At 44.5% G+C, this 72089-nt stretch overlaps 3 protein-coding genes and 1 long non-coding RNA gene across 4 annotated transcripts; 2 read left to right on the top strand and 2 right to left on the bottom strand.

Moving 5' to 3' along the window:
- Positions 1-21470: 21470 nt before the first annotated feature.
- On the bottom strand, positions 21471-26573 carry LOC119309931 (ABC transporter A family member 7-like). Its single transcript, XM_037585828.1, has 16 exons — positions 26460-26573; positions 26299-26379; positions 25625-25769; positions 25137-25261; positions 24815-24976; positions 24530-24692; positions 24274-24399; positions 24093-24176; positions 23652-23995; positions 23367-23567; positions 23005-23114; positions 22824-22908; positions 22500-22628; positions 22304-22409; positions 22059-22147; positions 21471-21886 (listed from the first exon to the last, which is right to left on the bottom strand). Exons 1-16 carry the CDS (start codon positions 26571-26573, stop codon positions 21587-21589), a joined length of 2364 nt encoding a protein of 787 aa, XP_037441725.1. The 3' UTR covers positions 21471-21586.
- Positions 26574-29257: 2684 nt separating this feature from the next.
- Positions 29258-34711, bottom strand: LOC119349060 (ABC transporter A family member 7-like). Its single transcript, XM_037617067.1, has 18 exons — positions 34489-34711; positions 33951-34335; positions 33771-33853; positions 33533-33677; positions 32782-32907; positions 32581-32705; positions 32331-32489; positions 32091-32253; positions 31883-32008; positions 31709-31792; positions 31266-31630; positions 30977-31177; positions 30771-30880; positions 30601-30685; positions 30304-30432; positions 30116-30221; positions 29952-30040; positions 29258-29722 (listed from the first exon to the last, which is right to left on the bottom strand). The coding sequence occupies exons 1-18, from the start codon at positions 34570-34572 to the stop codon at positions 29429-29431; spliced, it is 2859 nt and encodes a 952-aa protein (XP_037472964.1). The 5' UTR covers positions 34573-34711; the 3' UTR covers positions 29258-29428.
- Positions 34712-48287: 13576 nt separating this feature from the next.
- Positions 48288-54280, top strand: LOC119349058 (ABC transporter A family member 2-like). The gene is made up of 16 exons (XM_037617066.1): positions 48288-48722; positions 50017-50248; positions 50459-50628; positions 50725-50910; positions 51088-51183; positions 51271-51471; positions 51559-51715; positions 51807-52033; positions 52115-52232; positions 52324-52400; positions 52484-52573; positions 52661-52804; positions 52888-53202; positions 53294-53374; positions 53451-53627; positions 53764-54280. Exons 1-16 carry the CDS (start codon positions 48354-48356, stop codon positions 54016-54018), a joined length of 2895 nt encoding a protein of 964 aa, XP_037472963.1. The 5' UTR covers positions 48288-48353; the 3' UTR covers positions 54019-54280.
- A 9909-nt stretch (positions 54281-64189) lies between these two features.
- On the top strand, positions 64190-64523 carry LOC119349059. The gene is made up of 3 exons (XR_005169202.1): positions 64190-64241; positions 64320-64400; positions 64476-64523. It is a non-coding gene; the product is annotated as an uncharacterized LOC119349059 (long non-coding RNA).
- Positions 64524-72089: the final 7566 nt, after the last annotated feature.

The raw sequence follows: 72089 nt of genomic DNA, 5'->3' as shown, positions 1-72089 counted from the left end.
GATTGTCATGAAGCTAATGATTGTTTGCGAAATAGGCTACCAATGCTCTAAAAGCACAGTTAGCACAAATCGCAACGCCAGAGTCGAGAACAACGTGTTATGCATTTTGGTGTAAGTAGTTCTGATTGATCAACAATCTAATCTTTAATGTATTCATCATGTGGATCATTTACTTGTATTTAAGTATGTATCTTGATTACGGAGTTTCATCTAGACATCAAGTGGCACAAGGGTGATGTAGTGCGCTATCTACTCCAGAAACTAGTTCAAAAACTCCAGCTGGGCTGTTTTGAGATCATCCCCATCTATATCGGTGACGATAAGGCGGGCGAAGATGCTTTCGAGGTAACTTCCTCTCACAGAGAGTAAAAAGCATAAAACCACCACAATCTTTGATGTTATTAGCAGTAATGTACCCAGTCTCATGTCATGCCTTTTTTGCAATGCTCATATCATGCTTATATATGTTGCACAATTACTTCTCATTCAATTCATGAGGTTCCTGCATTGACTGGTGGCTTCGACTGCAGCTAGACAGGAGAGTGCTGATGAGATTGATCAAGTATGAGCCTGAGTGTTGAGATACATTCAAGATTATTGTTGGATATGTCTATGAAGTTTGAGCATGTTGTGTTCATTAATATGATGTAGGAATTGTGATGATCTATTGGGTTGAAGCATTCAAGATTCAATGAGTTACCATGGGTATTCTCACTGTTTACTACAGTACATCATTAGTATGATGTAGAAATTTTTTCTTCTAAATATTAGTAAATTATGCTAATTATAGGGCCATGAAACCAAGACTTACGAACCAGTTGGAAGTGTGGGGGGCATCGGCCCCCTGGCTACAACGTAGCTCCGCCACCCTAATTTATCTGATTACCATGAAGCTAATGATTGTTTGCAAAATAGGCTACCAATGCTTTAAAAGCGTTGTTAGCACCATTTGCAACGCTAGAGTCGAGAACAATGTGTTATGCATTTCGGTACATTGTCAAGAAGAAGATATATGTCAAAGTTTAGCTTTGCTTTCAGTGGTTTTTGTCATAAAAAAGTAATGGGTTCTGCGATTGTGGTGCTCTTATGATTTTTACTCCCTCTCACAAGATTATCTATTTTTTTCAAGCATCATTAACCGTAATTTTTTTGCCCCTGTGCTCGTTACAATCAAGAACCCAGACTGCGAGCAGAAATATGAGAAGTACAACAAAAACAGGGAAGGATTTGATGCCTCCTGGAATACAAAAGTTTTGCTAATTTCAGACCAGCAGGTTTACATTCAATTACCTCGTCGCAGTCGAGCAGCAGGTGAGGGCCTCGTCGCGGTCGAGCAGCAGAAGATGGGGAGAAGTCCATAGAGACGATGCGCCAATCCTGAATCTCAAAATCGCTAGTACTAGATATCCGTGACCGTCAAACCGTGTGGTCCATCGCTGGAGCGAGAATTAATTGCATGGAAGTGCCACAATTGAGACATTACATGCAGATTGGTACCAATTTTCGTAATTTTTATATGTCAGTACCAATGCTCGCGCGCGCGACTGCAGAACGGTCTAAACTCCGTATAACACGTATTGACATTGAAACTGACTGGTTGGGCCCTCCTATAAGGGTGTGTTTGGTAGCATGTATGGACCTAGCCTAGTTTTACTTATATTCCGAAACATTTCTACTTATATATGGAAAAAATTACTTACTTTTTTTAATGTTCATGGAGTGGAAAATTTTATTCTTGTGGTTTAAAAAAAATGTTCGTATAATCCAAAATAAATTTGTGACATTGTAATAATGTTCACACGTTTAAAATATGTTCATGTTTTCTAAATGTTCATAAAACTTAGAAAGAAAATTTAAAATGATTGTATCATTCAGAAAAATATGAAATTTAAAAATGGTTCACATGTTAAAACAAATATCCATGAAATGTAAAAAATATGTTCATGCAATTTTTAAAAGTGATAATAAAATATAATAAATCTTTGTGCCATTTGGAAAATGTTCGCACATTATAATTGTGCAGTCTTAGTGAATTCTCAATTTCTCATGCCAAAAATTACTACGTGTGCATGTGCAAGCGCCAGACTCACCTAAATTCAAACTGCCAGAAGGAGGCGTCGCCGGTCATGGATTGTCGTCCTTCCCACTAGGCGCTGGCAGGGACGGCGGTCGTGCCCGGCGATCTGCCTCAGCAACTGCCAATGGCCTACTAGTCAAAGGGAATGGTTTAAACCGACGCACCGTCTCAGACGCAGTCCATTCAAGATGATAGAAGCAGGAGGGGAGAGGGGAAGCGTTTCGCCACTTGTTAAGAGCTAGTTAAATTTTAGTGTATAATTATTTGAAGTAGGACAAAGGGGTAGTTCAACTCTAAGAGCAACTCTAATGGGGCGACCAATTTCATCCGTCGTCGTCCGTTTGGGTCAGCGCGGACACAAAAGGCGGCGCAATGCGCCGACCCAAATGGACACGTGTCCGTTTGGCGTCCGCATGGCGACCCAGTCCACATCCATTTTTGAGCCGGATTTGCGTCCGCGCGGACACGAGACGGACGCGCGCGCGCCTACTCACTACAAGAAATATGTCAACTTGTGACCTTGACTATTGGTCACTGAAAGGTCATGGTTTTTCATTTGCAACCTTTTTGTGACCAAAAAGAGAAGGTCAAAAGCTGGCGGTCGTTAACTGACTATAGCGACCTTCTCTGTGAGAAGGTCGTAGACGTTTACGACCAAAACAAAAGGTCGTTGAACCCATGACCTTTTGTTTTGGCCATTGGCTGTCTGCCCAGGCCACGTCGGATCCAACGTGGCAATCTGACGTGGCAAAATTACGACCAATTTAAAAGGTCACTGACAAGATTCAGCCCGGTCCGATTAGGTGTTTTAGATGGGCCGAGCCCAACAATTCAGCCTTTTATATATTTTTCCCTATAATTTTGGTCAGCTACATGGGCCAGGCCCAACATTATAGCCTTTTTATTTTTGCGTTTGTAGCCATTTTCTTTCTTTTTTTATGCACCTTTGTTTTTGGGTTGTAGCCTTTGTTTTTCTTTGTTCTGTCAAGGTCATGTTCTTCATATTTAAATATACCAATACAGAAAACTAACGCAATACTTCAAATAACAGCAAGAAGCAATCTGCTACATCATATAACAGACATACAAATGTGATCAGCATCAAGTTTACAATTAGATAACAGCTCTAGAAGTGTACAGTCTATCACATGAGTATCACATGAGCCCTACAAGTGTTCTGCTACATCACACATACAAATAGGATCAGCCTAAAGGGTTTCATTACTCCCAGAACTAGCTCCAATGAGCTAGAACTATGCTTCTTCCAACTTCTTTGTCTTGATGCTCGTGAAGAAACATGAGAGGCCAGCATCTGCACGTTATAGAAAAAAAATGATTAGGAACAAAATAAAAGGAAATCTAACAGCATATTTACTCTGCAAGGAACCACAACATATTTCTGCAGAAAAAGAACATGTATGCAAACCAACCACCAAACAAATAATGAGTTGGTTCATCTTATACCAGAATAAAAAAGAACACCGACAAGGAATAGAAGCATTCCTTGGTTTTCAAGCACACCAATTCATAAACATGATTTGGATATGAAAAAGACAAACATAGCAACAAGAGATAATCATAGCAAGTCAGCCATCCTACTATTCAATAAATGGTTCGATTTCACCGTAACAAAACACTTAACAACCTCAACACTTGTATTTTTGCTTGCTGCAATCTAGACAACATAATCACAAGTTCTATGATGCATCCAAACTAGTGAACTTTGTGCATAGATCGGATCGAATCAAAGAGAGAAGGGGAAGGGAAGGTCTACCTTGAGGATCAAATCGAATCAGCCTGCTTCTTCCTGCCATCTTCTTGTGAACAGCCTTCTTCTTCCTGCCATCTGCGAAAAGCTTTTTAAGGAGTACAATAGGAGAAACGTTTCATATAGCGGAAAGGTTGACTTGATCAACATCCACTAACTTCACAAAAGAAAACACCTATCCATCAACAGTAGAATGGCTTTACAACACTAACGAACTTTGAGCACTTTCTGCTCTATCTGTCCAAAAATAACTGTGTTGTTCATAAGCTTGGAGATTTATTAAAGTAGCTAGCTAGCACCTTATCTGTCTCTAGATTGTTAGGAAGAAAAAATGACGCTACAGGAAGAGGGGGAGGGAGATGGAGGAGCTACCTTCCGCGGTCGCAATGGAAGCAGAGGAGCAGACCCCTCCTGCCCCTCCCCCACGAGCAGGACAGGGCTGCCGGCTGGGCACACCCTTACTCCTCCGCCTCCTCGAGCAGGAGACACCCTTCCCCTACTGCCGCTTGGCGCGCCACATCACTAGTCACCTCCTCATGCAAGAAGTATACAATAAATAGACAGACGGTCAGTGAGGTGCATTTTCATAGCAACAGAAGCTTAAAATTAACAGAAATACACGCATCAAATGAAGTCACTAAGATACTTAAGTCCACCACATAGGTAGAATTATGTGGTATATAATTGCAACTCATGAACCAAAAGAGGAATAACATCATCACCGAGAGTTTCTGATGATAAGCATAGCTCCCTACAAAAAAGAACTAAGGGCACAATGACTAAAGCATGCAAACCACAATATTCAAAGCAGAAGCAAGCTGAAGCATCAGCAGTTCAAGCCACTCTAGGATTTGCAGACCACAACGACTAGTGCTTGTAAAACAGCACCGCTCATGGAATCTTGTGACCTGGGAACAATTAGCACTACTAATTCAGAGGCGTCAAAATCTGAGCCATGCAAAACTGCTCACTTCTGAAACTTGAAATAATCTCAAGGCAAAAAAAAATAACACAAAGGAGCAGCCTGAACCCTGCAGGTTGCAGACCACAAATAACAACAGCACAACGGCAGAAGTAGCACTATTTGCATCATGTTGAACAGCACAAGCAGCCATATATGCATCGCAAACAAAGAACACTCGACATCCAACATCTGAAGACATTGCAACCACTTCTAAGGACATCTAGCATAGTGGTATCCGCAAAGAGCATAAGCAAACATGATACAATATCATTTGCATCACATCAACCAAATCATTAGGAAGCACAGCATGCACATGAACAAAGACAGGTTTTGGGTCATGTCTGATTCACCTAGTTGATGAGGGAAACAGAGAGGGAGACGAGCTCGATGTCGTTGCCATCAAGGACCATCTCATCCTTGACCTTCTCGGACTACAGCTCCGCCAGATGCAGCAGCAACACCTCCGACAACCACAGCAACAACACCAATAATGACCTGCGTGACATTTCATATCATCATTACAGAATAAAAAAATTAAGACACAGGCAGCAAATATAGCTTCAGCATTACAAAATTATCATGTAACTGTTGAGCAGACGGGAATATAGCTTCAGCATTATAGAATTGTCATGTAACTGTTGAGCAGATAGGAATATAGCTTCAGCATTATAGAATTATCATGTAACTGTTGACTGTGAAGTTGTCAAACATAAACCTGATTATAAACTATGGACTATGAGATGTCACAGCCGATCCAGTGGACTGTGAGATGTCAAGCAGAGCAACATCTGCTAGAGTAACAGCTCCATGGACTAAAATAAATGCCCACAAGGATCATGAGAAAGAGCTAAAAAGGTTTGATGTAAAAGAGTGAACATAAAGCTACCATTAGAGTGTACTACTGCTGAGGCCAGAACCAAACAACTTCAATGGAAACACTAAATGTAAGCGGTAGAACAGATCTAAAAAGGTAAACAAAATATGAATTATGGTTCACTTAAAATGTGATAGATGTTTAGCAAAATTATGGTTCACTCATACATTCATGAAATTTACTGAACATAAGCAACTCATATATATGACATGTTTGTAATGGCAGATTGGTACTAGTGGTTGTAGAAATATGGAAAGAACACATTCAGGGTTGGAGGTCAGACACTTGCACGCCCATCTCCAAGGTTGGCTGCTAGTGCTCCATTGATTAATATATGAAATTTGAAAGGGGCTAATCTGACCATCAACCTAAACATCCTTAACTACTCCGTAAATACAGTAGCACGAAATTTGGACCTGATAAGAGTCCTAGGTTATGTATGTACAAAGCAGAGCAGCGGCGAGGGTAATGCAAATCACTGACCAAAATAGTGGATCAAGATGAAAATCGGTAACAGAAATTGCAGGATTGAGTATATTTAAGCACTAAAATGTACGATTTCCTACCATGACCCGTGCCGTGATTGAATCATGCAATTTTGGCTAGTAATAATAATTACAAGTTCTATTTAGAGTAAGTAGGAATCAAAACCCCATCAGGAGCACGGAGACGACAGATGATGACTCCCTGACTCCATGCTTGAAAAGGAAGGAAGTAACAATGGTCATGGCGATGCATGGCGGGGGACCCCCAAACCAGTAGCCGTCGCCCACTCCGTTCCTGGACGAACCTCCATACGCAAGCGGCCAAGTGACTTAGCATCGGCCTCATGCCGTCCCGTCCGTCACTAGTAGCCCCCCACCCCGCATCGTGCCACAGTAAGTACGTACGTAGCAATTACTGCCACTAATTAATCCCATGGGTAACTGAAGAAGAGGGGCGCACCTGGGATGCGAGGATCTCAGCGCCGCGGTGGAGGAAGAGGGTGAAGTGGCTGGTGAGGTTGAAGGGCCCCGTGAGCCACAGCCCCGCCGACACCACCAGCGCCAGGCCGCGGTGGCCCGCGCGCCTGCTCAGGTCCGCCACCGCCCTGGCGAACGCTGTCGTGTTGAGCGTCTTGCCGTCCCCCATAGCCCCGTACTCCGTGACCCTCCGCATGTGCTTCCGGCACCCCGCGCCCCTCGCCGCAGGCGACGCGCCAATGCCGCCCGCGCACAGCGCCAGCGCCACCGCCGCGCACAACACCTCATAGTTTGTTATTTGAACTGTAGCTGCCTCATAGTTTGCTCTTTATTTTTTCCAAAAATCATTTCTAGGTACATAAGTATCTATTTAATCATATAAACACCAAAAAAATCCAAGATTCAACCACTAGCTAGGAACGGTCAAGCCCGCCGTTTTGACCGCATTTTGAAACGGGCATAAAAAATTCAAAAAAAATCAAAAAATTGGGAAACATTCGCATTCTGTCATTATATGTGGCCAAGTTCCCAGGAAAAATAACAAACTTGTAATACGGTAATTATTTTAAAAAAGTGTTCTCAGAAATGAGCTATCATGCGTGAAGATTCATGGCTTTCAAGCCAAATGATCAATCTTATGGCCACATTCATGGCATAGTTTGTTCAAATGATCTCATATTGTGCACGAGGGTGCATATTGGAATGGCAAACAATGTTGCCTAAGGAAGTTTTCATTTTCTTTGGACGAAAAAACCATTTTCCATTTTTCGAGTGCCCAACAGGAGGTTTTTTTGTGAAGGACCTCCCAAATAATTGTTGCAAAATTGGAAAAAATCATTTTTCTAAAATACTAGGCCATATTTAATGCACAAATGACCAAATGGTTGGGTGTAAAAAGTTTTGATCCACCTCTGGTGAAAAAGACAAATTGTCGTCGATTCAGTTGGAAACGGGTCAAATTTGAACTGTAGCTGCCTCATAGTTTGCTCTTTATTTTTTCCAAAAATCATTTCTAGGTACATAAGTATCTATTTAATCATAGAAACACCAAAAAAAATTCAAGATTCAACCACTAGCTAGGAACGGTCAAGCCCGCCGTTTTGACCGCATTTTGAAACGGGCATAAAAAATTCAAAAAAAATCAAAAAATTGGAAAACCTTCGCATTGTGTCATTATATATGACCAAGTTTCCAGTAAAAATAATAAACTTGTAATACGGTAATTATTTCAAAAAAGTGTTCTCACAAATGAGCTATCATGCGTGAAGATTCATGGCTTTCAAGCCAAATGATCAATCTTATGGCCACATTCATGGCATAGTTTGTTCAAATGATCTCATATTGTGCACGAGGGTGCATCTTGGAATTCCAAACAATGTTACCTAAGGAAGTTTTCATTTTCTTTGCACGGAAAATTTATTTTTCATTTTCCGAGTGCCCAAAAGGAGGGTTTTTTGTGAAGGAACTACCAAATAATTGTTGCAAAATTGGACCTAATCAATTTTATAAAATACTAGGCCATATATAATTCACAATTGACAAAATGGTTGGATGTTAAATTTTTTGATCCTTGACAGGTGAAAAAGACAAATTCCCGTCGATTCAGTTGGAAGCGGGTCAAATTTGAACTGCAGCTGCCTCATAGTTTGCTCTTTATTTTTTCCAAAAATCATTTCTAGGTAAATAAGTATCTATTTAATCAGAAATACATGGTTTGATGGCGAGACATCGAGGTTTGGACGATGGCCGAGGGCCCCAACTCTAGAGCGCGTAAGCTCGCATGCCCGCCGCGTGGTCACCGCGTGACCGTGGCGTTGCCATGTGTTCTGGGCGGCCTAGGCATGTCTAGTGGGTTGGGCACTCCCCAGATAGGTGCTAGGAAGAAAATCACAACATAAGATTCTCACGAGGAGACCGATCGATGCTCAAACATGAATAAGCAGCCAAGTGTTTGATTTGCGGTACGGGAACTGCACATGGCTAATGGGCGTGAGTTTTGGCTGAGGATGATCAGTTACTAAGAAGACTGTCTTCACAAATTTTCACCTCAAAAGGAGGAGCCTAGATGGTACTTGCTTTACAAACTACCACACTGGACATAAATACGAATGTTGAAGCTCGGCTCAAAATAATGAATGGATTGAGCTGGCATTTGGTGGAGGATGGTTATTTGGGCATAGGAAAGCACTGTAGAAAATGGATACCATTTGGACATGCCAAAGTGGTACTTCCTTCACAAAGTGCTGCTCTGAACAGAATAGGAAAATGAATATTTTCGAATTATTTTTGAACTAGGCAAGGAATGTTTTTACATATTTGACGAAGATATGACCCAAAGAATTTATGAGATGTTTTTGGGAATTTTAGGAATGACAAAAATATAGGTTGCTTCACAACCTAGGGCAAAAACTGCCACATGGACATGACACATAGGCAAAACTGATGAGGTGGCGCCTAGTCATAGAAACCCACCACAATTTACAAGGCTATGACCATCTATATTGGTCGTTAACAAATAGAAATAAGGCAGCGGACTAGCGCTGTTTGCTTTATGACCTTTTCGTGTAAGGAAATTACGACCTTTCTGACCAAAATGGTCGCAATGGTTTAGGGTTTGGAGCCCCTCGAACAGCTTTTGACCAATTGGTCTGAAATGGTCATAGATCTATGACCAATTTTTCCAGGGTCACTAACAGAAGGTCACTAGTTGACATATTTCTTGTAGTGACTCCTCTCCCGGGCCCGCCGGTCGGTGGCAGCCACCACCATTTCCCCATTTTCCCCAAAAACACTCCCGCCCGCGCGCGCTCGCTCCCGCCCCAACCAGCCATGGACGAAGCCATAGACCTCGACGCCGCCGCCGGCCTCGCCTCCCTCGCCTCATCCGGCGGCGCCGCCCCCGCTGGGAAAGGCAAGCCTCGTGCCCCGCGCAAGACGGCCGCGACGACCAAGCCAAAGAAGGCGATGACTGTTGGGGAACGTTGCAGAAAATAAAAATTTTCCTACGGTTTCACCAAGATCCATCTATGAGTTCATCTAAGCAACGAGTGAAAGGGGAGATGCATCTACATACCACTTTGTAGATCGCGAGCAGAAGTGTTCAAAAGAACGGGGTTGAAGTAGTCGTTCTCGTCGTGATCCTACCACCGGAGATCCTAGCGCCGAACGGACGGCACCTCCGCGTTCAACACACGTACGGTCAGCGTGACGTCTCCTCCGTCTTGATACAGCAAGGGGGAAGGAGAGGTTGCTGATGATCCAGCAGCACGACGGCGTGGTGGTGGATGCAGCAGAACTCCGACAGGGCTTCGCCAAGCTGCTGCGGGAGGAGGACGAGGTGTAGCAGGGGGAGGGAGGCGCCAAGACTTGGGGTGTGGCTGCCCTCCCCCCTGCCCTCCTTTATATAGGCCCCCAGGGGGGTGCCGGCCCTGGGAGATGCAATCTCCCAAGAGGGCAGCGGCCAGGGGGTGGAGTGCCCCCCAAGGCAAGTGGTGCCCCCCCCCACCTAGCGTTTCCAACCCTAGGCATAGGGGAGGGCCCAAGGGGGGGCCGCACCAGCCCACTAGGGGCTGGTTACCCTCCCACTTCAGCCCACGGGGCCCTCCGGGATAGGTGGCCCCACCCGGTGGACCCCCGGGACCCTTCCGGTGGTCCCGGTACAATACCGGGTGACCCCGAAACTTTCCCGATGGCCGAAACAGCACTTCCTATATAGTTTTCTTTACCTCCGGACCATTCCGGAACTCCTCGTGACGTTCGGGATCTCATCCGGGACTCCGAACAACATTCGGTTTTCTGCATACTCATATTCATACAACCCTAGCGTCACCGAACCTTAAGTGTGTAGACCCTACGGGTTCGAGAGACATGCAGACATGACCGAGACAGCTCTCCGGTCAATAACCAACAGCGGGATCTGGATACCCATGTTGGCTCCCACATACTCCTCGATGATCTCATCGGATGAACCACGATGTCGAGGGTTCAAGCAACCCCGTATACTATTCCCTTTGTCAGACGGTATGTTACTTGCCCGAGACTCGATCGTCGGTATCCCAATACCTCGTTCAGTCTCGTTACCGGCAAGTCACTTTACTCGTACCGTAATGCATGATCCCGTGACCAGACACTTGGTCACTTTGAGCTCATTATGATGATGCACTACCGAGTGGGCCCAGTGATACCTCTCCGTAACACAGAGTGACAAATCCCAGTCTCGATCCGTGTCAACCCAACAGACACTTTCGGAGATACCTGTAGTGCACCTTTATAGTCACCCAGTTACGTTGTGATGTTTGGTACACCCAAAGCACTCCTACGGTATCCGGGAGTTACACGATCTCATGGTCTAAGGAAGAGATACTTGACATTGGAAGAGCTCTAGCAAAACGAACTACACAATCTTGTGCTATGCTTAGGAATGGGTCTTGTCCATCACATCATTCTCCTAATGATGTGATCCCGTTGTCAACGACATATAATGTCCATAGTCAGGAAACCATGACTATCTGTTGACCAACGAGCTAGTCAACTAGAGGCTTACTAGGGACGTATTGTGGTCTATGTATTCACACGTGTATTACGATTTCCGGATAATACAATTATAGCATGAATAAAAGACAATTATCATGAACAAGGAAATATAATAATAATCCTTTTATTATTGCCTCTAGGGCATATTTCCAACAGTCTCCCACTTGCACTAGAGTCAATAATCTAGTTACATTGTGATGAATCGAACACCCATAGAGTTCTGGTGTTGATCATGTTTTGCTCGCAAGAGAGGTTTAGTCAACGGATATGCGACATTCAGATCTGTATGTACTTTGCAAATATCTATGTCTCCATCTTGAACATTTTCACTGATGGAGTTGAAGCGACGCTTGATGTGCCTGGTCTTCTTGTGAAACCTGGGCTCCTTGGCAAGGGCAATAGCTCCAGTGCTGTCATAGAAGAGTTTGATCGGCCCCGACGCATTGGGTATGACTCCTAGGTCGGTGATGAACTCCTTCACCCAAATTGCTTCATGCGCTGCCTCTGAGGCTGCCATGTACTCCGCTTCACATGTAGATCCCGCCACGACGCTCTGCTTGCAGCTGCACCAGCTTACTGCTCCACCATTCAACATATACACATATCCGGTTTGTGACTTAGAGTCATCCAGATCTGTGTCGAAGCTAGCGTCGACGTAACCCTTTACGACGAGCTCTTCGTCACCTCCATAAACGAGAAACATGTCCTTTGTCCTTTTCAGGTACTTCAGGATATTCTTGACCGCTGTCCAGTGTTCCTTGCTGGGATTACTTTGGTACCTTCCTACCAAACTTATGGCAAGGTTTACATCAGGTCTGGTACACAGCATGGCATACATAATAGATCCTATGGCTGAGGCATAGGGGATGACGCTCATCTCTTCTTTATCTTTTGCTATGGTTGGGCATTGAGCCAAGCTCAATCTCACACCTTGCAGTACAGGCAAGAACCCTTTCTTGGACTGATCCATTTTGAACTTCTTCAAAATCTTATCAAGGTATGTGCTTTGTGAAAGACCTATGAGGCGTCTCGATCTATCCCTATAGATCTTGATGCCTAATATGCATGCAGCTTCTCCAAGGTCCTTCATTGAAAAACACTTATTCAAGTAGGCCTTAATGTTGTCCAAGAATTCTATATCATTTCCCATCAAAAGTATGTCATCTACATATAATATGAGAAATGCTACAGAGCTCCCACTCACTTTCTTGTAAACGCAGGCTTCTCCATAAGTCTGCATAAACCCAAACGCCTTGATCATCTCATCAAAGCGAATGTTCCATCTCCGAGATGCTTGCACCAGCCCATAAATGGATCGCTGGAGCTTGCACACTTTGTTAGCATTCTTAGGATCGACAAAACCTTCCGGCTGCATCATATATAGCTGTTCCTTAAGATAACCGTTAAGGAATGCCGTTTTGACGTCCATCTGCCATATCTCATAATCATAGTACGCGGCAATTGCTAACATGATTCGGACGGACTTAAGCTTCGCTACGGGAGAGAAAGTCTCATCGTAGTCAATCCCTTGAACTTGCCGATAACCCTTAGCGACAAGTCGAGCTTTATAGATGGTGACATTACCATCCGCGTCCGTCTTCTTCTTAAAGATCCATTTGTTTTCTATCGCTCGCCGATCATCGGGCAAGTCAGTCAAAGTCCATACTTTGTTTTCATACATGGATTCTATCTCGGATTGCATGGCTTCTAGCCATTTGTTGGAATCTGGGCCCGCCATCGCTTCTTCATAGTTCGAAGGTTCACCGTTGTCTAACAACATGATTTCCAGGACAGGGTTGCCATACCACTCTGGTGTGGAAAGTGTCCTTGTGGACCTACAAAGTTTAGTAGCAACTTGATCAGAAGTACCTTGATCATCATCATTAATTTCCTCTCCAGTCGGTGTAGGCACCACAGGAATGTTTTCCTGAGCTGCACTACTTTCTGGTTCAAGAGGTAGTACTTCATCGAGTTCTACTTTCCTCCCACTTACTCCTTTCGAGAGAAACTCTTTTTCCAGAAAGGATCCGTTCTTGGCAACAAAGATCTTGCCCTCGAATCTTAAGTAGAATGTATACCCAATGGTTTCCTTGGGGTATCCTATGAAGACGCATTTTTCCGACTTGGGTTCGAGCTTTTCAGGTTGAAGTTTCTTGACATAAGCATCGCATCCCCAAACTTTTAGAAACGACAGCTTAGGTTTCTTCCCAAACCATAATTCATACGGTGTCGTCTCAACGGATTTAGACGGTGCCCTATTTAAAGTGAATGTAGCTTTCTCTAGAGCGTATCCCCAAAATGATAGCGGTAAATCGGTAAGAGACATCATAGATCGCACCATATCCAATAGAGTGCGATTACGACATTCGGACACACCGTTATGCTGAGGTGTTCCAGGCGGCGTGAGTTGTGAAACGATTCCACATTTTCTTAAGTGTGTACCAAATTCATGACTTAAATATTCTCCTCCACGATCCGATCATAAGAATTTTATCTTTCGGTCACGTTGATTCTCTACTTCATTCTGAAATTCCTTGAACTTTTCAAAGGTCTCGGACTTGTGTTTCATCAAGTAGACATACCCATATCTACTCAAGTCATCAGTGAGAGTGAGAACATAATGATATCCTCCGCGAGCCTCAACGCTCATTGGACCACACACATCAGTATGTACGATTTCCAATAAGTTGGTTGCTCGCTCCATTGTTCCGGAGAACGGAGTCTTGGTCATTTTACCCATGAGGCATGGTTCGCACGTGTCAAAAAAAAGGGGCAACCTGGTGCATGTAGCTCCCGCTTGCGCAGGGTCCAGGGAAGGGTCCGACCACTTTGGGTCTATAGTACGCAGCCTTTCCCTACATTTCTGTAAGAGGCTGTTTCCAGGACTTGAACCCATGACCTCATGGTCACAAGGCAGCAGCTTTACCACTGCGCCAAGGCTCCCCTTCCATGGTTCGCACGTGTCAAATGATTCATAATTGAGAGACTCTAAAAGTCCATCGGTATGGAGCTTCTTCATGCGCTTGACACCTATGTGACCAAGGCGGCAGTGCCACAAGTATGTGGGACTATCATTATCAACTTTACATCTTTTGGTATTCACACTATGAATATGTGTAACATTACGTTCGAGATTCATTAAGAATAAACCATTGACCATCGGGGCATGACCATAAAACATATCTCTCATATAAATAGAACAACCATTATTCTCGGATTTAAATGAGTAGCCATCTCGCATCAAACGAGATCCAGATACAATGTGCATGCTCAAACTTGGCACTAAATAACAATTATTGAGGTTTAAAACTAATCTTGTAGGTAAATGTAGCAGTAGGGTGCCGACAGCGATCACATCGACCTTGGAAACATTCCCGACGCGCATCGTCACCTCGTCCTTCGCTAGTCTCCGCTTATTTCACAGCTCCTACTGTGAGTTACAAATGTGAGCAACAGCACCGGTATCAAATACCCAGGAGTTACTACGAGTACTGGTAAGGTACACATCAATTACATGTATATCAAATATACCTTTAGTGTTGCCGGCCTTCTTGTCCGCTAAGTATTTGGGGCAGTTCCGCTTCCAGTGACCCTTCCCTTTGCAATAAAAGCACTCAGTCTCAGGCTTGGATCCATTCTTTGACTTCTTCCCGGCAACTGGCTTACCGGGCGCGGCAACATCTTTGTCGTCCTTCTTGAAGTTCTTCTTACCCTTGCCCTTCTTGAACTTAGTGGTCTTATTGACCATCAACACTTGATGTTCCTTCTTGATTTCAACCTCTGCAGACTTCAGCATTGAAAATACTTCAGGAATGGTCTTCACCATCCCCTGCATATTGTAGTTCAACACAAAGCTCTTGTAGCTCGGTGGGAGCGACTGAATGATTCTGTCAATGACCGCCTCGTCCGGGAGGTTGATCTCCAGCTGGGACAGGCGGTTGTGCAACCCAGACATTTTGAGTATGTGCTCACTGACAGAATTGTTTTCCTCCATCTTACAACTATAGAACTTGTCGGAGACTTCATATCTCTCGACCCGGGCATGAGCTTGGAAAACCATTTTCAGCTCCTCGAACATCTCATATGCTCCGTGTTTCTCAAAACGCTTTTGGAGCCCCGGTTCTAAGCTGTAAAGCATGCCGCACTGAACGAGGGAGTAATCATCAGCACGTGATTGCCAAGTGTTCATAACGTCTTGGTTCTCTGGGATGGGTGCTTCACCTAGCGGTGCATCTAGGACATAATCTTTCTTGGCTGCTATGAGGATGATCCTCAGGTTCCGGACCCAGTCCGAATAGTTGCTGCCATCATCTTTCAGCTTGGTTTTCTCTAGGAACCCATTGAAGTTCATGTTGACATAAGCGTTGGCCATTTGATCTACAAGACATATTTTGCAAAAGTTTTAGACTAAGTTCATGATAATTAAGTTCATCTAATCAAATTATTTAATGAACTCCCACTCAGATTAGACATCCCTCTAGTCATCTAAGTGTTACGCGATCCGAGTCGACTAGGCCGTGTCCGATCATCACGTGAGACGGACTAGTCATCATCGGTGAACATCTCCATGTTGATCGTATCTTCCATATGACTCATGTTCGACCTTTCGGTCTCTGTGTTCCAAGGCCATGTCTGTACATGCTAGGCTCGTCAAGTTAACTCTAAGTGTCCTACATGTGTAAATCTGTCTTACACCCGTTGTATGTGAACGTAAGGATCTATCACACCCGATCATCACGTGGTGCTTCGAAACGACGAACTTTAGCAACGGTGCACAGTTAGGGGGAACACTTTCTTGAAATTATTATAAGGGATCATCTTATTTACTACTGCCGTTCTAAGTAAACAAGATGCATAAAACATAATAAAATATCACATGCAATTATATAGTAGTGACATGATATGGCCAATATTATATAGCTCCTTCGATCTCCATCTTCGGGGCTCCATGATCATCTTCGTCACTGGCATGACACCATGATCTCCATCATCATGATCTCCATCATTGTGTCTTCATGAAGTTGTCATGCCAACGACTACTTCTACTTCTATGGCTAACGCGTTTAATAATAAAGTAAAGTAATTTACACGGCGTTCTTCAATGACACGCAGGTCATACAAAAAATAAAGACAACTCCTATGGCTCCTGCCGGATGTCATACTCATCGACATGCAAGTCGTGATTCCTATTACAAGAACATGATCTCATACATCACAATATATATCATTCATCATTCATCACAACTTCTGGCCATATCACATCACATGACAATTGCTGCAAAAACAAGTTAGACGTCCTCTAATTGTTGTTGCATCTTTTACGTGGCTGCAATTGGGTTCTAGCAAGAACGTTTTCTTACCTACGAATAACCACAACGTGATTTTGTCAACTTCTATTTACCCTTCATAAGGACCCTTTTCATCTAATCCGCTCCAACTAAAGTAGGAGAGACAGACACCCGCTAGCCACCTTATGCAACTAGTGCATGTCAGTCGATGGAACCTGTCTCATGTAAGCGTACGTGTAAGGTCGGTCCAGGCCGCTTCATCCCACAATACCGCTGAAGCAAGAAAAGACTAGTAGCGGCAAGCAAGTTGACAAGATCTACGCCCACAACAAAATTGTGTTCTACTCGTGCAATAGAGAACTACGCATAGACCTAGCTCATGATGCCACTATTGGGGAACGTTGCAGAAAATAAAAAATTTCCTACGGTTTCACCAAGATCCATCTATGAGTTCATCTAAGCAACGAGTGAAAGGGGAGATGCATCTACATACCACTTTGTAGATCACGAGCGGAAGCGTTCAAAAGAACGGGGTTGAAGTAGTCGTTCTCGTCGTGATCCTATCACCGGAGATCCTAGCGCCGAACGGACGGCACCTCCGCGTTCAACACACGTACGGTCAGCGTGACGTCTCCTCTGTCTTGATCCAGCAAGGGGGGAGGAGAGGTGATGATGATCCAGCAGCACGACGGCGTGGTGGTGGATGCAGCAGAACTCCGGCAGGGCTTCGCCAAGCTGCTGCAGGAGGAGGACGAGGTGTAGCAGGGGGAGGGAGGCGCCAAGACTTGGGGTGTGGCTGCCCTCCCCCTGCCCTCCTTTATATAGGCCCCCAGGGGGGCGGCGGCCCTGGGAGATGCAATCTCCCAAGGGGGCGGCGGCCAGGGGGGTGGAGTGCCCCCAAGGCAAGTGGTGCGCCCCCCCCCCCCACCTAGGGTTTCCAACCCTAGGCGTAGGGGGGCCCAAGGGGGGCGCACCAGCCCACTAGGGGCTGGTTCCCCTCCCACTTCAGCCCACGGGGCCCTCCGGGATAGGTGGCCCCACCCGGTGGACCCCCGGGACCCTTCTGGTGGTCTCGGTACAATACCGGGTGACCCCGAAACTTTCCCGATGGCCGAAACAGCACTTCCTATATAGTTTTCTTTACCTCCGGACCATTCCGGAACTCCTCGTGACGTCCGGGATCTCATCCGGGACTCCGAATAACATTCGGTTTGCTGCATACTCATATTCATACAACCCTAGCGTCACCGAACCTTAAGTGTGTAGACCCTACGGGTTCGAGAGACATGCAGACATGACCGAGACAGCTCTCCGTTCAATAACCAACAGCGGGATCTGGATACCCATGTTGGCTCCCGCATACTCCTCGATGATCTCATCGGATGAACCACGATGTTGAGGGTTCAAGCAACCCCGTATACTATTCCCTTTGTCAGACGGTATGTTACTTGCCCGAGACTCGATCGTCGGTATCCCAATACCTCGTTCAGTCTCATTACCGGCAAGTCACTTTACTCGTACCGTAATGCATGATCCCGTGACCAGACACTTGGTCACTTTGAGCTCATTATGATGATGCACTACCGAGTGGGCCCAGTGATACCTCTCCGTAACACGGAGTGACAAATCCCAGTCTCGATCCGTGTCAACCCAACAGACACTTTCGGAGATACCTGTAGTGCACCTTTATAGTCACCCAGTTACGTTGTGACGTTTGGTACACCCAAAGCACTCCTACGGTATCCGGGAGTTACACGATCTCATGGTCTAAGGAAGAGATACTTGACATTGGAAAAGCTCTAGCAAAACGAACTACACGATCTTGTGTTGTGCTTAGGAATGGGTCTTGTCCATCACATCATTCTCCTAATGATGTGATCCCGTTGTCAACGACATCTAATGTCCATAGTCAGGAAACCATGACTATTTGTTGACCAACGAGCTAGTCAACTAGAGGCTTACTAGGGACGTATTGTGGTCTATGTATTCACACGTGTATTACGATTTCCGGATAATACAATTATAGCATGAATAAAAGATAATTATCATGAACAAGGAAATATAATAATAATCCTTTTATTATTGCCTCTAGGGCATATTTCCAACAATGACGCCCGAACATCAGGCACGCGAGTCGGTCAAGAGGAAGGGCCGGAGGCACGCCGCGGATGCGAGGGATGAGGCCGCCGTCATCGCCGCCGCGCAGCAGGATCTCACCAACGCCCGCGTCGCGGCGGTAACGAGGGAGGCGCTCTACATGCTAGGGTTAAACCCTAGCCAGCACGGCCTCGTCCAAGCCGCCGTCGCCGCCGCCAGCACCGGATCGTCGGTGTTTCCAAGGATGGTGTTGTCTGACTCGCCCCGCGCGTCGGTTTGCAAATCGATCTCCGGCTTCCACGTCTACCCACAGGCCTCCCCGCCTCTCCGGGGAGTGCTCGCCCGGAGTGAGCATGATCGCACCTTCCACGCCCGCGCCCGCGCCCATCGACCTCAACTCCACCCCGGTTGCCGGTGGATCATCATCCAGCGGCGCGAGGAAACGCACGCGGCAGACGCCAGTCAGCATGCTCCCGGAGGCCCACAACCTTTTCGACGAAATGTCGTCCGGCGCCGACAAGGACTACATGCAGAACCTCATCTTCGAGGATGGTGTGCCGGCCGCTAGCTACGATCCCGACGAGACACAAAGCCAGGACGACCGCTGGATATGATCCCGACCAGGCGGCCTTCATGCGTGATCAGGTCGGCATCGACCTGGACGGCTTCCCCCTCGACCACGAGTTCCCGAACGACTACGGGCAAGAGGAAGAGGACGAGTGTGACATCAACGTGGAGCCCTTGTTCGAGGACGAGCTCGCCAACCAAGCCGCCGGTCCTAAGCTGAAGCACAAGAGCAAGCGTACGAAGGCGTACACGACGGCCGAGGACAAGCTTCTTTGCGAGTGTTGGCGAGACATTGGACAAGACCCCAAGACGGGCACTAAGCAAAAGCACTCAACCTTTTGGACTCGTGTCCACCGAGAGTTTCATGAGCGCAAGAAGTTTCCGTCGTACCAATTTGTGAGCACGCGCGGGTGGGTCTCCATTCCCAAGCAGTGGAGGGTGATCCAACAAGAGTGCAATAAGTTTTGCGCCACTCTTGAGAGCATCAAGGCCCGCCCCGTGAGCGGCATCGGCATGCAAGACATGGTATGCTAGCAAGCCACCCTCTTTTGTGTCATCAAGTTCATCCTTTGCGTGTTCATTTGCATATCACTTGCCCATATGCTTGCACGGAAACATTTTGTAGGCATTTCAAGCTTTGGAGGCATTCAAGGTGCAAAACAATGGCAAGTGCTTCAACCTCTCCCATTGCTATCGGGTCATCAAGGACGAGGAGAAGTTCAAGGCGCAATATGCCGCAATCAAGTCGTGTGGGAGGAAGAAAGCCGTGGAGGATGTTGGGGAGGGCGAGCCGGCACGGCCGCGGGGGAAGACCAACTCCAAGAAGGAGGACAAGCGAGATGCGGCCACCAACGCTTTGATCGCAAGCGTGGACGGCATGATCAACAAGGAGGACTCAAGGGAGGAGGAGCGCCGGCGTTTCAAGGCGGAGCAAATGGACGCTTTCATGGAGATCCAAAGGAGGAGGCTTGACCTGGACACCGAGAAGCAAACCAAGATGTTCGAGTTAGAGGCTGAGAAGCAAGCCAAGATGCTAGAGATCGAGGCCGCCAACGCCAAGACCAAGGCGAAAGAAGTGGCTCTCACGAGCATGATGACCGGGGTGGAGATCACGAAGGTGGATCTCAACACCGTGTCGCCAAGGAAGAGGTCGTGGTTCGAGAATATGCAGGCCGACATGCTCAAGTTCGACGACGAGTGATCTATGGCGACGAGCGCCATCTTTTTTTGTATGCCGGCAGGTGTGCCGGCATGACCACGGGAGCCGCGATGGCGCGGTTGAACTCAAATCCCTTTTTTTTGTGTGCTGGCATGTGTGCCGGCAGGCTGGCGAGTGCGCCAGCATGAAATGTGGTGATATTTTCTAAAGCCGGCATTGTATGCCGGCGCTGGCATGATGCAGCATGAGACATGGCCGCTGACATGATCACCCCGCGGGTCTTTTTTTTTAAAGTTGAACGCGGGCATGAAATGGGTCGGCGCGTTGGGCGTACTGCCGACCCAAATACAAAACTGGGTGGATGTCGGGCGGGCGGCCGACCCAAACGGACATAAGTCGGATAAATGCGCCGTCCGTTTGGGTCGGCCCATTGAAGTTGCTCTAACGTAAAAAAACATGAATTAGGGCAAGAGCTGGTATCGGTTTTCGCCCGGTTGTCCGTTAATTAACTGGTCAACTCTCTTCTTTTTAATTAATCGATGAGGCAAATCTGTTGCCTCCATTTTGAAGGGGAAAAAATGACGGCATGGAGGAAGGGCTCAACACTGTCTAAATCCCGAGTTTGGGACATTCCAGTGTCTCGCGCCGTCCTCATAAGTGGCAACTAATGGTTAATCTACACAAGAAAACACCACCACGCATCGCCACTAGCTCCGCGGTCCTCGCCGGTGGAAATGGATTATATGAAGGGGAAGGACACGATCAAGGTCGTGCATCACCCTTGGTGATGCATACACTAACAGTCTAATGCGGGAATGATCATGGCGCTGCAAGAGCACAAATGAATCATCAACTCCTCCAGACTACCGACTGATTGATCATCGCCCGTCACCGTTGTCGCCGGATCATAAGGTCAAAGCCCCTTCAGAGACAGTTGGCCACCAAAATGCCGCAAGCCAGAGGCAGTGCCGACATATTGGCCAGACCCACGGCACCACCCGGCCCCGGGTACTTCAGTTTTATTGGATTTCAGATGGTTTTGAGGGGCACGGAAAAATTTAGATATGTGATGTCAGATAATTTCGAACCTTCCATGAAACGGATCATTTCCTGCATTAGAACGTTGATGAAACTTTGACTGTGGCACCAGTTCAGGTGTGTGTAGTCAAGCAGTTCGGCAGTTCAGTTCCTTTCTAACCTAACAATCAATAAATCGCCCTAAAATCGCAAATTTGTACACATTTCAGATCTCCACCCTAAGCTGGCTAGCTGGCCGCCGCCGCCGCTAGGACTACGACTACGAGAGGACATCGAAGGCGCGGGCGTCCTTGGCGACCCGGATGAAGACGTCCTCCAGCGTGGTGTCTGCCACGCCCCACCCATGCACGGGGAACATGGCCCTCGCCGCCTCCACCGCGCCGAATACGCCATCCAGCCGCACCTCCCGCTTCGGCAGCTCGAACTTCTGCGTCCCCGACATGCCGTAGATCTTCACCGCGCTCGGCGACAGCTCGGCGATCAGCCGGGCCATCACCTCCTCGTGCTCCGCCACCGTCGTTATCGTCAGGATGCGGGTGCCGCCGTACCTTGTCTTCAGCTGCAACACCAAATGTATTATCTTTTTAATTTGCAGCAATGAAATGCTTAACAAGGAAGACCAAACCATAATTTTCAGGTAAACTTTCTATTAACATCTTTTTTACCAAAACGACTTTATTGATCAGCTAAACATAGTACATCGGACCGTTGTGTAATTCTGGTGTGCATACCTCCTTGGGTGTTCCAAGGCACTGAAAGTTTCCGCTCACGAAGATGCCAACCCGATCGCACAGCTCCTCGGCCTCTTCCATTGAATGGGCTGAAATGTCACCGTATAGCAAGTGAGTTTAAATGCAGATTACTATATTTAGCATCTGGCTTTTTTTGAAGGGAGGGGAGCATCTTGTTGATGATGGAATGATGGTGAATAACTGGAGGAAAGGCAGGGTTGAAAAATAGGAGGGGCACTCATTACTTGTGAGTATGATGGTGCATTCCTTCTTTGCTCGCTTGATGACGTTCCACAGATCATTCCTGGATATCGTGTCCAACCCGGTGCTCGGTTCGTCCATGTAAACTACCTGATTAATCATAACGAAAATGATGGCGGTTATTGCTGAACTGTTTTGCAGATTGGGGGAAGGGAATGAAGAAATGACTGTTGGAAGTACTTTAGGATTGCCGATGAGTGCGATAGCGACACTGAGCCTTCTTTTCATGCCACCACTGTACTTGCTTACAGATTTGTCGCCAAAACCGCAGTGGAAAAGGTTCACGCTCTTCAAGGATTCCTCGACTGCCTGGATTAAGAGACATCTGATGATCAAATAAAATGGATTTCTAGTCCTTCTCTATCAAATGGAGAAAAAAAATCAATTAAACTGCAGTTTCAACTGTACATTAAGTGGTATCAGATAGCTTGCAACAAGGCTGATATGTTAATATTGTACAGTAGTAATATACAGGTTATTTACAAGTTCATGGTCTGAAACTACCTTCGTTAGAGCAGCACCTGCGAGATTCTTCATTCGACCATAAAACAGTAGATGCTCTCTTCCTGTCAGAGTCTCCCAAAGCAAACTGCATATATTAGTTGGAGAATATTTTGTTGTCATCCCAACACTGACAGAACCATCTTCAGAAGGAAAATGCAAGACTGGTCACTTGTGATCTTACTCGTGCTGTGGACATACACCGATGTTTGCATATATTTCATTCATATCTTTTCTCAAATCCATTCCATGTATGTAAGCAGTTCCGCAAGTAGGCGCCACTAGTCCAATCATCTGCATATACAGTAGCCATGACTAGTGTCAACCGTTTTTGATGTTTCATATTTTGTGGTGTCTTAACATTGTTGCGCTATGAGGAAACAGTGAGACTGGCAGAAATTAAAGTCCTTATGATTCATGAGAAATCAAGTCAGTGAATGTTCAAGTGTTGTTAATGACCTCTAACATACGATCACCATCTAAATTAAAGTTAGTCTGACAACACAAGCATATGGAGCCGAAGCAGACTTTGAAGCTGTCACTCACCATGTTGATAAAGGATGACTTCCCTGCCCCATTGGGACCAAGCATTCCGAAACACTGCCCTTTGTGCAATGCGAGCGACAACCCTCTCACCGCGAGCTTGTCGGGGTTCCTGTTATTCCCACGGTACACTTTCTTTAGATTGTGGCAGATGATCATATTCCTAGTGTCCATTTCCTTCAGTAATCGTTTCACCACCTTGTGCTGAAAGTCAAAATTTGAACAACAATTCAGAACTGTCTGCCTGCTAAACAGTTCAGCTATAGCATATATGGATGCTTAACTAACCTCGAGGAAAACATCATCCTTGGCCATATCAGCAAAGACCCTCTTGGATCTCGGATTCGCTTTATATGACGGCGACGAGTGCTTGGTCGACAGAATTCCGAAGAGAAAAATAGGATGCCATGCAGGTCTGTGGTCCAAAAAATATGCCACAAGAAGCAGAAGTATCCATTCTATGAACGTCAGAATCAAAACATCTTTCATCCCGTTGATCGGGTCGTTCAAGTCCCCCCATTGCATTCCAGGCTTCCCCATGTAGCTTCCTGCAGCTGCATACTCGGATAACTCATAAACCCCTCGGTAGAGGGAGAACCCGGGAACAAGCTCCATTATCACTAGCCAAGGTCCTAATAGACATGTAAAACAATGTAGTGCTCATTAAGAATGGATTGAAATCAGTGAGATAATTGGAAATTTTGGATGAATTATATAGAAGTTACTTACTTGGAAAGTTAGTATCCTCAATGAACAACTTCAATAGCGCTTCTCCGAGAAGGCCAGAGCCAAAGACATAGATGTAACTTATTACTGCAACACAGAAAAGAAAAGACTGATCCTGATTAGGATATAAAAGGGGGAGGCCACATATTTGAGGAAATCAAACAGAAGGCTTGATTTTACTGACCACTAGCAGTCTTGACCGATGAGAAGAATGACGCGAGGAGAAAGGCTAAAACAATTTGCAGGTTGATGTAGATAAAAAAGAACAAAAACTGTATAACATGGCTGTTCAATCTGAATATGTCGAGACCTGCAAAAAAAAGAGTTATCTGTATGATTTATAAGCTTTTTTGCCTCCAGGCCTCTGCGTGCGTGGATTCAATTGACACATACACCATAACTGAAACTTAAATTTAGTTAACCTGGAGTTAATTTAGTACCTATAAGTGAGCCGAAAACCGCAAAGAAGGTCACATATGCTCCTGAAAGGGACAGGAAGTAGGAATACGATATCAGCCAATATGGTCCATCCTTGAGTCCATGCATTTTCATCATTAGTCTTAGGTTCTGCTGCTTCTCATAAACAAGATATGTTAATATTACCTGGAAATAAAAACAACTGAAATGAGTTCGTCGTCGAACACTAACACATATATTTCTCCTAATACTCACTGGCAGGAGTAAATGATTGTAGAAGACGATATATATATATATAATGAACTCACTGGAAGGAGGAGTTGAACCGTCCATGTGAAGAAGAGTGCGTCGAGGAGAGTTGTGAGGTCCAGTTTCATTTTGATTGCAGCTTTGGGCATCTCTTTCAGAAATTCTAGGCGCATTTCTGCATTCACTCCTGGTAGAACCTGCTTGAGATATGCAGTGGATGCCTACGGTTCAAATGCATAATAATCAGCACTAAATAGTAAAGAAACTATGCAGAGGCCGGCGGTAATCCTCCTTTTCTAAAAAAAATAGTAGTAAAGAAGGCGGCTTATTCTTGAGTATGAGCTTGAAAGTAAGCTGCAGGCAGGTTTGTAAGTATAGTACCATATTAACCAACCGTGCAACGCGCAAAACTGTCATGGAATGGTGCCCATTGTCCCTGCTGAAGCTGGAGTTGTACGAAACGTATACATGGAACAGCCCCTTGCTTGTATCAAGAAAGTCATAACCTGCAAGATTGCACTCCAAAATGAGACATTTTTTGCACAACAAAGAACTAGTACATCTGAATTATGAAAAGAAGAGAAAGTAATATCGAAAGTCAGATCAGGCTACCGGCAAGGAATTCATTTGATCTTCTCCTCTTATTTGCACGTTTATAACCGTTGAACAAACGGCGGTTTATCACCGACGAACTCGCGCACCACAATGGCAAACCTTGAACACACTCCATGCCTGTTCCGTTAATTTCACAAAGAAGAAGTGTTAAAAGCTGCTATTGTGCAAAGAATCTTCATCAAAGGAAAGGAACAACAACGTGGATGAATGTAAACACTGCACGATATATAATATCAATTGTACAGGGTATTTACCCAGTTGGAGTGGCATTCCACCATCAGAATTTCCTGAAACATTGTGCTTTTGCCACGAACACTTTGACTGGATCACGTATAAGGTCTCGTTGGGCACGAGGCCGGGCTCGACGAACAGCTCATGCGCGGGCAATGTTCTGGAGCCCTGGATGTATGGATTGACGGATTCAATGATCAATGCACGTCATTCCCAAAGAAGAATACCAAAACATTTTGGCTGATCGAACAACTCACAGGGACTACTTTGGAGAGGTGGTCAAGAGAGGATGAGGAGTTCATGGTTTTAGGCATGAGAAAATAGTCTGAAGGAGAGAGGTCTGGGAACAGCCCCCTTCCAAGGCCTGTCGATGGAGAAAGTTCAGTCAACAAAACCGCACGTGAGTCGTGGAGAGTATATGTATAGTACAGTATTAAATTTATTTTATTTTACTTTGGGAGAGGCCACGGTTGAGTCCGGTGAGGAGCACCGTGACCGGGGCGCAGGACGCGTTGGTGCAGCGCGCAGGGCGGCCGTGCACGAAGGCCGGGACGACGGGCACCTGCAGGAGCGCCGGCCACCTGGGCGGCGCGGCCACCTCGCAGCTGATGGCCTGCGTGGGCGTGGAGTGCTGGACGCCGCAGTGGCCCCCCTCGCAGCCGCACCGGAACGGGGGCCGGTCCAGCTCGCGGTCGACCACGGCCTGGATGGCGACGAGCAGCGCGCAGAGCAGCACCGGGAACACGGCGATCGCGGCGTTGGTCTTCCAGTTCCTCCTCTAGAAACAATCAAAGGTCGTCATTCCGGCCTGCCTGAACAAAGAGAGAATTAAGAGGCAGAAGAAGATCGGTGACTCACCTGGAAGGCGAGGTTCTTGAGGAGGAGGGCATGGAGCTGCCTGCAGAACCTCGCGAGGGCACGGGCACGCGTGCGCGTGCGGTTGCCGTTGCGACCGCCGGTCGCAGACACCATTTCTGCCGGATCAAGGTTGACGCGCGCGGCCGGAGTAAGAAGAAAGCAAGGCAAGCTACCAGGGCATGGGGAGTGTGTGTGTGTATACAATATACATCTAGAGTATATATGAAGCGGATGGATGGAGGAGGGAGGACCTAGGTCAGCGTGGCACCTCGTGGCGCGCGCGCGCGGCAGGGCGTGAGCATCACGCGTGCTGCCGCCGTCCGCGGCGGAGCGCCTCCATGGAACCTGGCACCGCACGCGCTTCCTCGCTCTCTCGCTCGATCTGCGCTCGGTTCAACGCTGCACCGCCCACCTTAACTCCGGCCGGGTGTTACGCTCGAGTGCACATACTACACCGGAGCAGTACGTAACCGGTCTCTGATCCCAGCCCCAGCCCCCGCGCGCGGCCGTTACGTAAGGAGGAGGTGACCGACGACCGAGCCTGGCTTGCTGCATGCACACGTCGATCTCTCCTTCTCCCCAGGCCCAGGTCGGGACACTAGCTCACATATACACTATATATATAGTGTACGCGTATAGTATTACCGGCAGAGTTGGATCAGTTTGGGAGTTATCTCAACTTGGTCTGAGATACCAAGAAGACAGTTAAGATCAACCCAGATCAACAGGGAAACATGCATGATGCATCATCGCTTTCACCGTCGTGCAAATACGGCAGTATCGATCACTGTACGGAGGCGTACGTACGTGGGAATGACGTACCGAGAGAGAAGAGAACCAATATTTCCATCTTGGGCTGCTGATTTTGTGCATGGCCGGCCGGCCGGCCAGCTTCCCATGACGAAACGAACGTACGCGGTTCCCTTGGAGTTATCGATCCCCCTCATTTACGTTACACTACGTACTCCGTATTCCCTCACCGGATTAATTACGACGTCGATCTCTTCTTCTTGCGGACGAAAGGGATACGAGTGTCGTCCTCCGTGTTTCCGGCCGGCAGGTCCAAACAAAGGATCGATCAACATTAATAATAAAATAACATTTCCGCCGTGATCTCGTACTTCGGCGTGCAGCTTCTATGCAGTCACGGCTCCAGATCCGCAGCATCGCTGAAGGGAACAGAGACGCACGCACGCGATGTGTCTTATACTCTTATATATGCTGATGCCGACCAAGCAAGTGACGTGCCGTTATGTGAATCCCCACGCAGAATTGCAGACCTCAACATTTGCGACGCTTGTTTCTCAAGCAAAGCAAATGGTTGTTTTCTGATCCCATGAATCACTCCCTGTAAGTTTTTACTAAAGCTGCAACAATTAATTTGAGTCAGAGGGAGTAACAATTTCAGATGAATATACTGTATGATCTTTGGGAGCAACCGCTTGAAGACGATTGCATAGAATACATTCAGCCGGTTTGGCTACCGGACCAGTGTAATAGATTATGTGTATGGATCATGTAATCTTGCGCGCTGATGTGCGGCGCTTATAGCGAGCACTACAACATGCGTCGCTCACACGTCCCTGTTACATGGCCTTTCCAAGCGAGCGGAGTAGCCGCTAGCTAGTGAGTGCAAGCACTAGCAAACGAGCGATCACCCGTATTTATTTTTTATTTAGTCCACCTTGTTTTTTTTTGGTTGGCTTTATTTTATTTTATTTTTTCAATCCATGAATATGAAAAACTGTTCATGGATTTTGAATTGTTCATCAATTTAAAATACAATCAAGAATTTTAGAAATGTTCCAATATAAAATTGTTCATGAACTTCAAACAATGTTCATGATTTTTATTAAAAAATATGAATTTGAAAAAATATTTCTGATTTAAAAAAACTGCATTTGAAAAAGTTATGCACTTCAAAAAATGACTATGAATTTGACTTTTCTCATGAACTGGAAAATTGTTCGAGAATTTGATAAACAATTGCAAAATTTTAAAATGTTCTGAATTCATAACAATTAAAAATATAAAAATGTTTAAGCATAGAAAAATTATTATGAATTTAAAATCAGAAAAACCAAAACAAAACCAGCAAAATTTGTGAAAACACAAAGAAAGAAAACTAGAAAACGGTGGATAAAACCCCTAAATAGAAGGTTCCCAATACCTGCGTAGAACCTGTGGAAAACCGTTCCCCGGGAATTTCCTGTTTGCCGCGCGTTGAGGAAAACTGTCGCACAAACACACAGTTCTTTTTTAGGGATGCAGAAACAGACAGGTGAGGTCGACATCGAGCTAATTGGGCCGGCCCTTTTTGGGAACCTTCTCAAAGTTCCTGAACCATTTTTTTATTTCTTTTGTCATTTTTCCTGTGATTTTTGGTTTTTGGTTTTTGGTTTCTGTTTCATTTTGTTTTATTATTCTTCCTTTTTCACTTTTCATAAATTTATAATTCTTCAAAAACTATTTGGGAATTCAAATTTTGGTTGGGTTTTTTTAAAAAAATGTATTTTTTTAAATCGCAATTTTCAAAAAAAAAAGACCGAATCTTAAAAAAATGAAAAAAATCAGAATTTTTTCACGGTTTTAAAAAAGTTTGGGGATTTCAAAATTTGTTCACTTTTATTAAAAGCAGGTTGGATTTTCCAAGTTTGTTCGACAATTTTCAAAAATGTCCAGAATTTCAATAAAAGTTGATGTTTACGAAATTTGTTCGTGTTTTGTAAAAAATGTTTTCGTTTAAAAAAATGAATCTTTTTCTAACTTATATGACAAACGAATATGAAACACTGGGATTGCCGAATTCACAAGTAAATTTGAGATATACAGCTTTACACAATACTAAATTTACACCTCAAGTGCCACACTAACCAAAACTTATATACAGTGAAGTTCAAGCAAGTCTCATACACCATATATTTCTCAACAAAGAAAAAGAATACTGACCTATAAATCAAATATACTAATTACACGTTGAAAGCTTGTGCTCCCTTGGCAACCTTGATGAAGACATCCTCCAAGGTGGTGTCAGCGAGGCCCCAAGCGTGTATGCTAAAACGGCTTTTTGCACTCTCAACTTCATTGAAAACGTCTGCTATCTTCACCTCCTGCTTTGGCAGCTCAAATTTCTGTGTTCCAGATATGTGATATATCCTGTTTGCATTTGGCGACAAATGGCGAACCAGCTGCTCAACCTCCTGCTCATGCTCCGAAGATGTTGTCATTGTGAACACGTAGGTGCCTCCGTATCTTGCTTTCAGCTGCAAAACATTGCAGAGGAAAATGTTGTGAGTGCTTAATAAAGTACTCCCTCCGTCCCAAAATTCTTGTCTTAGATTTGTCTAAATACGGATGTATCAAGTCACGTTTTAGTATTAGATACATTCGTATCTAGACAAATCTAAGACAAGAATTTTGGGATGGAGGGAGTAGGATACAGTCACACAAAATGCAGTTATATGCTTCATACAAGGTGAATAGGCAACTTACCTCTTTCGGATGTCCAATGCATTGGAAACCACCATCGACAAAAATACCCAGTCTATCACATAGTACCTCTGCCTCTTCCATTGAATGCGCTGCCAAAGAAAGCATACTTGATGATTCACAGTATCTATCGAAGGAATCAGGACATGGTCAGGAAAGATGAATACTTGTAAGAATAATGGCACGGTTTTTCTTTGCTTCTTTCACAACACTCCACAGGTTATTTCTTGATGCTGGATCTAGTCCAGTGCTTGGCTCGTCCATGAAAACAACCTGAAATTATTTACGAAACTTTTAGTCGCAGATTCCATTATATTTTGTGCATATGGAGACACGAGAGGAATCAGGTTAGTACTTTGGGGTCTCCAATTAAGGAGATTGCGACACTAAGCCGCCGTTTCATGCCTCCACTGTACTTCCCCACTTGCTTATCCCCGACACCGCCACGGAATAGGTTAACACTCTTCAGAGAGTCATCAGTTGCCTGACAGCACAAAATATTTTGCATTCCATATGTTAACGCATTCATGCATATTATGATCTGAACTATTGCTGCATGGCAGAACCAATGAACATATAGCACCACATTTCACAATGAGGTAAACAACAAACTGGTGCAGAGTGCAGACATACAGAAATTGCAGAACTATACCTTCAGCAATTCAGCGCCTTTAAGATTTTTTAGTCTTCCATAAAACAACAGATGCTCTCTTCCCGTCAATGTTTCCCAGAGCAAGCTATATTTCAAAAAGCAATAGTATTTTTGACATTATAGTGTGCACGGAGAGTTATACAGAAAATACCATTAGATCAAGGCCATACTCGTGTTGTGGGCAGACACCCATATTTGTGTATATTTCATTCATATCAGTCCGTATGTCCATTCCATGGACATAAGCAGTGCCAGATGTAGGTGGAATGAGCCCAATCATCTGTGGAGGAAAAATGGAAAATACATCCGCAAGGAGTGAATATGTTGGTTAACTTTGTCCAAAAATGAACACATTGTATATGTCTAGTCACCATACCATACTGATGAAGGATGTTTTCCCTGCTCCATTCGGGCCAAGCATTCCAAAGCATTGGCCTTTCGGGAGGGCAAGAGACAACCCACGAACCGCAAGCTTGTCAGGATTCCCATCCTTTCCATGGTACACCTTCGTTAGGTTATCAGATATAATGGCATGGTTTGCACTGGGTTCCAGCAGAAGCTGCTCAACTACCTCTCTCTGAACATAAAGAGAAATCAATTGTCAGGGTCTTCTCTTATAAAAAATGAATAGGTATCTTTGAGAAATATGCAAGGGATTAACCTACTTCTTGAGTAGTGTCGGGGTTCTCCATTTCGATTGTTACTTTAGGTCCTAGTCGCCCGAAGCTATACCTCCGAAATGATGCAGCTCGCTTCTTAAAGCATTTCAAGGAGATCAACAACCTCTTTCGGAGTCCACCACTCAATGATGAGACTTGATCAAGATAAAATGCCAAGGGGAGAAGTATTGCCCATTCGATAACCATGATAATCAATACAGTACGCATTCCATTGACTGGGTCACTCAAATTAGTCCACTCCATACCACTGGTTCCCATTGCAGTTCCAGAGAATGCATATTGACCAAACTCATATAACCCTCGGTAAAGTGAAAATCCAGGGATGATCTCCATGACTACTATCCAACCCTCTTTGTTATGGAAAAACATAACTCGTCATGCATATGATGTAAAGAGAGTTGCCAAACATAAATAAGAAAGTAACTTACTTGGGAAACTATTATCTTCAACAAAAAAACGCAGAAGAAATGCCCCTAGTAAACCAGAACCAAATACATAAATGTAACCAACCACTGCAACACCGTAACTTCCGATTAGTTACTCACAAATATATTATAACCACTCCTTTCTTACTTTAGACATAACAAATTTTAGTGACAGACCTGTGGCTATTTTGACTGAAGAAAAGAAGGACGCTGCGAAAAATGCGAGTGCAATCTGCAGATTTATGTAGATGAAGTAGAAAACAATCTGGATGCTGTAATTATTTGCTGTGAAGAAACGCAGACCTGTACGAAATCAAACCATTTTAAGGAGATTAAATTACGTAAATAAAAGATACTTCTTGATGATTTTCGAAATATGATTTACCTATCACAGAGCCAAAAATGATGAATAGTAGCATATAGACAGCTGATAGAGCAAAGAAGTAAGTGTAAGTTATCATCCAGTAAGGGCCGTCCTTCAAACCATGCATCTTCATCATAATTTTCAGCTTTTGTTGTTTCTCATACACGAGATATGTTAGTACAACCTGAAAAAAGTATTGTACCAACTCATCATTTTTATCCATTTTTTGTGAACTTAAACAAGGTTGTGTCTCATACTCACTGGAAAGAGTAGTTCAACGATCCAGGTGAAGAAGAGTGCGCCAAGAAGAGAAGACAGGTCAAATTTTAACTTTGTTCCTACTTTAGGCATATCTTTAACATATTCAAGCAGCATTTCTACTCCACTTCCCCTGAGAAATTTGATGTATGCGTTGGAAGCCTATAAGAAAGATAGAGCAGTTTTGTTGTAATAATTGAAATACAAATGAATTTCACTTAATATGAGTTGTGCACCAGTTAAAAGCACATACCATGTTAACCAAGCGTGGCACTCGTAATAGTGCAATTTCAGTAAATGCAGTATTGTTGCTATAGGTAGAGTTGAACCAAATACTAATGTCAAGGCTATCCTTATTTGTGTTCAAGAAGTTGTAACCTGTGAAGAGAAACATGTTATACTCTAAACGAGAAGAACCAATGGTAACACTTCACTGAACTAGATCAGTGAGTACCTGCAGCAAATTCATTCGCCCTCTCTCTTCCACTTTCCCTTTGTTGTCTATATCCCCTAAATAGTTCGTCATTGACAATTGATTCGCTTTCACGCCATAACATCAAACCTTGAATGCACTCTACATCTAGACATTCAAAAGAACATTGGGAATGGAGAAATTAGTAGGTACGCGAGGGATAGAAAATGTATGAAAAAAAGGCACCAACGGCATATTCTCATAAACTAAAATAAAATATTTCAGTAAAAAAAGTAAATTTCCTGCTAACTAACATACATCCTGGTGTTTTTAAAGGAATAGTTTAAATTCGAGTCCCGTCTAATTATTTGATGAGACCTGGTCAGCTGATATATTCCTTATTTTAAAATATTAATTAATACATAGAACACTCAAGCAACAAAGCTGATTATAAATATTGATGAAGAAGACGGGAAAAACTCTAACATCACCATTTTACAAGGTCCAATATTTTAAATGTAGTTGACTGGTACTCCCAAGAAACTACTTTACTGGCGTTTTTCTAGTGGAAATCAACAAAGCGGCCTGTTGTCTTTAAAAAAAAGTGCCAGTCTCTATGCAACTAAAGCTTAGAAACATGAGGTAGTAATCCTTTTCTTTGTTGAGATCACGAAGTGGTAATTCCAAATGTTCATGGTTTTCTCGTAGCTTCATCTTAACCAACTCCTTGTTCAGAATACATGTAGCATCTTTGATGAAATGAGGATTCCAGCAAAGGAAAAATGTTACTTACTGAGTTGAAGCGGTATTATTCCAGCATTGACTGAAACTGTTTGCGATAAATTGGACCGGCACTGAGGTTGGACAATATACAGAGTATTCCCTGGAGTAAATGCTGGCTCTAAGAGCTGTCTAAACTCTGGCGTCGTGTCCGAGCCCTGAGACAAACAGATCCAACCAAAAGCTTCGTACATTAGAAAACAAAACATCATAGCACGACTGTATAATCTATAGGCTCGGAAGAAACTCACAGGAACAATCTTGGAGAGCGCAACCAGATAGTTGGTGAAATTCAGAGGCGAAGACAGAGCAGGGAACAGTTGACCCGAAAGACCTGCCGTTCAAAAGCACAAAGATTGAGCCTGAATTATGAACGAAATAGGCTCATGTCATCATCTGCTGGTGTGGCATGACAGAGGGAGATAACATACTTTCGGCGAGCGAGCGGTTGCTTCCGGTGACGAGGAAGGCGGCGGGGCAAGAGCCGGCGTCGCGGCACGCCTGGCCAGGCAAACCGTCGAGCGGCTGGGAGGCGGTGCTGACGGCTCTGGACTCGGGGGTGGGTAGCTGGACCAGGGCCGGCCAGCGCGGCGGGGTGGGGATCGGGCAGCTGGCGACCTGGTCCAGCGTGGAGTGCTGGGCGCCGCACTCGGTCCTCCGGCAGCTGCCGTCGGCGGCCGCGTCGACGCACGCGCAGCCGCAGCGGTACTTGGGCTTGTCGATCTCGCGGTCGATGGCGCCCTGCAGCAGCACCAGCAGGACGCAGAGGAGGATCGGGAAGAGGGTGATGCACACGTTCGTCTTCAGGTTCCTCTTCTGCAGCAGCCATGGATCACAGCAAGCAAACGGGACAGCAAATCAGCAAATTTGGCAAATTCAAATCAATTCACGGCCATATCGCAGTATTGCGCGGTAAATCAAACCATGGATCAACTGAGAAACAGAGCAAGAAGGCGAAGGGGGCCTCACCTGGAAGCAGAGGTTCTTGCGGAGGAGGGCGTTGGCCTGCGTGGAGAAGCCGGCGGGGCCCCTCGAGCCGGTGGAGGAGTCCATTGCTGGCTGGGTGGATTCGGAGGAGAAAGATGGAGCTCAGCTGGTGTGGCAGGTTGCAGCAGCTCTTGGTCGTCTTCTCCAAATTTTATAGCCGCCTTCTTTGTCAGCTCCCGCCAATTCTGCGTCACGCCGTCATTGTGGTGTGGTGTGGTGTGGTGCCTTGTCTCTGCAGTCTGCAGCCGGTGGGGTGGGGGTGGGGTGCAATTCAGAAACATCACGAAGGTGTAAATGTGATTAATTAGCAGCTAAAGTCGCCCGCTTCTGTTTGACTTCTGAAGTTTGTCAGAACCTACGTGGGCCCCACTCATCAGCTAGAGTCGGTTGAACGAACTGTGTCCAAGTAAATAAGAGGCAAACAAGCTGCCACACATAACACATTCTTGATTTGATGGTTTGTAAGATTGCTAAAGTTCATGCCAACCATAACAAGTCATCACATTTGTTAACATAGACTAAATCCTTTTTATCTGTTATAATCACGGATGAATTCTTTTATTACTCGCTCTGTCCCATAATATAAAAGCGTTTTTTATACTAATTTAATGTCAAAACCGCTCTCTTCTATTACTTCATCCGTCCTATAATATAAAAGTATTTTTGACACGGTTTAGTGTCAAATATTATGGGCTGAAGGGAGTAGAATATTAGTTCAAGTTGCCTATTAGTCACTGGTAATTCCAAATATATTGTAGAATCTTTTTTGTTTTGTCAATGCCGCGGAAATGGCGGTAAAAAGGAGGAAAGGATGACATGAACGAGATCTACATCAAACAAGTATCATTTCCATATAAACAAGTTACCAGAACAAAAGTTGAGCACTGGCACGAGCCCAGTACGCTTCGTCATGTACAACCACACAACATTCTTCGAAGTTGGATCTTCGTGATATTAGCTTCGCACAAGTACACACCAGCCACCATAGTATTCCCCATCGCCATAACCATTCCACCATAGATTGAACTTGTACTCCGTTGCTTCCATGGCGATTATTAAGACATTTTTTAACCATGCATTTTGAAGAGCCACTTGTGTTTGCTTTCCTATATATGAAATTGGAAAAGCTATTGCCTGTCATTGCATTAAAAAAATAAAGTTGACTATTTACTTGATACCCGCAAAAAAAAAAGACTATTTCCTTGATACCCGCCCGTAGCTTCATCCCCAAGTATCCAGCTTTCAGATTCAACTAGTACAGTTTGACCATGAAGGATTATTCAAACTAATCAATGGAATGAAGCTTAGCAGAAGGCTATCCACCCACGCATCTCGATCGCAATTTGCAACAAAATAATTGATCAGACACCACAGATGCATCAAGTCAATGGTTATCGAGGCTCAGAGTAGTACAAGGACTAATCATGCACGTGTGAAGGTCATCTCCATGCCAGGTCCACATCAATGCTAGAGCCTTGAGACCCAAATTCTCTGAAATAATATGCAACATACATCCAAAAACATCGCTCTCCACCCGCATCCATACATTGTGAGAACAACGTTTGGCGCAAAAGGATGGAATATGTTTGCCGGGGCCTTAAGGCATCTTCAACAGCAACCCACAAATTTTCTTCCGCATCCGTCCACGGACAGAAGCAGAGGACCAGCGGACACGGATGCGGGAGCCCGCCATCCAATCATATCCGTATATATTTTGACAACAAGTTGAATCAACCGAACGAAATTCAATCAAACCGAACGGATTTCGTATAAACACGTCCAGATTTCATTACATTTACATCAAAGCGGTGCTAGTCCGGAGGTATAATTAATACCTAATCAAAATGGTCGCCAACGCCTGTTTCCCGTGTCTGGCCATGAGCCCGGAGAACTGAACTTTCGCCGTCTCCGGTTCCGCCTCGGCGCTCTCCAGCTCTGTCTCCGTAACCTTCGCCTCCGGAGGCCCGGGAAGTGAAGCTGTTCGTCTTCACGTCGCCGCCAAGCGACTAATCGGCCGACGGTGCTGAGCCCACCAAGCTTGGCATCGACGGGAAGGGAGGAGCGGTGGCCTTCCTGGGACATGAGCGGCGGCGACCTAACATGCACTACTCCTCCTCGCTGTCGGCAACGCCAGCGGACGTGTCGGCTTCGTGGTCGTCGCGGCGGGGCGCAGACGCGGAGATGTCCTCCTCCTCATCGGCGGTCTCGCTGAACACCGCCTCGCCTGCATCGTCGCTCTCGTTATAGGCGGCCACCACCTCTGCCACCCGCTAACGGTACCGCCAGCGGGCGGGGCGGATCTCACTGCAGAGCGATAGGACTTGAGCAACGCCTCCTGCTACGCCAGGTCTGCTTCCGGAGCGACCGCCCTGCTGGCGGCGAGCTGCTCCTCCGCCTGCACATGCTCTTGGAGGAGGTGGTTTTTGTAGGCGGCGTCGGCCTGCACCTCCCGGAACTGCTCCTCCCGCTCCTCCCGCACCATGTCCATGTAATGGGCATGGGCCTCGTCGATGGTCATGGTTCAATGCACCGGCGAGGATGGCACAAAGGAGGAGGAGGGTGGCGTCAGGTAATCGTCGACAGTGTTGCCCATTGGGACGTCATCCTCCTCCGGCTGCCTACCGGCCAGCCAGCTGGCATCAATGGTGGTCATCTCCTTCTTCTGGTCCGACGTCAGCCCGTCCTAGAGAACTTTGGCGGGGAAGGAATCCATGATGGATGGTGGGAGTGGTGCAGAGAGGGATCGGAGGCGAATGACTGCGGCTATGGACGGGGCACCCGTTTATATAGCAATGGTGGGAGACAGAGGGACGGACGGGTGGTGCCGGAGGAATCGCCTCGGCAACCACATGCTATCAATGTGTGTCGTAGACGGACGGACGGGCGGGCAGCCGTCGTATCGTTTGAATGTGCGGTAGTCGCTTGCACCAAGAAGTGGCGCGGACGGCGCTCTCTCGGCCGGCGCGCCGCCTCAATGTCGGTGTCAGTGAGCGGTCGCATCCTCTCTGGCCAAGCATGAATGCGGGTGTCGATGCTCTGGAGCGGCGTTGACCGAAAACGCGCGGGAGGGGGAAGGGTTTTTTGGTGGGCCAAGACAGTCAGAAGCGGTCGTGGGTTGGTCCGGGCTCCCGCAAAGCCCCTCCATCTGGTACTGTTATACTCACCATGCCTAGCAATTGTTCGATGGATCGTCGGAGCTCAAAACAGGTTTCCCTTCTTTTTAGCAATGGATTTCGGTTTAGAGTACATATACGAGCACAATATTGAGTCCTCCGACGGCTCGTCGGACGAGGAGGATCCGATCAGACGATGATGATGCAGGAGGTTCTTGAAGACGCGGAGGAGCATGTTCTCAATCTCAAGGACTCGATTAAAGGTCATCGAGTGTTCAACATGGGTGATACTATGCAACTTCCAGACCAGAATCCGGCCACATCTGAAGAGTTTATTCAAAGCATCAACAAATTCCGCATTGACCTACTCACGAGTAGCTGAAGGAAAATCTGACTGAGCATCATCAATGGGTGATTAAAGGAGACAACAATGTTGGATGTAATATTTAAACTTTTTAAATTTTAAACTAGTGCTGCATGCTGCTATTCGAACATCGACACTCGATGTATGCGACTATTTGATCGTGTGGACTTAAAAAAATAAGGGAGGCCGAATATATGCGGGCAGTGTTGGATGACGACCTCCCGCATCCGTATCCGAGGACTAGTCCCCCTGTCCGTGGTCGGATGCGGGAAGAAATTTGCGGGTTGCCGTTGGAGATGCCCTTACAAGAATTTAACTCTCTCATATACCCATACTATGAACTAGAAATGCCAAAAGGATTTGGACATAGGTTATGAAACACACATAGTGGCTGAAAACAGACGGCAACCTGCGCCGATCCCATGTTTTCTGCAGACACGAGAGAAGTGATGAGCATGTGAGCGTGACCCACCGCATGAAGGTTGGGGAGGTCAGAGTTGGCTAACAAAAACTGCAGTAAAACCCTTGGTGGCGAAGCTATTTACAGAGGCGTACAAAAACGATACGTTTAGTCAACCCTAATCTTGTGGTCGTCACATGATTTTTTCGTGACTGGTTAGAGAACCACAAAACGGTGTTCGCAAAAGAGAACCACACAACGTTTGTTGTTAGTGGTACGTACGTATCCTCATACGGAAGTTTCTTCGCCAGTATAGAGTTGACCTAACAACTCTCTGACCGGTGACCATTGATAATTTTAATCCCTCGATCCCTCATGCTCATGGTGATGATTGGCACACACTTGCATGATAAGTAACCGCATCAAGGAAGATCACCTTTGGCTAACAACGAGGGAACATCACGTAAACACGGTTTATATCTTTGAACAACCGGCTCAAGATTCTTTATTAGTTATTAATTAGACTGTGGCTGGAGGGCCATAGTTTGGATTTGTGATGGAAGGAGACATGACTTGAATTGTCTCAAAGCAGAACACTGACAACTACTTGTTGGATGAACATCCAGTATGTCAACTATGACAGGGAACAAAGAGTATATACAGCTCGGGTCCGGTTTTTTTTTTTTTTTTTTTTTTTTTGCATCGAGTCCGAGGGCATATGCAGCAAACAAGAGATTCCATTTGAATCAACAGTATTCTTGTCAGAGCAACTTTTTTCTCCTTTCGAGTAAAACAAACAATAGTCAGAGCAACTCTACCCAATAGTTGTATCTGCGGCCTCCGTAATGTGTATGGAACGCGCTTTATAATATTTTTGAAGTTGTGGAGGCGACACGCAAATATAGAATCGCCATAACGGAGTTTTGGAAATGTCTCTCCGTGTGGGACATGTTTGTCATCGACTTAACAAGATCTATTTCTTCCCCATCTCATCAAGAAACAATTCAAACTTGAAACTTAGATTTCAAAATTGACTTATAGTATGAATTCAATTATAGTATCTACTATGATTTAAACAACATAATAAATACTAATCTCTAGAATGATTTGAAGCTTCAAAAACATGTATCTCTTCCCCATCCGGTTCGCTCAAAATCCGCATGAATCGGTTGGTCGGAACCGAAATGCCCGAATCTCCTGTCCCCACGAGATCACCGAATTGTGAGAGGTCATTGAAGCTGGGTGAGAAATCTGGGCCTCAATTTTACAAAAATCAACACGAAGTTTTTTTTTGCGGGTTAAAACCTGTATTACTCATGTCATAGCAGGATTACAATCAATGATGTTAAGATCAATGGCTACCACCAGACCAAAACCAGGTCATAGTTCTTCCCTCTAAGCGAGCATAGTTTGCCAAAGTGCAATTGTCAAAAAATGAGACAACCCAAGAGCTAACCCTTGTTGGCATTTTTTTATAGGAGAAACTCCGCGAGCACCGCGCGTCCGAGCCGGGATTCAAACTCGGGTGGGCTGGCAGCAACCCTAGCTACCCAGTCAACGGGTCGACGCCCCGTCCTCCCAAAGTGCGATTGTCAAGACTAGGGTTCTTATTGTGGAAGATCTTATCATTTCCATGTCCCCAAATTGATCTGCGTAAATTTGAAATATATTCAGGCGGGAGTCTTCTCCCCCGTTGGCAGTCTTCTGTTGCAATTAATTCATCAAAAACTATTCAGATGAATTAATTACACCAGAAGAGAGTTACCTTAGAGCCATGGAGGCACGATGGACCCCGGGCCTTGCTAGTGGGAGGGTCATGGCTCCATTTTTAGGTGTTTTCTTGAGGTTGGTTAGGGTTTGTGTCACGAAGGCGTGGCGGCGCCGGCTCCTAAAGATGGAATAAGTTTCTCCCGTCTAACGCAATCTCACCAGTGTGTTTGGCGTTGTTGGAGGGCATGTGGAGGCGTGTCTCTGGCAAATCTCGTGGGATTCGGTTAGTGTTGGTCTTCGGTGGATCCCTTTGGATCCAGTCTTCATTCCTGTGTGTATAGACTGATCCTTCCGATCTATGCATCTTTTCATCAACGGTGGATGTTGTTCTGGTGTGCTGGTTCTGTGGGGCCTTAGCACGATGACTTCTCGATTGCCTAGTATAATAAGTTTTGCCAAGCTCCAGTGAAAGAGGGGCGAAGATGGTGGCACGTCTTCAGCTCGCTCCCGTGCTTGTAGTCGTCGCTAGGTGGTCTATTGGTCTAGATGTATTTTTGTTACTTCTAATGTTCTTTATACTATCATGATAAATGATGAATAGATCGAAAGTTTTTCTGAAAAAGAGGTTGGAATAGCGTGCTATGACAAATAGCGGTACCCTGCTCAAACAGCTATAGCGGGGCTATAGCCTGCTATTTGATAACTTTATCAAACTATTATCCATTAGTACCATTTTGCTGCATCCTGCTGAAACAACTATAGCAAGGCTGGATGTAGCTATAGTTGGCTAAGAAAACTGCAATAAAACCCTCTGAGTTGTAGGTACTTAGGGCATCTCCAAGGTGGACCGGCAAACCTCCCGCAACCATCTAGGCCACGCTGTTTGGAGCGTCCAAGCCATCCAACGACGACCTGTATCAGTCCGTGGGGCGGTCCGGACGCGATTTCTCTTGCAAATTGGAGACAACAGTGTGGGAGGTTTGCGGGAGTCCGGACACCCGAAACATAGGACTCTGACACCCCGGCCCACCCAATCCCCCCTCCCGGTCCCATTTCCTTCCACTCCGCCCCTTCTTCCCCTTTCTTTGCATCCGCGCCCTTCACCTCCGCCGCCGCCGTTGTTCATCTTCGGCGATCAAATAGGCATTGTTGGACGTCCGCAACCAGCACTGACGTGCCCGATCGCTGTTCCGATAGAGCTTTCCACCCTGGAGCCGTTTGTACCAAGGTACACTCCGCCCCCTGTCGATGACCTCCATTGCGGACACCACGCCCGACAGGTGTTCGGTCAAATGCCATTGAGCTTATTTTCAAATGCTATGTCATTTTTTAGAGTACGAAGGATGGTGAGCTACTCGACCATGGAAGATGAGTTGTTGTGATGCAAGGCTGGCCGTATCCGAGGATTTCATAGGCAGGAGCAGAGGGGAGCCGTTCTGGGAACAAGTGCATGAAAAGTTTCACACACAAAAACACATTGCGAACACATTGCCCCCTACGACATGTACATCATTCAACCACGCAACGTGAGGTCGTTGTCGTAGCGCTGGCACGCTATCCAGATCAGCGTCAACAAGTTCTGTAACTTGGTTAGTCAGCTCGAGACAAGGTGGCCATTGCATGCGGACATGGACGAGATCGTATGTTTTACTTCCTTTTGCCCCACTTGTTGATTGATTCATTCACTCAATTTAGTCTACAAATTATATGTAGCCCGCACGCGCCGCCGTGGTCTACCACAGAACAGAGGGACGGCACACTGCTGGATGAAGTTGAAGGGGGAGTTTGTGTGGAACGACATGATCCGTTCAAGAAAAACTTCCTGCACATCCGGGATCTAGTCAAATTTAAGAAATTGTTGTATTAGACTTAATTTGTATGCTATGTATGGATGATTTATGCTATTTTCCGTTCGAATTTTGATGAATATGAGCCGGTTTGCATGAATTTCGTCCGGTTAGTTAAAATATGTTTGAAATGTATGTGTCTAGCGTTGGATGTCTTTCTCCCGCATCCGTGTCCGCGGACTGGTCCACGGACAGATGCGGGGGGATTTTTGCGGGTTACCGGTAGAAATGCGGAGGTCCAAAATGATGCCTTTAGTCAACCCTATTCTTGTTGTCGCCACAGAATTTTTCGTGATTGATTAGAGAACCGCATAACTTTTCTTATTAGTCGTATGTATCCTCATATGTAAGTTTCTTTTTTGTTCATCTCATATGGAAGTTTCTTCGCAAGTGTAGAGTTGACCGAACAACTCTCTGACCGGTGACCGTTGATAATTTTAATCCCTCGATCCCTCATGCTCATGGTGATGATTGGTACACACTTGCATGACACCGCATCAAGGAAGATCGCCTTTGGCTAAAAACGATGGAACATCACGTAAACACGGGTTATAGCTTTGAACAACCGGCTCAAGATTCTTTATTCGTTATTAGACTGGCTGGAGGGCCATAGTTTCAGATTTGTGATGGAAGGAGACATGACTTGAATTGTCTCAAAGCAGAACGCTGACAATTACTTGGTTGGATGAACATCCAGTATGTCAACTATGACAGGGAACAAAGAGTATACCCGGCTCGAGTCCGAGTTTTTCTATTTTTTGTCGAGTCCGAGGGCATATGCGAACAAGAGATTCCATTTGATTCAACAGTATTCTCGTCAGAGCAACTCTTTTCTTTTTGCGCGTAAACCAAACACTAGTCTTGGCAACTCTAGCTGGTAGTCGTATCCGCGGCCTCCGAAATGCGTATGGAGCGCGCTTTATAATATCTTTGAAGTTGTGAAGGCGACACGTAAATATAGAACCGCCACAATGGAGTCTTCAAAATGTCCCTCCGTGTGGGACCCGTTTGTCATTGGCTTAACAAGATCTATTTCTTCCCCATCTCATCAAACAACAATTCAAACTTGATTTCAAAATCGATTTATAGTACGAACTCAATTACAGCATCTACTATAGTATGATTCAAACAACATAATAATACTTATCTCCAGAATGATTTGAAGCTTCAAAAACATATATCTCTTCCCCATCTAGTTCGCACAAAATCCGCATTAATCGGTTGGGTCAGAACCGAAATGGCAGGATAAAGATCACCGAATTGTGAGAGGGTCGCTGAAGCTGGGTGAGAAATCTAGGCCTCAATTTTACAAAAAGGTGTGGCGAGGTCTCGGTCAACAGAGGCTTTACCAAGCCTAAGTCAAGTGAGATAACATGTAAGAAAAAAAAAACTAACAGTAAAATTTGCACAAATCTCAAATCTCACGAATATAGCATCGACTAGCACATAACCAAGTCTCAGTCAACTACGTTTAGCAAAATCGTTTACAAAAATCAGCATGAAGATTGATGCTCCAACTGTCAAGGCTAGGTTCTCATTGTGAGAGATCTTATCATTTCCATGTCTCCAAATTGATTTGTGTAAATTTGAAATATATTCATGTGGGAGTCTTCTCCCCCACTGGCAGTTTCAAAAATAACAATATTTATTTATTTTACAAAAACCTCAATTGCCCGCTCTGTTTGTCTAGTTATCATTTGAATTTCAAAAAACACAGTACGATTGTCTCTCACGAAGCACTTAGCTCAGGCAAGATTCGAGCTTAACTAATTACTACGCATAGCTACTACGTACTTGCCACGGTCTGAAGCAAAATGTTGGCGCATAGCAGATGAACCGTGAATACGTACAGAGGCACCAAAAGACGCAGCAGGTTTTTGTGAAAAGAGTTTACTGTGTTCCACGATCTCATTTGGCCGGCGCCGCAACCCCGCCACAGCCCGCGGTGTGAGCAGCTACAGAATAAAGGAACACGTCTACCGGCATGATCGTTTGCTCACGGTGACGCGTCTGCTGGTCGTCCATGCATGCCACACCGGAAAGCAAACGAATAACCCGGTGCCATCTGCTCACGTTTTGCTTTGTCAGCCGAACTGCTCACGTTGATCGTCCATAATTTTAAACATGGGAAACCGGGGTCAGTTACTTGATGCGCAAGCACACCCTCCTGGGTAAGTTCTTGGTCACCGTGCCACATTATCGTCTGACGCGTAGTTTTAAAAACTTATCGTGTGACGTGTGATAGGAGGATACACATATTATTTTGAATTCTCTAAAACAAACATACTACTAATTGTTTTGAATGGTACTTACTGTTTTCATGGTCAAGTTTGCAATGGCCTACTTGTTTTGGACAGTGTTTCCATGGTCAAATTTGCAATGGTCAAACAGATGAAGTGGGTGCGCTAGTGAAATTTCCGATCATGGCCAGCAATGACTATTTTTTCTCCGGAATGCATTTGACTATTAATCGTTTGATCTTTCCCTTGTATCCTCAATCAGACAACCATGACGTTGGATTGAGGATTTCTCCCAGTAGATTGTAGTCCTATAATTTTGAAATAAAACTCCTTTTTGCCGAAAAAAAAGCAAACCAATCTGGGCCCGATGCGTTGCTTGGAGGTGAAGGATTTCTGGTGTTGCTGCTCAATTTCTTGGGAGTTTCTTAGGCTGCCAATTAGGAGTTGACTTGAGAATGCGCAACGTGTATGATGATTGGTGTTATAATGGTTGTATTAGTAGTATATGTAAGTGGCTTTAGAAAAGTCAGCTCCTGTCAAATAAGATTTGCGGTGAATAGGTACGTGCATGTGCATGTGCAAACGCGCTATAGCTTTGAACGGAAATTAAGATTTGGGATATTTGCATTTTGGCCCCTAGTTGGTGTCAACTACTCGCTCCGTCCATCTTTATAAGCATCCTCAAATTTGAGCCCAGATTTGTTTAATAGAAATATAACTAGCAAATTATGAGTTAAATGAAACAAAAGGTTTATCATTGGTCCGAAAGAAGTTTTTAGTGATATACTTTTTGTGGCATGTAACTCATAATTTATCAAGTCAATTTTTTGTCAAAATTAGGCTCAAAATTGAGGGGGGGGGGGGTGTTTTGACTAAACATGGTTGACTTTTTTTGCGAGTGAAAACATGGTTGAAATTGACTACATACTTTTGGGAATGTCACTTACACCTCAACACCATTCTAAAGAAAAGAAAAAGAAAACCTCGCAATCACTCCTCATCCCATTTATCCTCCTATGGCAACTCACCCCTTCACAAGCTCGACCAACCTCAATTCGTAGAGATATCTAAACAACATGAGATCATGAGGGTGGCAGAAAAAAAATCCTCACACAAATGGACAAAGATGATGAGGACCAAACAACCCTCGGCGCCAGATAGTATGTGCGATCTCAAACACCGCCAGGAGCTCCGGTGCAAACTGGGAAAGGGGGGGTATCCGAGTCTGCATGAGAGATGGCCAACCAGAACCACCATACAATCTCCAAAAGGAATAGAAATAATTTCCCACTCCACCAGAAAGAAAACATAAGCATGGGGAACGAGCTCGACCCAACCATCTTGTCCAAGTGATTTTGCAGTCGTCATAATGCATACGGAGCACGCTCTCTATATGGATAGGTTGAGGCTGCTGCGTGCAACCACATAGTAGCCATATTGCAGTCTTCATAAATTCTCTACAAGTAGGACCCACCTATCATTGGCTTCTATCTTCTTCCCCAAATTTATTGTCCTACCCCCAAACCCACCATGGATGAGTCTACGGAGCCTACAGAGCACTAGCGCAAGCACATCACACACCAGCACACAAAGAGATTTAGGTTATAAAGAGATATTTATGTTCTTTAGAGGCATTTACGTTCACTAGAGATATTTACGTTAGCACCTTCTTCCCCGAGGCAACCGAGATACCCAACGAGGGCGTGAAAATCGGCGAGATAACCGAGAAGCCCCGCCCCTTCCCGCGCCCCTGGGCGAGTGCCATTGACAGGGCAACAATTCTGATGGCATGGTATCGATTCTGGCGGTGGGGTGTTGATTCCCGGGTGTCGGGCTGCGAGGTGGCAATTTTGGTGGGCATGAAGTAGAAGGAAGGGGAAGGAGATGAGATGAGCTCCACGGGAGCCTAAGAGGGAGCCAGAACATCCTTCCCGTGCGAGCGGTTGACGGATGTTGTGCGCTCCAAACCAACGCATCCAGCCTCCAAATGTGGAATGCCTCCATAAATTATGGCGACTCTACTAGAGTAACCTTTTCGGTCAAAATCACCATATTGGCAGTTATTATGCCGATTGAGTTGATATGACGACTTTGATAGAGTTGCTCTTAGGTCAACGACCAACGGGTGCCCCGCTGGAGTCTTCCCTTTCTCTTGGAGGACATAACTGCCCCTCGAAACAGGTTTCTTAGGACTTGTGAGGGTTGTATTCTTCTTGTCTATGGCAACTCAAGAAGGTGGGGCAAGGTGATAATCTCATGATGGATAAAAGAAGAAAGGATATAAATCCTCATCCCCACACATCCTCAAAAGTTGAAATGACGAGTGATAAAGGCACAGAGCAGATCAAGGCGAGGAAACACGCAACACAAAGATTAATATCACATCACCACCCACAATTCACGTCCCTTAGGGAAGAATCCACATGGCGGTGGAATGCGAGGCAGACGAGTAGTCTAAAAAACAAAGTGTTTTCGACTAAGGCCAGGGAAACACGAAACAAGTCGCCCATCGACAACAAGACAATGAGAAGAACTTGGCAACTCTCCCATGGTCTCATTACATATACTGATGGGGGACTTGTCGAGGCAGGAGTAGGTTCAACCCTTACCTGTGTCGCAAATGTTATATTGTGGGCCGTATGTTCCCACTTGTGTACGGTATGAGGGGTCCGTGCCTAGGTGACCAATTCCTCAAACGCGACACCCCTAGTTTCCTTGAAAGAACACATGTGGTTACTAGACACGGAGAAGTCCAAGTACGCCAAGAAGATCCAGACAGAGGACGATGGCCCCGACCAATAACCCTATATAAAGGTCCAAACGAGACGAGAGAAGGGAAGGGCTTCGACTCCGGAAACCCTAGAAGCGTAGAATAGCTCTTTAGTAGATCTAATCTAGACATCACATCTAGATCGTCCACATCCAACACTGGCGACTCAACTCCCAACTAGTCGGATCAAAATTTACAAATTTTAACTTAAAAAATGAACTACATTAAGGAATGCAAAGAGTAATATGTGGAGTACTAATTTAATGCTTTTCGTGAATCCTCACAATCCAGTTGTACCCGCAACAATGGAGGAATCCTAGTAATAAATAAATGAGATTATCCGAAATAACAACGTATAGAACTAACCGTAAAAGAAAAACTATAGTACTATGTAGTATTCCGTTTGTTCCAGAATATAAGGTGCCTCAGTTTTCGTGCAAGTCAAACTTATGTATAAAATATCAACATCTACAATACAAAATAAATAAATATGAAAATACTTTTCACGATGGATCTAATGATACAAATTTGGTACTGTACATGTTGGTACTTTTTCCTCAAAACTTTCTCCTCAAAACTTGGTCAAACATGCACATACTTGACTTTTAGAAAATAAAAAAAAACTAATGCATCTTATATTTTAGGACGGAGGGAGTATTTGCTTTGCATATTATATTTGTCTCGAGTCAAACTTTGATCAAGTTTATAAAAAAAATGTTAACATCCACAATACCAAATCAATCCCGTTATAAATCATCATAGAATATATTTTCGCACCATATATATATTTGATAGTATTTGTTAGAAAAACTGTATTTCTTATTGTGAAAGGGTATAGTATGTTCTGTAAATTTAGATCAAAACTAATATGCGGAGTAAATAGAAACAAAATGACAGTATAAATGGTATCGTACATGATACTCCCTTCGTTCCTTTTTATTCTGCATAAATTTTTTGTTCGAAGTCAAAATATCTCTAATTTGACCAAACTTATGGATAAAACTATCAATATTTACAATACCAAATTAATATCACTAGATTCAATATGGAATTTAGTTTCATATTACAAAATATTTAGTATTATAAATATTGATGTTTCCTAATATAAATTTGATCAAGCTTTTTAAAGTTTGACTTAACCCAAATCTCATACACACACCGAGTAAAAAAGAAATGGAGGGAGTACATTAATTTCCTGCATATCTTGTGTATGATACTCACACCACCGTGGCCGGTGTTAAAAACTGACGAACACAGCTAGGACAGGACAGTCCCTCTCCTCTCCTCCAGTTTTCCGGCCGTTTTCAAGCGCCCCCCTAATAAATACCCAAAACATTCTCGGAGACCCAGGGAACTCGAACTCCTCCGCCCCCAGTCCACCTCCACCTCCACCTCCACCCCCGATGGAGCTCCTGAGCGGCCCGGCGCTGGCGTGGCAGCAGTACCGCTCGCTGCTCCGCAAGAACGCGGCGCTCGCCTGGCGCCACCGGCGCTCGTCGGCGCTGCAGCTGCTCTCCTCCCTCCTCTTCATCTTCCTCATCTTCTGCATCGACCGCGCCGTCCGCTCCCGCTTCTCCTACACCACCGCCTACCAGAACGTGCGCGACCCCAAGGCGCTCGTCGCGCCGCCCATCCCGCCCTGCGAGGACAAGTTCTTCGTCAAGACCCCCTGCTACGACTTCCTCTGGAGCGGCGGCACAAGCGCCCGCGTCCCCGCGCTCGTCGACGCCATCCGCAGGAACAACCCCGGCCGCCCGATCCCCGCCGAGAAGGTCAGAGATTTGGTTCCTCTGTTTTTTTTTTCTCTGGTCATCGGTTTGACTTTGCGCGCAATTATTCGTGGTGGATTGATCTTGCGGCGTGCGTTCGGCCGGTCTTCGTGCCGCGGAGTTGGTTGCTCGCGCGTTTAGCGTGACGATTTGGGGGTTTCTTAGGTGCGGGAGATCGAAATTCTCCGTGCGTTTGTGTCGAAAGAAAACTACTGCCTGAATTATTTTGAAGAAGTGAGTTGATTTTAACCGCTCCATGAGGTCGTCAGACTGAGTTGTTTGGACTCATGTAGCATTGTGATTTGGTCCCAGGTCTGAAGGTTTTCAGTTTTTTTACTGCTCGGTACAGATAGATTTTAACTTTCTTGTTTGGTGAAAACTTGTTTTACTGCTAGGTACAGATAGATTTTGATGTGCAACGTTAATTTTTACTGTATACCCTTCAAGCATTTTTAGCAGATTCGCTGATTTGACGTTGAACTTAGATCATCATTTGGGTTTGATGTTGACAATGTCGCTATGTGGTTTGCTTCCATTTGGCTTACCATCGCACTCCAACCAAACGGTGGGCACCCACTTTGGATGCCAGAATTGCGATTTTTCCTAATAAAATGTTGGGGAAAAAGAGCCTATTCTGTTTCTATTTGGATGCATGCGGGTCTACCTGGAACAGCTAATTCGGTTCTGGCTTGTCTTAGATGACTTTGATGTCATTTTCGTGCCACTGTTTGATTTATTTATCTGAGTACACAATGTCTTTTCTGGGAAACGAAGACGGTGTGAATGTAGATTTGAATCTAACTGAAAATATGCTTGCTTTGGCATACAAGAGACGATGATATCAAAGGAGTGGTGTTGGTTTATTTTTCAAAAACAATATGTTTTCTTCGCAAACATTTTTAAATGCACCCACAACCTCTTGTAATCTTGTTAATTGAATGTAATGGTCAAATCAACTAATGTACAGAAGCTCCTGCCCTGTTTTCCTCTGTACTGTGGTCTGAAATACAGTAGTATACTTCAATTCAGCTGCTGAAACTTTTCATTATTGTTCATACACAACTTGAATAAATTAAGGATGGTATTCGGGATAAAACAAATTTTAACTAATAGTTTACTGTCACTTGAATAAATTTGGATTTTGTGATAAACTGCAACATATAGCATGTGGACTAGTTAAAGTTCTTGAGTTTCTTCAGGGTTACTCAAAACAACTTTGCAGGTCACCCTTGAATTGTTTATTACTCGATATGCGACAATACATGTTACCTAAATTGTCTTATGGTGACTTTTTCAGGTCTTAGGTTTTACGACTCCGGATGAAGTTGATGCTTGGCTATTTGCAAACCCGATGCGCTGCCCTGGCGCTTTGCATTTTCAAGATATAAATGCCACCCAGATGTCGTATGGTATTCAGACAAACTCCACTCCAGTAGCTCGAAGAGGAACGTATGAGGACCCCACCTTCAAGTTCCAGATACCGCTTCAAGTTGCAGCTGAGAGAGAAATGGCAAGGTTGATTCTTGGAGGTATTGCTGCTTCCATGGTATTTTAGGGAATGCTATTGTTTCACGTGTACTAATTAGTTTGTAGTACCACAGTTTTCATACCCTTTGATAACATTCCTTCTGGTCTACTTTTATCTTTCAGATTATACAATATATGCCGCATAAATAAGTGTTGCTTGTATTGCTTTTATAGTAGTACTCGTGAATAACAGTAAATTTCATGACTGACAGATCCCAATTTTAGCTGGACTGTGGGATTCAAGGAATTTGCTCACCCAGCAACTGAAACCTTCTCTACGATTGCCCAAGCAGGGCCAACTTTCTTCCTTGCCATTGCAATGTTTGGATTTGTTTTCCAAATCAGTGCCTTGGTTACAGAGAAAGAACTTAAGCTTCGTCAGGTTCGAGCTTTTTCCGTCTCTACATCTGCGTTTAATGATTTGTGTACCTTTTTTTTTCGAGACTAGATATTTATGTGTCTTCATGACCATTCACAGGCTATGTCTATCATGGGGCTCTATGAATCGGCTTATTGGTTATCATGGCTTACCTGGGAGGCCTTGCTTACATTAATTTCAGCACTTTTCACGGTGCTCTTTGGGATGATGTTCCAGTTTGACTTCTTCCTGAACAATAGCTTTGGAATCTTATTCATCCTATTCTTCCTCTTCCAACTGAACATGGTAAGCTATATATACTGATCTGTATGCTTGTTTTGCTTGTCCCTATCTGGAGTGTTAAATTTAGATAATAGCATGCTTCTATGAATGAATTTTGTTTATACATTTTCTGAATCTCTATCAGAATCTGCAAACAATGTTTTTTTCCCTTAACAGTCTTGTTCATTATAATTTCTGCAGCTTGGTTTTGCTTTCATGATATCCACATTTGTGGCAAAAGCAGCATCAGCTACTACGGTTGGATTTGCAATATTCATCATTGGGTTCTTGACACAGGTAAAGTTTGCCTAATCATCATCTTACAGATACAGTATTTGAAGTTGTCAGAAAATAAACAAACCCCTTGGTTACTTGCTTGTGCAGCTTGTTACAACCTTCGGGTTCCCATATTCAAATACCTATGAGGCGTACTACCGGACAATATGGTCCTTCTTTCCTCCTAATGTTTTTGCCCAAGCCCTCAATATTCTAGGTAAGGCAACAGCAACTCCAGAAGACAAAGGTATTAGCTGGAATCAGCGTAAAACGTGCCAATCCTTTGAGACGGACTGCGTCATTACAGTAGTATGTACAAAACTTTGCTCATTAGTAGGTATTTACTTTTAGTGCTTATGCAACTTGAAGCCCTGATTGTTTGCAAACATCTGACAGGATGACATCTACATATGGCTCATCTCCACATTTTTCTTGTGGTTTATCCTGGCGATCTACTTCGACAACATAATTCCAAATGTCAATGGTGTTAGAAAGTCAGTGTTTTACTTTCTGACGCCTTCATACTGGACAGGGAAAGGAGGCAAGATGAGAGGTCAGAGTTTGTTGAAGTCTGCAGTAGTTCTTCACCATGTTTTTAGCTGTATTATGTAAGGTTACTCATTAATCTGATTGATCCACTCCAGAGGGAGGCCTTTGTAGCTGTTTTGGTTCGAACCGGCCGGCTGATGATGCTAGCCCTACTGATGAGGATGTTCTTACTGAGGAAAATCTAGTAAAAGAACAAGCTGCAGGCAATGAGGTAGATCCTGGTGTTGCGGTTCAAATACGTGGCTTGCGGAAAACATATCCAGGAAGTTTTAATATGGGTTGCTGCAAGTGCAGAACAACTAAGCCATTCCATTCTGTCAAAGTGAGTTCTCAGTGATCTTCTAATATAAAAGCAAGCAAGCTTTGCTTCCTATGATATTAACTACCTAATAAATCTCACCAGGGCTTATGGGTGAACCTTGAGAAGGACCAGCTATTTTGTCTTCTTGGCCCAAATGGAGCTGGTAAAACAACTACAATCAGTTGCCTGACTGGTATCACACCAATTACTGGCGGCGATGGTTAGTGCCATTCCCTGAAGCAATGGTTGGTGATATGATATGTTATCAGTAACTATGAATATGCTAACAAGCCACTTTGAACATTTGACAGCTTTGATTTATGGTCATTCCGTTCGAAGCACTGCGGGCATGTCTAATATTCGCAGAATGATTGGAGTCTGTCCGCAGGTTGGTCTTTTGAACATTCATTCACATATTATCATGCAGGTGCTGTCCAGTTTTAATGGAAGATAAATATGTTTGCTTTGCAGTTTGACATCCTCTGGGATGCATTGACGGCTAAGGAGCACATGGAGTTGTTTGCCAGCATCAAGGGGTTGCCATCATCAACAATCAAGTCGGTATGTTTCTTAAGAACCTATAGACAACTACTCCCCAACACTCAACATTGTTTTGCATATTGATCTTTCTCTGTTCATCCAATGCAGGTAGCAGAACAGTCACTAGCCCAAGTGAAGCTCAGCCAGGCAGCTAATGTTAGAGCAGGTAGCTACAGTGGTGGAATGAAACGGCGGTTAAGTGTTGCGATTGCTCTAATTGGTGACCCAAAATTGGTGTTTCTTGATGAGCCGGTAGAGACCTGTCAAATTCTCATCAGTTCACTTGCTACACATACAATGCCACATGTTAATCTAACTATTTATATCCTACACAGACAACTGGCATGGATCCAATAACAAGGAGGCATGTCTGGGACATCATCGAGGAGGCAAAGAAGGGAAGAGCTATTGTATTGACCACACATTCAATGGAAGAAGCTGACATCTTAAGTGACCGAATCGCTATCATGGCAAAGGGGAGATTGCGGTGTATCGGCACTTCGATAAGGCTGAAGTCGAAATTTGGAACTGGGTATATCGCTAATGTGAATTTCTCGGGGAATGGTCACACACAGAGCCCTAACATCAATGGTGATGCAGAGGCCCCAGTTAATCCTAACATAGAATCTGTCAAATCATTCTTCAAGGAAGTATGTGTCTCATCCTTAAACTAAATATCATTCAGATTAGTTTCTCTTATTATGCGGAAATGTTAAACCGCAAAAAATGTTTCTGAAACAGAGGCTTGATGTGGACCCGAAAGAGGAAAGCAGGACATTCTTAACGTTTGTCATCCCCCATGAGAAAGAACCACTTCTGACGGTAATGCCTTGACACCCAAATTATGTTGCACATCATTAACTGAATTTATGACACTAGAATACTTATTTACCAACAGAGGTTCTTCGGGGAACTCCAAGACAGGGAAAGGGAATTCGGGATATCAGACATTCAGCTTGGTCTTACGACACTTGAAGAAGTCTTCCTGAACATTGCAAAGCAAGCTGAGTTGGAGAGCTCTACCGCCGAAGGGACACTAGTGACTCTTAACCTGTCATCCGGAGCATCAATTCAGGTTTGCCCTCACTAATCCTAGGAACATAACTGCACCTGGGAACATGAAAGATAACTTGTCTGAGATGCAGATCCCTCTAGTCTTTATTTAGCCAATTGTGAACATCTCTCTGAATTGCCCAACTTTGCGAATGCAGATACCGAAGGGTGCGCGTTTCGTGGGCATTCCTGGAACCGAGACGGAGGAGCATCCGAGAGGAGTCATGGTGGAGGTGTTCTGGGACCAGGATGACAACGGAACGCTCTGCGTCTCTGGTCACTCTGACGAAACCCCTGTGCCGGCAAACGTGGAGCTGACAAGGCCTCCTTCGCTTTCGCGCAGGGCGTCAGTCGGCCGCGGAGGCCCTGTGGGGTACGTCATTGACGAAAACCAGGTCCCAACAACAAGATGATGAGCTTGAGCGCAGGAGGTCGATCGATTTTCGTGCGAATTATCTCAGGGGTGATTTGTAAGTATAGAAAGGCTGCTAATGTACATTATGTTTGTGCTAGAGCATTGTCGTCGTTAATTAAGGACTTGGTGATAGATATACAGCTTGATGTTGTTTTGATGTCTTGTGGCAAGTGTGATGACACATATTGTAAAGTAGGTTGAAAAGTACAGTTATGTTTACAACGAGTTCCATTTCTAAAAAAATGTTTACAACGAGTCGATTTGTTGCTTCAGGATTGTGTCAATGGTTATTTTTCTCAAGAGTGGGGTGTAATCCAAATATCCGATGATCTGATAGTCTCCCAGCCTGCACCAGAAAACATCTAGGAACCAACCAGTATAGCTCTTGTCTCGCCTGAAGCAAGCGCATATACGGTCGGCCCATTAGCTCAGGTCGCCCGCGTCGCTCACTCGGGTTCAGGTCGCTCGCCTGCAGGTCACGTACTGGCTTGGTCTGTTTTTTTTGTCTTTTTGCGATTTTTTTGTTTCTTCATCGGTTTTTCTTAGGTTTTTTTGTTTTTCTTTGTTTTTCCACCAGATTTCCTTGTTTCTTTCTTGGTTTTATTGGTCTTTTCTTTCTTCCTTTTGTTCCCTTCATTTTTCTTTGTTTCTTTCCCAGGTTTTAATGTTTCAATCCTTTCGCATTTGTTTTCTCTGTTTCTTTGTCGATTTTTGTTGATTTCTTTTTTGTTTATCACATGTCAACTTTTTTTCAATACACATTCATTTTTTTATACATCGGTAATTTATTTTATAAACACGTTTAACATTTTCAAAATGCATGGCTAACATTTTTTAAAACATATATTTTTTATGTGTACTTTTTTCAATACACATTATATATCTAAATAGTTTTTTAATGAACCTTTATAAATTGCAAATACATGTTAATATTTTAAGAATTTGTTTTGATGTCTACTTGTTTTTGTTCGCATCGTGCATTATTATTATTATAAATCTGAGATATTTGAAAAAATGGTTTCTCTTTTTTAAATATGAATGCACAATAGTGGTGAATGCTATGAACATTTTTTTAATTACATTAAACAAAAAATTTACACTACTTTGCATTTTTAAATTTTTTTATGATTTTAAAAATAGTTAAATTTAACTTTTGAAATATATGTGTTTATAATATTTTTCGAAAATTTAAAGAAAAGAAAAAAGAAAAAGAGGTCAATGAATTGAAAGAAACAAATGAGAAGCTACACTCGTTTTGCTACTGAGCCGGCCGACTGGTGTATCCTTGACGTGAGCGTAGGCTACCCCTAAATAAAAGGCTAGGTCTCGCTATAAGCGAGACATGGTGGCTCCTATACAAATTTTGTTCATTAAGTTAAAAAAATCATTGAATTCATAATTAATTCATCAAATACAAAAAAGATTCATCATTAGTAAAAAATGTTCATAAAAAATTGTACATCAAAATAAGGAAATGTTCATTAAAATTCAAAGAATGTGCATTCTTTCGAAAGGGCGAACATTTTTTGAAATCACGAACATTTGTTTTCATCGATAAACATTTTCTGAAATTCTTGAACATGTTTTGAATACACAAGCATTTGTATGCGAACGTATTATTCAAAACCATGAACAATTTTCTAAACCATGAAAATTTTATGATTTTTGGTAAAAAAAATAAAATTCCCCCCTTTTGTTTTTGAAATTTATAATAAATTTTAAATTATGAATTATTTAAAATAAGAATAAATAAAAACATGAAAAGAACAAAAAGCAAAAGAAATAAAAAAAAGGGGCGGCCTGCCCCGCTCATTGGCCGGCTCAATAGGGGCGCGCGGGAGGGAGGCGGTGCGGGGAACTCCTGTGCGCCACATTCTGCGGCAGAATGTCGAGCAATCGCATAGGAGTTTCCCTCAGCTGGGCCGGCCCACGAAGGCAACGAGCAGTGAAAAAAATAAACAATTAAACAACAGCGCTTCCACTAGGATTCGAACCCGCGACCGAAAGGATGTAGACAAGGGTTGCTTGCTAGGACTGGGCGTTTGGTTAAACCAAACCGTTCGGTCCGGTTCTTCGGGTTTTGAACAAGTTCGGTTTTTGGAAAAAGAATGATCGATCGGTGACCTGAAAAACTGCTAACCGAGCATTCGGGGGACCGAGATTTCGGGTCGGTCCTCGGTTGAGGCCGAATTGACCGATATATCAGAGAATGAAAGCAAAAACAGGCACACTTCTGAACTTAATCATCAAATTAACCTTGTGTACACACAAGAAGTAGATCCCGTGAGTAGAAAAATCAGATCCTACTAGCAAGAACCATCCCGTGAACTCATCCAGATCTCACGACCTTATCAAGAAGCTCCAAATCATATAGAAATAGAAAAAGATGCTAGCATCAAGCAATCGAAGAGGAGGCGGGAGATCAGAGGGAAGAGATATGCGTAGGCCGGAGGCCACCACCGTCGCCCGTTGGGGTTCAGAGCGAGGAGAAGGAGAGGCGGCGCGCTGGCGGCTAGGGTAAGGAGTGGGGAATCGATCGGGAGTGAGGCTGAGATTAGTAGGATGGGCCGCTGGAGGAGGCATGTATACGAGGAGGAGCAAAGGCTTGAGATTTTGGGCTGTGTGTGGGCCGGCTTTTACGTAGAAATTTGTCCATGTGCACATCGACTCGGTCTCATCGGTTACTTCGGTTAACTAAAGTACAAGACCGAAATTCCTAAATTAATTTTGGTTTTTACAAATTGCAGATCGAACTAAGGATCGGAATTTTCGGTTTTGGTCTTTTCGGCTTCGGTCCCGGTTTTTTCGGTTCGGTAGTTTGGTGCTCGGTTAATATGCCCACCCCTACTTGCCACTACGCCAGTTCCAGTTTACTGGTCAAGTGGCACTGCGAACACTTAAGACCTAGTCACACTGGTAGATCCGATGATTTTTCTTTTTTCCAATCTTTTGTTGTAAATTCTGATTATATTTTTTACAAGTAGAACATTTTCGACAGAACCCACACGAGTTTTAAAAAAATGTTAGAAAATTTTAAAATCTGCAAGAAAATTTGAAAAACAGGAACAATTTTGAAGTTGTGGACGAATATTGAAAAACAGGATTTTTTTAATTATGATCAATTTTCAATAAACACATTTTCGAAAATGTGAACAAGTTTCGGAATAGTGATTTTTTTCAAAAACATGAATATTTTTTATAGGAGAACAAATTTAAAATTGTGAACATTTTTTTGTAAACATGAATATTTTCAAAAACATGAATTTGTTTCATAAACATGAACATTTTCAGAATTTTCGAACAAAAATTTGAAATGGGAACAATTTTTAAAATAACGAACAAATTTTGAGTTTTTAGAATTTATTTGGAAATGGAGAACAATTTTGAAAATCCCAAAAAAATTGAAATTAGAACAATTTTTTAATACGTGAACAAAAATTTGAAAAAATAAGAACATTTTTTGAAATTTTTAAATAATGTTTTAAAACAGGAACATTTTTTGAAATCCATGTCATTATTTACAAATTTCTCAAAAAATGAAAAAAAACAGCAATATTTTTTGAAAATTCGGAACAAAATTTTGAAACGGGGAACATTTTTTGAATTTATGAACAAATTTTGGAAAACGGGAACATTTTTGATTTTTTGAACAAAATCTGAAAAACAGGAACATTTTTTGAAATTAGGAAACAAAATTTGAAAATAAACTTGAAAAGAAAAAAAAGAGAAGGAAAAAAAGAAACAGAAAAAAGAAAAGAAAAAACGAAAAAGAAGAGAAATAGAAAAAAGAAAAACGAAAAAAAACTGAAAAAGAAAAGGCCGGTTCAGGAACCTTCTAGAAGGTTCCCAAAACCGGAAAAAACCCGGCTAGAAACATCATAGAAGGTTCCCAAAATCGTCTGCTGAAAACGCTAAAACGGTCCGGCCCACTCGTTCGCTCGCTCGCACCTCCTCTGTGCGAAGAGTCGACAACTTGCCGCAACGAGCCGCGAGTAGCATTTTCCGGCGGTGCGCGCTGGGCCGCTGGCATGCAGCTCACGCGCCGAATAGGAGCACCCGCGAGACATACATACCTTTGGATCGGGCTGCCCTAAAAAAAAAACTTTAGATCGGGCGGATAGGCGCCGAGAAGCCCACTGCAGAGAAGTCCGACGCTGGTTCTATCTCCGCCTCGCCCTACCGCTCAAAAGAAAAAGAAAAAAAGACAAATCTTCGCCTCGCCTGGCCTTCTTGTTGGCTTGCGAAGGGAATCGGGACAGGGCTGGACGACACGAAACTGAGGTGAGGTCTGGGGAACGGGGCAAGAGCAAGAGCCAGCCAGAGCCAGTGGTGAGAACCTTTTCCTTTCCGTCCTTCCCCTGTTTCTGCCTGCAGTCCGTCCCCAGGGATCGCCGGTGTTATTTGCTAGTACAACCAACGATCCTGCATGCAACTCAGCAACTGCAATACGTAGTTATTTTGAACGAAATTGCCGCTTTCAGTTGTCAGTGTTCTGAATCTGAATCAACCCTTTTTGCTTGCTTATTATGAACTGATGAAACAAGTTGTCAGGTGTTCTTGCCGTCAAGTTAAAACTGAAACTGAAACAGATTGGACTCTCATGTGCTTGCGTTTTTCTTTTACCATGTTCTATCTATTACTGTCTGTTCTATTCATTACCACTCATGGTGTGTTTCACAGGTGGATCCATTGCTTCGCGAAACAAAAGAAAAGGCTCACCATGCCAACAAGATTGTGTTAAAGATGGATCAGTTGATTTACGGACTGACAATAATCGTACAACCTGCCAAGAAGATGAAAGTTCTCAGGGTGGTCCAGCAGAGGACTATTCAGGGCCACACCTTTCAGAGGTATTTTTTTTCTCGAATACGCACGAGAGTGCATACTATAGAAGGAAAAAAGGGGTAAAGAGCCCCTCCATTTTGGGTTTATATACACATATTTACACCCAGAGTTCCACCTGATGTATTACATATAACTAACTCCTCGCCTTATTGCCCACTGCTAGAGCCGCAAAGAAGCCCTCTACGTCTGCCTTGATGATGCCAGATGTCTTCCACGCTCGGCCCTCCTCCTCAATACGGCGTAGTACTCCTCCCACCAATGGTGTTGCACCATCAAACACAATCGTATTGCGGTGTTTCCACAGCTTCCACATGACGAGGAGGATGAGGGCGCGGATGTCCTTTCCCTCTTCTTTGTTTCCACCCTTACTCAAGCACCACTCGGTTAGCCTTGTGTCTCCGGTTGGTATCGACTCTTGCTTGTTCATCGCCATGCATATCCTTGTCCAAATCTCTCTCGCAAAGACGCATTGGGCAAGGATGTGGTCTATGGTTTCCTCCGCTTGGTCACAGAACGGGCAAGCGTCCTGATGGTCCAGCCCACACCGTGCTAATCGGTCTGAGGTCCAGCACCTGTTACGTAGGACGAGCCATGCAAAGAAACGACATTGCAACGGCACCCTGGACCTCCACGTGAACTGCTCTGTCGGCAACTGGCATGGATCCAATAACAAGGAGGCATGTCTGGGACATCATCGAGGAGGCAAAGAAAGGAAGAGCTATTGTATTGACCACACATTCAATGGAGGAAGCTGACATCTTAAGTGACAGAATCGCTATCATGGCAAAGGGCAGATTGCGGTGTATCGGCACTTCAATAAGGCTGAAGTTGAAATTTGGAACTGGGTATATCGCTAATGTGAATTTCTCGAGGAATGGTCACACACTTTTTTCGAAAAGGGGGGACTCCCGGCCTCTGCATCAGAACGATGCATACCGCCACCTTTATAGATAAGCAAATAGGTTCAACAAAGTCTTGCAATCTGAAACAAAGTAACGACAAGCTCACAAAGAGCCACAACGTCAAAAACACAAAGCCAAAAGGCCACAACCGGCTAGCATAACAAAGATAGGAAAACTAATCGCCTATCCTATTACATGACCGTCATCCAAACCGGTTGAAGATATCCCGTGCTACCATCTCCCACCGGATAAATCTAGTAACCAAACGCTCCCTGGCCTCCGTCGGAGTGAGTAACGACCACATACGGATTAGCGCAGTGGCTCGAAATATAACCTGCAAAAAATGAATATTTGTTATTCTGTTAAAAGCCAAATCATTTCTGCAGTTCCAAATTGCCCACAACAAAGCACATACTCCTACACGAATGTGTCTAGCTATTTCGGACTCTATCCCAACAAGCCACGTTCCAAATAACGTACTGACAGAATTTGAAGGAGTAATGTTAAAGGCAATATGCACCGTCTGCCACAAAACTTTGGCCAAGAGGCAATCAAAGAAAAGTTGTTTGATGGTTTCATTCCGATCACAAAAACTACACCTAGTAGATCCTGTCCAGATGCGCTTTACCAAGTTATCCTTTGTTAATATGACTTGTTTATGTACAAACCACATAAACACTTTAATTTTCAAAGGAGCTTTGACTTTCCAAACATATTGGGAACTAGGTATGGCGCTAGAGTTGATGACATCGATATACATCGATTTAACTGTGAACTCTCCAAACCTAGTAAGCTTCCAGCACAACTGATCGGACTGATGAGATAGCTGAACCTCCATTAGTCTACTCACCAGATGAAGCCACGCTTCCCACCGGTCGCCAACTAGCGTCCTCCTAAATTGAATATTAAGGGGGATGGACTGCATAATCGTTGCAACCAAAGCATCATGTCGTTGAACAATACTATACAGGGATGGATACTGAAGCGCCAGCGGCGTTTTACCAAGCCAAGTATCCTCCCAGAAGCGCCTGGTAGTGCCTTTACCGACTATAAACTTTGTCCTATTAAAGAAGGTTGCTTTCACTCTCATAAGACCTTCCAAAAAGGCGAGTCCGTCGGTCTCACAGTCACCTGGGCCAAAGTTTTGGACCGCAGATACTTACTACGGAGAATCTGCGCCCACGTGGCCTCAGTCTCAGCTGATAACTTATACAACCACTTACTGAGAAGACATCTGTTCTTGACTTCAAAATTCTCAATGCCAAGGCCCCCCTGGTCCTTTGGTCGATAGATGATATCCCATTTGGCGAGTCTGTATTTTCTCTTTAGTTCATCACTCTGCCAGAAGAATCGGGATTGATAGAAGTCCAGCCTTTTCCTAACACCAACTGGTACTTCGAAGAAAGACAAGAGAAATATAGGCATACTCGTGAGCACCAAATTAATAAGAATCAATCGGCCTCAGTATGACATGAGTTTTCCCTTCTAACAACTCAGTTTCTTCTCAAACCGATCCTCGATACACTCCCATTCTCTGTTTGTCAGCTTACGATGGTGGATGGGTATACCTAAGTATGTGAAAGGTAATGTCCCAAATTCACATCCAAACAATTGCCTATACGCCTCTTGTTCCTCATTGGCTCTACCAAAACAGAACAACTCGCTTTTATGAAAGTTAATCTTCAATCTGGTCAATTGTTCAAATAAGCATAACACCAGCTTCATATTTCTCGCTTTTGCCAAGTCGTGCTCCATAAAGATGATCGTATCATCAGCGTACTGCAGGATGGACACATCTCCATCAACTAGATGAGGCACCAAGCCACCCACCTGACCGGCCTCCTTTGCCCTACCTATCAAAATTGCCAACATATCAACCACAATATTGAACAGAATAGGAGACATTGGATCACCTTGTCTCAGGCCCTTGTGTGTCTGGAAATAATGACCTATGTCATCTTTCACTTTAATTCCAACACCCCCTTTTTGCGTGAAAGATTCTACCTGGCGTCTCCAGGCTTCATCAAAACCCTTCATGCATAAGGCCTGTTGGAGAAAAGGCCATTTGACTTTATCGTACGCTTTCTCAAAATCCACCTTGAAAACAACTCCATCTAGTTTTTTCGAGTGAATCTCGTGGAGAGTTTCATGAAGGACCACAACCCCTTCTAGGATGTTCCTGTCCGGCATGAAAGCAGTTTGGGAATGCTGCACCACAGAATGCGCAATCTGCGTGAGCCTATTAGTCCCGACCTTGGTAAAAAGTTTGAAACTAACATTAAGAAGACAGATGGGCCTGAATTGCTCAATTCTCACAGCCTCTGTTTTCTTAGGAAGCAGGGTTATCGTTCCAAAATTCAGTTGAAAAAGCTGAAGTTGTCCAGAGAATAAATCATGGAACAACGGCAACACGTCCCCCTTAATAATATGCCAGCACTTCTTATAGAACTCTGCCGGAAATCCATCTGGGCCGAGAGCCTTGTTATTTTTCATCTGCGAGATGGCCTCAAACACCTCTTTCTCAGAAAAAGGAGCAGCCAAAATATCATTCTCAACAGCAGTAAGTTGAGGAATATCCTCAAACCTAGACTCATCCAGAGAAACACAGTTATCCTCTGGAGGCCCAAACAACTGCTTGTAATACTCGGTAATGTATAATTTTAGGTTCTTCTGTCCTAAAATCGTTCCTTCATCTTGTTCAAGCTGAAAGATCCTCTTCTTTCTGTGTTTGCCATTGGCGATCATGTGAAAGAATTGAGTGTTCGCGTCCCCCTGGACAACTCGTCGGACCTTGGCCCGCAACACCCACTTTAATTCCTCTTCACGAAGAAGCTCTTTCAATCTCATCTCCGCGTCAAGCTTGGCATGAAGCTCCGAGGCTGGCAGAACCGTGGTTTCTGCTTTTACATCTAGGGACTGAATAAGGGTAAGGAGCCTTTCCTTTTCTACCTTATAAATCCCACTAAGATGCTTAGCCCACCCATGTAGGAAACTTCTCAAGTTCCTGATCTTATTCTGCCAACGCTCAAGCGCAGTCCTACCTCCTGCATCCTTAGCCCATCCCCTGGCTACGAGATCAAAGAAGCCGTATCGTTCAAACCAAGCCAGCTCGAACGAAAACGAGTTTTTGTTTCCCAAGTGGGTAGCCTCTCCAGAGTATACAAATAAAGGCGTGTGGTCAGAAATACCACGGGAAAGTGCCTGAACTGTTACAAAGGGAAACTTCTATTCCCATTCGACGCTAGCCAGTACTCGATCCAACTTTTCAAACGTCGGATTTGGCAACGCGTCAGCCCAGGTGAACTTTCTTCCTGAAAGCTCTATCTCTCTCACATCCAATCTTTCAATGATAGTATTAAACATAAATGACCATCTCCCGTCAAAGTTATCATTGTTCTTCTCCTCACACCTTCTAATAATGTTGAAATCACCCCCCACCAGGATTGGAAGCTGCTCGGAGCCGCAAATCCTCACCAGATCAGCCAAGAACTCAAGTTTGAGTTTGGGCTGTGCGGCACCATATACCGCCACGAGAGCCTATTTAAACCCATCGGCCTTCGACCGCACCCAAAACTTAACTGCAAAGTCTCTCATCACCACACTTCGGACTTCTAGCGAATCACATCTAACTCCGAGTAAGATCCCACCTAATCTTCCTCTCGGTGGCAGACAATGCCAATCAAAATCAATACCTCCTGATAAAGTATTGAGAAATTGTGGCGAAAAGTTATCTCTACCAGTTTCCAACAATGCGATAAAATCCAGCCTATGCTCGATAGACGCCTCTGCAAGAAACATTCTTTTATCCAAGTCTTTCAGACCTCTACTATTCCAAAAGATTCCTTTCATATTTGTCATGCATTTTTTTAGCCGTAAGGATCCTAGCACTCCTACGCACTGCGGAAGGCGGGTAGATCTTCCGCTTCCACTTGCGTTTAGGTTTGTTCTGACTCTCCAGCCGGTCCTCACAACCAGGCTCCAAGGATCTAACCACGACATTCTCAGATGTATCATCCTCCTCCTCAGACTCAGGGAGGGGTGGTACAAGATCTGCACAAAAATTATCGAGCACCCTGACCCTCAAAGCATCAAAATCGGAATCATTCATGGGTTTAACCGCTGCGAAGTTATGAATCATCTCTAAAGCCTGCTCCGCCTCTAAATCCAGGATATCATTGACGTAATTTGAAATTTCACTATCATTACTACCTAGTGAAACTCCTAATTGGTTTGCATTATTAATAATCTCATCATTAGAAAAATGCAAAATGGAATTAGAGGTACTAACCGACATTACCAGTAGTGACCTCAATGTCACGAAGCTTGGCCGCCCTCATGGCGCACCGCTGCTGTAAGTCATCAACCTCCGGATGATCCTGGAGACGGCAGCTCAACCGTCACCCCTAACATCAATAGTGATGTAGAGGCCCCAGTTAATCCTAACATAGAATCTGTCAAATCATTCTTCAAGGAAGTACGTGTCTCATCCTTAAACTAAATGTTTCTCTTATTATGCGGAAATGTTAAATCGCAAACAATGTTTCTGAAACAGAGGCTTGATGTGGACCCGAAAGAGGAAAGCAGGACATTCTTAACGTTTGTCATCCCCCATGAGAAAGAACCACTTCTGACGGTAATACCTTGACACCCAAATTATGTCGCACATCATTAACTGAATTAATGACACAAGAGTACTTTTTACCAACAGAGGTTCTTCGGGGAACTCCAAAACAGGGAAAGGGAATTCGGTGTTTGGGAACATAGTAATTTCAAAAAAATTCCTACGCACACGCAAGATCATGGTGATGCATAGCAACGAGAGGGGAGAGTGTTGTCTATGTACCCTCGTAGACCGAAAGCGGAAGCGTTAGAACAACGCGGTTGATGTAGTCGTACGTCTTCACGGCCCGACCGATCAAGCACCGAAACTACGGCACCTCCGAGTTCTAGCACACGTTCAGCTCGATGACGTCCCTCGAACTCCGATCCAGCCGAGTGTCGAGGGAGAGTTCCGTCAGCACGACGGTGTGGTGACGATCTTGATGTTCTACCGTCGCAGGGCTTCGCCTAAGCACCGCTATGATATTATCGAGGTGGACTATGGTGGAGGGGGGCACCGCACACGGCTAAGAGATTCAAGGGATCAATTGTTGTTGTGTCTAGAGGTGCCCCCCTGCCCCCGTATATAAAGGAGCAAGGGGGAGGGGCGGCCGGCCTAGGAGGGGGCACGCCATGGGGAGTCCTACTCCCACCGCGAGTAGGATTCCCCCCTTCCAAGTAGTAGGAGTAGGAGTCAAGGAAAGGGGGAAGAGAAGGAAGGAGCGGGCGCAGCCCCTCCCTCTAGTCCAATTCGGACTAGGCCTTGGGGGGGCGCCCAACCTCTCCTCTCTCTTTCCCCTAAAGCCCAATAAGGCCCATATACTCCCCGGTGAATTCCCGTAACTCTCCGGTACTCCGAAAAATACCCGAATCACTCGGAACCTTTCCGAACTCCGAATATAGTCGTCCAATATATTGATCTTTACGTCTCGGCCATTTCGAGACTCCTTGGCATGTCCCCGATCTCATCCGGGACTCCGAACTCCTTCGGTACATCAAAACTCATAAACTCATAATTTAACTGTCATCGAAACCTTAAGCGTGCGGACCCTACGGGTTCGAGAACAATGTAGACATGACCGAGACACGTCTCCGGTCAATAACCAATAGCGGAACCTGGATGCTCATATTGGTTCCCACATATTCTACGAAGATCTTTATTGGTCAGACCGCATAACAACATACATTGTTCCCTTTGTCATCGGTATGTTACTTGCCCGAGATTCGATCGTCGGTATCTCAATACCTAGTTCAATCTCGTTACCGGCAAGTCTCTTTACTCGTTCCATAATACATCATCTCGCAACTAACTCATTAGTTGCAATGCTTGCAAGGCTTAAGTGATGTGCATTATCGAGAGGGCCCAGAGATACCACTCCGACAATCGGAGTGACAAATCCTAATCTCGAAATACGCCAACCCAACAAGTACCTTTGGAGACACCTGTAGAGCACCTTTATAATCACCTAGTTACGTTGTGACGTTTGGTAGCACACAAAGTGTTCCTCCGGTAAACGGGAGTTGCATAATCTCATTGTCATAGGAACATGTATACGTCATGAAGAAAGCAATAGCAATATACTAAACGATCGGGTGCTATGCTAACGGAATGGGTCAAGTCAATCACATCATTCTCCTAATGATGTGATCTCGTTAATCAAATGACAACTCTTTGTCCATGGCTAGGAAACATAACCATCTTTGATTAATGAGCTAGTCAAGTAGAGGCATAGTAGTGACACTCAGTTTATCTATGTATTCACACATGTATTATGTTTCCGGTTAATACAATTCTAGCATGAATAATAAACATTTATCATGAAATAAGGAAATAAATAATAACTTTATTATTGCCTCTAGGGCATATTTCCTTCAGTCTCCCACTTGCACTAGAGTCAATAATCTAGTTCACATCGCCTTGTGATTTAACACCAATATTCATATCTGTATATGATTAACACCCATAGTTCACATCGTCATGTGACCAACACCCAAATGGTTTACTAGATTCAATAATCTAGTTCACATAGCTATGTGATTGACACCCAAAGAGTACTAAGGTGTGATCATGTTTTGCTCGTGAGAGAAGCTTAGTCAACGGGTCTTTCACATTCAGAGCCGTATGTATTTTGCAAATATTCTATGTCTACAATGCTCTGCACGGAGCTACTCTAGGTAATTGCTCCCACTTTCAATATGTATCCATATGGAGACTTGGAGTCATCTGGATCGGTGTAAAAACTTGCACCGATGTAACTCTTTACGATGGGCTCTTTTATCACCTCCATAATCGAGAAACATTTCCTTAGTCCTTACTAAGGATATTCTTGACCAATGTCTAGTGATATACTCCTAGACTACTATTGTATTCCCTTAGCAAATTCAGAACAAGGTATACAGTAGGTCTGGTACATAGCATAGCATACTTGATAGAACCTATGACTGATGTTGGAAATATGCCCTAGAGGCAATAATAAAAGGATTATTATTATATTTCCTTGTTCATGATAATTGTGTTTTATTCATGCTATATTGTATTATTCGGAAATCGTAATACACGTGTGAATACGTAGACCACAACATGTCCCTAGTGAGCCTCTAGTTGACTAGATCGTTGATCAACAGATAGTCATGGTTTCCTGACTATGGACATTGGATGTCATTGATAACGAGATCACATCATTAGGAGAATGATGTGATGGACAAGACCCAATCCTAAGCATATCACAAGATCGTGTAGTTCGTTTGCTAGAGATTTTCCAATGTCAAGTATATTTTCCTTAGACCATGAGATCGTGTAACTCCCGGATACCGAAGGAGTGCTTTGGGTGTACCAAATGTCACAGCGTAACTGGGTGACTATAAAGGTATACTACGGGTATCTCCGAAAGTGTCTGTTGGGTAGACATGGATCGAGACTGGGATTTATCACTCCGTATGACGGAGAGGTATCTCTGGGCCCACTCGGTAATGCATCATCATAATGAGCTCAAAGTGACCAAGTGTCTGGTCACGGGATCATGCATTACGGTACGAGTAAAGTGACTTACCGGTAACGAGAGAGATTGAACGAGGTATTGGGATACCGACGATCGAATCTCGGGCAAGTAACATACCGATTGACAAAGGGAATTGTATACGGGGTTGCTTGAATCCTCGACATCGTGGTTCATCCAATGAGATCATCGAGGAGCATGTGGGAGCCAACATGGGTATCCATATCTCGCTGTTGGTTATTGACCAGAGAGCCGTCTCGGTCATGTCTACGTGTCTCCCGAACCCGTAGGGTCTACACACTTATGGTTCGATGACGCTAGGGTTGTAGAGATATTAGTATGCAGCAAACCGAAAGTTGTTCGGAGTCCCAGATGAGATCCCGGACGTCATGAGGAGTTCCGGAATGGTCCGGAGGTAAAGAATTATATATGGGAAGTCGAGTTTCGGCCATCGGGAAAGTTTTGGGGGTCACCAGTATTGTACCGGGACCACCAGAAAGGGTCCCGAGGATCCACCGAGTGGGGTCACCTATCCCTGAGGGGCCCATGGGCTGAAGTGGGAGGGGAACCAGCCCCTGGTGGGCCGGTGCACCCCCCCTTGGGCCCCCCTGCGCCTAGGGTTGGGAACCCTAGGGAAGGGGGCGCCTCCACTTGCCTTGGGGGGCAAGGCACCCCCCTTGGCCGCCGCCCCCCTAGGAGATCCCATCTCCTAGGGCCGGTGCCCCCCTGGGGACCCTATATATAGGGTGGAGGGAGGGCATCCGCACCGTTGCACTTGGCGCCTCCCTTCCCCCTTGCTACACCTCTCCCTCCCGCAGACGCTTGGCGAAGCCCTGCCGGGATCCCTGCTGCATCCACCACCACGCCGTCGTGCTACTGAATCTTCATCAACCTCTCCTTCCCCCTTGCTGGATCAAGAAGGAGGAGATGTCATGATGACCGTACGTGTGTTGAACGCGGAGGTGCCATCCGTTCGGCGCTAGGATCTCCGGTGATTTGGATCACGACGAGTATGACTCCCTCAACCCCGTTCTCTTGAATGCTTCCGCTCACGATCTACAAGGGTATATAGATGCACTCCTCTCTCTCGTTGCTAGATGAACTCATAGATTGATCTTGGTGAACGTAGGAAATTTTTTATTTTATGCAACGTTCCCCAACAATGGCATCATGAGCTAGGTCTATGCGTAGTTCTCTTTGCACGAGTAGAACACAAATCTGTTGTGGGCGTAGATGTTGTCAACTTTCTTGCCACTACTAGTCTTATTTTGCTTCAGCGGTATTGTGGGATGAAGTGGCCCGGACCGACCTTACACGTACGCTTACGTGAGATAGGTTCCACCGACTGACATGCACTAGTTGCATAAGGTGGCTAGCGGGTGTCTGTCTCTCCCACTTTAGTTGAGCGGATTCGATGAAAAGGGTCCTTATGAAGGGTAAATAGAAGTTGACAAATCACGTTGTGGCTTTTTCGTAGGTAAGAAAACATTCTTGGTAGAACCCTATTGCATCCACGTAAAAGATGCAACAATAATTAGAGGACGTCTAACTTGTTTTTGCAGCAATTGCTTTGTGATGTGATATGGCCAAAAGTTGTGATGAATGATGAATGATATATTGTGATGTATGAGATCATGTTCTTGTAATAGGAATCACGACTTGCATGTCGATGAGTATGACAACCGGCAGGAGCCATAGGAGTTGTCTTAATTATTGTATGACCTGCGTGTCAATGATTTAACGCCATGTAATTACTTTACTTTATTGCTAAACCATTAGCTATAGTAGTAGAAGTAATAGTTGGCGAGCAACTTCATGGAGACACAATGATGGAGATCATGGTGTCATGCCGGTGACGAAGATGATCATGGAGCCCCAAAGATGGAGATCAAAGGAGCTATATGATATTGGCCATATCATGTATCTACTATTTGATTGCATGTGATGTTTATCATGTTTTTGCATCTTGTTTACTTAGAACGATGGTAGTAAATAAGATGATCCCTCACAATAATTTCAAGAAAGTGTTCCCCGTAACTGTGCGCCGTTGCGACAATTCGTTGTTTTGAAGCACCACGTGATGTTCACATACAACGGGTGTAAGACAGATTTACACATGCAAAACACTTAGGTTAACTTGACGAGCCTAGCATGTACAGACATGGCCTCAGAACACAGAGACCGAAAGGTCGAACATGAGTCGTATGGAAGATACGATCAACATGGAGATGTTCACCGATGATGACTAGTCCGTCTCACGTGATGATCGGACACGGCCTAGTCGACTCAGATCATGTATCACTTAGATGACTAGAGGGATGTCTAATCTGAGTGGGAGTTCATTAAATAATTTGATTAGATGAACTTAATTATCATGAACTTAGTCTAAAATCTTTGCAAAAAAATGTCTTGTAGGTCAAATGGCCAACGCTCATGTCAACATGAACTTCAACGCGTTCCTAGAGAAAACCAAGCTGAAAGATGATGGCAGCAACTATACAGACTGGGTCCAGAACCTGAGGATCATCCTCATAGCTGCCAAGACAGCATATGTCCTAGAAGGACCGCTAGGTGAAGCACCCATCCCAGAGAACCAAGACGTTATGAACGCTTGGCAGTCACGTGCTGATGATTACTCCCTCGTTCAGTGCAGCATGCTTTACAGCTTAGAACCGGGGCTCCAAAAGCGTTTTGAGCAACACGGAGCATATGAGATGTTCGAGGAGCTGAAAATGGTTTTCCAAGCTCACGCCCGAGTCGAGAGATATGAAGTCTCCGACAAGTTCTATAGTTGTAAGATGGAGGAAAATAGTTCTGTCAGTGAGCACATACTCAAAATGTCTGGGTTGCACAACCGCCTGTCCTAGCTGGACATTAACCTCCCGGACGAGGCGGTCATTGACAGAATCCTTCAGTCGCTCCCACCGAGGTACAAGAGCTTTGTGATGAACTACAATATGCAGGGGATGGTGAAAACTATTCCTGAAGTATTTTCAATGCTGAAGTCAGCAGAGGTAGAAATCAAAAAGGAACATCAAGTTTTGATGGTCAATAAAACCACCAAGTTCAAGAAAGGCAAGGGTAAGAAGAACTTCAAGAAGGATGGCAAGGATGTTGCCGCGCCCGGTAAGCCAGTTGCCGGGAAGAAGTCAAAGAATGGACCCAAGCCTGAGACTGAGTGCTTTTATTGCAAGGGGAAGGGTCACTGGAAGCAGAACTGCCCCAAATACTTAGCAGACAAGAAGGCCGGCAACACTAAAGGTATATGTGATATACATGTAATTGATGTGTACCTTACCAGTGCTCGTAGTAGCTCCTGGGTATTTGATACCGGTGCCGTTGCTCATATTTGTAACTCAGAGCAGGAGCTGCGGAATAAGCGGAGACTGGCGAAGGACGAGGTGACGATGCGCGTCGGGAATGGTTCCAAGGTCGATGTGATCGCCGTCGGCACGCTACCTCTACATTTACCTACGGGATTAGTTTTAAACCTCAATAATTGTTATTTAGTGCCAAGTTTGAGCATGAACATTGTATCTGGATCTCGTTTAATACGAGATGGCTACTCATTTAAATCCAAGAATAATGGTTGTTCTATTTATATGAGAGATATGTTTTATGGCAATGCCCCGATGGTCAATGGTTTATTCTTAATGAATCTCGAACGTAATGTTACACATATTCATAGTGCGAATACCAAAAGATGTAAAGTTGATAATGATAGTCAAGCGCATGAAGAAGCTCCATGCTGATCGACTTTTAGAGTCTCTCGATTATGAATCATTTGACACATGCGAACCATGCCTCATGGGCAAAATGACCAAGACTCCGTTCTCCGGAACAATGGAGCGAGCAACCAACTTATTGGAAATCATACACACCGATGTGTGCGGTCCAATGAGCGTTGAGTCTCGCGGAGGATATCGTTATGTTCTCACTCTCACTGATGACTTGAGTAGATATGGGTATGTCTACTTGATGAAACACAAGTCTGAGACCTTTGAAAAGTTCAAGGAATTTAGAATGAGGTAGAGAATCAACATGACAGAAAGATGAAGTTCTTACGATCAGATCGTGGAGGAGAATATTGAAGTCACGAATTTGGTACGCACTTAAGGAAATGTGGAATCGTTTCACAACTCACGCCGCCCTGGAACACCTCAGCGTAACGGTGTGTCCGAACGTCGTAATCGCACTCTATTGGATATGGTGCGATCTATGATGTCTCTTACCGATTTACCGCTATCATTTTGGGGATACGCTCTAGAGACAGCTACATTCACTTTAAATAGGGCTCCGTCTAAATCTGTTGAGACGACACCGTATGAATTATGGTTTGGGAAGAAACCTAAGCTGTCGTTTCTAAAAGTTTGGGGATGCGATGCTTATGTCAAGAAACTTCAACCTGAAAAGCTCAAACCCAAGTCGAAAAAATGCGTCTTCTTAGGATACCCTAAGAAAACCATTGGGTATACCTTCTACTTAAGATCCGAGGGCAAGATCTTTGTTGCCAAGAACGGATCCTTTCTGGAAAAAGAGTTTCTCTCGAAAGGAGTAAGTGGGAGGAAAGTAGAACTCGATGAAGTACTACCTCTTGAACCGGAAAGTAGTGCAGCTCAGGAAAATGTTCCTGTGGTGCCTACACCGACTGGAGAGGAAATTAATGATGATGATCAAGGTACTTCGGATCAAGTTGCTACTGAACTTCGTAGGTCCACAAGGACACG

Source organism: Triticum dicoccoides, chromosome 1B (genome assembly GCF_002162155.2).
Source record: "Triticum dicoccoides isolate Atlit2015 ecotype Zavitan chromosome 1B, WEW_v2.0, whole genome shotgun sequence".
In the NCBI taxonomy this organism is placed as follows: domain Eukaryota; kingdom Viridiplantae; phylum Streptophyta; class Magnoliopsida; order Poales; family Poaceae; genus Triticum; species Triticum dicoccoides.
This window is presented reverse-complemented; position numbering and strand designations above follow the sequence as displayed.

Bases quoted from the DNA above. Each gene is read 5' to 3' on its own strand.
- LOC119309931 (XM_037585828.1), bottom strand. From the start codon at position 26,573: ATGGTGTCTGCGACCGGCGGTCGCAACGGCAACCGCACGCGCACGCGT. The intron at 24,977-25,136 runs GTACTATACTTA...TTTGAACCGTAG, and splicing joins TTGCACGGTTGGTTAATATG to GCATCCACTGCATATCTCAA. The intron at 24,693-24,814 runs GTGAGTTCATTA...TTTTATTTCCAG, and splicing joins CGGTTCAACTCCTCCTTCCA to GTAATATTAACATATCTTGT.
- LOC119349060 (XM_037617067.1), bottom strand. From the start codon at position 34,572: ATGGACTCCTCCACCGGCTCGAGGGGCCCCGCCGGCTTCTCCACGCAG. The intron at 34,336-34,488 runs GTGAGGCCCCCT...TGGCTGCTGCAG, and splicing joins GCAAGAACCTCTGCTTCCAG to AAGAGGAACCTGAAGACGAA. The intron at 31,631-31,708 runs GTAAGTTACTTT...TCCATAACAAAG, and splicing joins TGAAGATAATAGTTTCCCAA to AGGGTTGGATAGTAGTCATG.
- LOC119349058 (XM_037617066.1), top strand. From the start codon at position 48,354: ATGGAGCTCCTGAGCGGCCCGGCGCTGGCGTGGCAGCAGTACCGCTCG. The intron at 52,805-52,887 runs GTAGAGACCTGT...TATCCTACACAG, and splicing joins TGGTGTTTCTTGATGAGCCG to ACAACTGGCATGGATCCAAT. The intron at 53,203-53,293 runs GTATGTGTCTCA...TTTCTGAAACAG, and splicing joins TCAAATCATTCTTCAAGGAA to AGGCTTGATGTGGACCCGAA.